General features: G+C 39.3%; 1 protein-coding gene across 1 annotated transcript; it reads left to right on the forward strand.

Annotated features, from left to right (window-relative positions):
• Positions 1-3,589: 3,589 nt before the first annotated feature.
• oplah (5-oxoprolinase, ATP-hydrolysing) lies at positions 3,590-59,729 on the forward strand. The gene is made up of 27 exons (XM_067429653.1): positions 3,590-3,733; positions 4,530-4,701; positions 4,876-5,067; positions 19,980-20,094; positions 22,331-22,454; positions 24,584-24,779; positions 28,995-29,160; positions 30,663-30,801; positions 32,674-32,741; positions 34,306-34,592; positions 35,791-35,903; positions 40,061-40,231; positions 40,375-40,512; positions 40,587-40,725; positions 43,284-43,396; positions 45,223-45,374; positions 45,491-45,651; positions 48,015-48,116; positions 49,843-50,017; positions 50,158-50,342; positions 50,458-50,604; positions 52,751-52,885; positions 53,317-53,466; positions 54,473-54,630; positions 54,705-54,865; positions 55,541-55,638; positions 59,512-59,729. The coding sequence occupies exons 2-27, from the start codon at positions 4,531-4,533 to the stop codon at positions 59,629-59,631; spliced, it is 3,876 nt and encodes a 1,291-aa protein (XP_067285754.1). The 5' UTR covers positions 3,590-3,733; position 4,530; the 3' UTR covers positions 59,632-59,729.
• Positions 59,730-62,171: the final 2,442 nt, after the last annotated feature.

Consider the following 62,171-nt stretch of genomic DNA (forward strand, 5'->3'; position numbering starts at 1 on the left):
TGCGCTTGGCCCCGATAATGGCTGCTTGCAGCTATATTTATTATTCTGCTTCTTCCGCCATAGGAGTCTCTGGCAGCCCATAGAACCGTATGGTAAAAAGTTGTGAAATTTGGCACACTCATAGAGGCCAGTCTGAGCTGTCACTATAGCAAATTTGGTGCCTCTAACTCAATCCCTCTAGCGCCACCACCTGTCCAAAGTTTCACTCATATTTATGCTTATAACTTTTGACCCCTAAGGGCTAGAAACAAAATTCTTTTTTCATCGGATTCCTTGGCTCAAGCCGATTCGATTTCACCCTATGATGTCATTTTCCGGTATGCAAATTTTCCCGCCATTTTGAATTTTCTGAAAAACCTACTTTTTCGAACTCCTCCTAGGCCGTTGCTCCGATTTTCACGAAAATTGAAACAGATCATCTTCAGAGCATGTTGACAAAAAGTTATGGAATTCAAGTTGATTCGTCCAATCGTTTTCAATAAACGCACAAACAAATTTTACGTGGAGGTTGCAAAAACACACTAAAGGCTATATCTCCGCAACGCTTTATCGTATTCAAACCAACCTTGGTACATGTCATCACAAGCATGACTTGAAGCAACATGCAGCGTTTCGGCGCAGCGCCACCTACCTGTCCGGAGATACGAAAAATGCCTATTTTGGCTTATAACTTCTGAACCGTTTATCCAAAAATCATAAAATTGGTCTCATTAGATTCAGGGCGTCATGCCGAGTCGACTGATATCCAATTTTACCATGTCGGCCATTTTGGATGTCGGCCATTTTGAATTATGTGCAAAAATGCTGTATTTTATGAACGCATGAACAGATTGTTATGAAACTTGGTATGGGTCATCACCACGATGCCCTGAAGTAGCCTGAGAAGTTTCGAAACAGCGCCACCTAGTGGAGAATTTTTTTTTTCAAACGCTTATAACTTTGGGTGTGGTTGACATATTTTGATGGGAGTGTGTTTTTTGGTCTCCTGAATCCTTGCCGACTCCAACGATACCAGACTTGCCAGGTTTCGGCATATGGTTTGCGCAGAGTTGTAATTTAGTGCTTAAAAAACATTTGCTGATATCTTCGAAACCGCTAGTCCGATCGAGACGAAACCAGCCTCAGAAGTTCGGAAACATAGGTCGATAGCTATACGCTAATGCCCAAATCTCAAAATATTGATAGTAAGGGGTAGTAAAATCCAATCAAAGTCAGGTGTCAGTCCTTTTTTACGTGTTTTTTCATATAAATGTCTATAACTCCAAAACAAAATGAGATATTTTCACCAAACTTGACACACATATGTATGGGCTCACTATGAGGACACATAAAAAAATTGGTGGGATTGTGCCTCTTGGTGGCGCTATAATAAAACAAAACATGAAATTCCCATTGACTTCAATGCAGTATTATGGTTTAAAATGCTAATGCTATAATTTAAGAATGCATTAGCGTATCGTTACAAAACTCGGTATGTGTCTTCCGCTCCATGTCCTGAAGATACTCAAAAAGTTTCGGGGTAGCGCCACCTTGTGGTCAAAAGTTGTAATAAAATGTACAGAAATGCGAATAACTTTTGATTAAATTAACCCATTGTAATGAAACTGGTCATAATACAGTCAATGGCTCATGCCGAGAACATGGATACCAATTGTGCCATATTTTGCAAACCTATCTGTCCTCCGTCTTGTTATTTGTTAAAAACCTACTTTTTCAAACTCATCCTAGACCGTTTGTCCGATTTTCACCAAAATTGATCCGTATCGTCTTCAGACCATGCTGACAAATAGTTATGGATTTCGGATTGATAGACAAAACAGTTTTCATATACCACTGCAACAGAGTTGAGCCATGATGCAAAAATTACTCTTGAGGCTGTATCTCTGCAATGCTTTGACATATTGACACCAAACTTTGCATGTGTCATTGTCATCTCAATCTGACTAAACCACATCAGTTTCGTAACAGTGACACCTATTGGTCGAAAGTGATAAACCATTAAACCATTATTATTGACTGTATTTAAAATTTGACTGCTATTTTGCCTAAAATCAACTTAATAGGTCCTTAATGGCTCATTGTTGCAGTTGGCTTGAGACTTCCAGCCATGCTGGCATGTCTTGTCTTCTTCTTTGCGCTTGGCCCCGATAATGGCTGCTTGCAGCTATATTTATTATTATTATTATTATTATTATTATTATTATTATTATTATTCACTGGCTGCCTGTTCAATTCAGGATTAACTTTAATTTACAAATGTAGGCTAGTTTGTTTTTATAGTACTGTATGTGTTGTGGCTCCAATATATTACAGAGCTCCCAAGTCTTTATACTTCATATACCGGTAGGCCTATAAACCAAATGTTTCTGACTGTCTGTAGGTCCAAAGAAATGTGAAAGGTTGATCAAGCATCTTGTCCTTTATAGGTTTGTTCAGTCTGTCAGCTCAGATTTTAGAAGGATAGTTCACACAAAAATAAAAAATTAGCCCATGATTTACTCTCTCTCTCAAGTGATCCTAGGTGTATATGATATTCTTCTTTCAGGCGAATACAATCTGAGTTATATTAAAAAATGCCATGGCTTTCAAGCTTTATAATGGCAGTGAATGGCTGTTTCTGTTTTGAAGTCAATGAAAGTGCATCTATCCAACATAAGTTTACTCCACACAGATCCAGTGATGCGTTTGTGTAAGAAAAATATTCACATTTAAAACTTTACAAACTCTAATCTCTAACTTCCATAAATCATTATACACACGTTCACGAGAGACTGGCGTATGATGTAGGTTGCAAGAGTAGCAAGTTCCGGTGACAAAGGCAGATGCGCAGAGAATAGAGTTTTAAGAGATACTGGATGCATATTTTAGAACGCCAGCCTCTTGTGTAGCTTGAGTAGCATATTTTTAGAATCTTTTCTGATATTGATTACTCAGCTGTAGGTTTTTTTTGGTTATTATTTTGTTAATTTGCCTATATGCTGATGGGTTAATTGTGATATAACAAATAATAAATGAGTGGTATAAAAAACACATTGAGATTTTATTTTCACTAAGTGAATTACATATAAATAAATATATTATTAATTTAGTTAAATAACTAGTCATTATAATGAATATTGCATCAGTAATTAAAAATAGACTACATCTCCAAATAGATAAATCAGTTGTCTTCTGTTCCGGAATCTTGACTCCTGGAACTGTGATATGCATTTTAAAGTTTGCAATGATTAGTCTATTTAATGTGTAGCTATTAGAGGTTTGTATTGGTCAGATAAGATTCATCAAGTGAACAGTTACATGTACTGGACAGGCATTGAATATACAATACCTTAATAGGACATTAATATGCATTCATGAGAGATATAGGAAGTAAAACAATAAAGGGGAAATACATAAAAAATAATAATTAATGTAAGTTACATTAATATAAATATTTCCTTTTGTTTTCCACAAATGGAATAAAGTCATACAGGTTTGGCAAACATGAGGGGGAGTAAAGTAAATGGCTAAGTTTTGAAATTTGAAGGCGGATCAACTGAGCAGCAATCACGCACACCCTGGAAGAGAACACGGCCTCGGTCACGTGATATCTCAGAAGGCGGAGGCATTGCAGAAGAGGTGGTGCTGAACTTCTCCACATCGAAGCGGTGAAGTGTGGCTTCATATTTGTAAACAGTCAGAGCGACACGAGAGGAATAGCCTATTCATTTCTTGTTTAACTAGCGCTTCAAGTGTAAGTATAGCAAAACATGCTCACGTTGAATTGCCTTAGTTCATGTAGTCAGAGCATTTACTGACAGAAACATTGCAAAACGCGTAACGTTACACTAGTCGGTGATCTTTAGCCTAATTAAGGTTTAAGGGATTGTGCTGCTCTTTAATCTCTAAGTCTCCATGTGCATTTATTTATAATAGCTAAACTTTTTATCATAACGTCGAACCTGCGGAATTTAACTGTTGAATTTTTATTTGGATAACAATAGCACGCTCTTGAGTTTTGCCAAGAGGAGAATCTCTCTCACTTTTTAAATTTTATTTCTGTTCTTACTCCAAAACATTTCTGCTTCAAATGTCAGCGTCCTTATTTTTCGTGTTTTTCCCAGATATGTGATATTTCTGTTGTTTTTCACCGATGTTCTGACGAAGCTGACTTTTGTATTTTTATTTATTTCTGTTTTATTGTCTACCTTAGGATAAATGTATCTTAAGGGAGACAATAAAACTAAATTAAATAAAAATAAAAATGAATGATGGGTGAATGCTACAACCCAACCATAAAGTATTTGCTTTGGATTTATTTACTATCTTGCATTATTGTGTTTTGCAAAGAGGATATCAATTAAAAAACATTTTTGTCCACAGAATGAAAGATAAGAGTAGCTGAAAAAAGCTTTTGGGTTTCACTAAATATAGAAATCAGAATTAAATTTTTTGGGTTAATTAGCCCTTAAGCAGGTTTAATACATTTTAAAGATCCAGCCGGTGTGTGTCACTTTTAAATGTTGTGCTTATTGCAATCTGTGTCCCAGCATGGCTGAAACTAAAGGGAAGTTTGATTTTGCGATTGATCGGGGAGGAACCTTTACGGATGTGTTTGCCCGTTTGCCCGATGGTAGAGAGAGAGTCCTAAAACTGCTGTCACACGACCCCCAGAACTACAGAGATGCCCCTACTGAGGGTATCCGCAGAGTACTGGAGGAGGTAAGGAGAAAACCATAACATATTTGGATGTAGATACTTATTGAGAAGAGTTAACTTTTTGGTTATGGATTAGGTCTGGGAGGATAGTTTAGAATGTAGAGAATTTAAGTCTTCACGTCATTAAAGTATTGCATAAAAGTCGGACTCTGTCTGTTCGGTTTTTGAATTGAACAGGAGACAGGACAGAGCTTTGCTCGAGATCAGCCCTTGGACACTTCTCAAATTGGCTGGATTCGGATGGGCACCACAGTGGCGACTAATGCCTTACTAGAGCGACAGGGTGAGAGAACAGCACTACTGGTGACACGCGGATTTCGGGACCTGCTACATATCGGCACGCAAGCGCGACCTGACCTGTTTGATCTGGTGAGTAAAAATTATGATGTAAATTCATGCCAGTGACTCGGATACCAAAAGGGGGTCTTTATGAGAGCTGAGCCTTTGGATGATGAATCATTCATACTTAACAGATTTTTTTTAATTTTTTTTTTTACTTCCTGTTAGAAGGTTTTAAGGGGTCCCCAGAAAATTTCAGAGAATAACAAGACAAAGCAAAAAAGGTTGAAGTCTACCTAACATTCTTACTGTTTAATTTCTAAATATTTCTCTCCTTACTTGCCGTATACATACTTTCCAGTTTTTCTCACTGTAGTCTCCTTTATCTTGCAAACTGGTTTGTAAGGCAGTATTCTTAATGCAGTATGTAAGCTGCTTACTTACATTTATTGTAAAAGCTGCTTATACAAATAATTTTTAATTGAAAATATTCTTCTTCAGGTTTATACATCCAACATTAAGTATAGCCAATTTATGTTTGGAAACATTATGTTGTATTCAGGGCCGGATTGAGACTCATTTTCAGCCCTGGAGTTTCATGCCTTAGACCGGCCCACTTTAGTTCATGACAGACTATATTAAAATAATGTGATTCAAACCTCAGAATATAAGTCTGCAATAGGTGCACTGTTCTCTAGAGCCTTATAATTCTTTATATTTTTGAAAAATATAATTTTCAATTCAGTGCAAAAACAGTAGCCTAAGTTTTGCTTCACATTGAATATTTATTAGAGCAGTAAATAACAGGACAGTATCAGAATCTCTCTTTTTTTTTTTAAAGAATTAGTAGCCTATTCATAAATATCCAAACATTAAAATGTAGAAAATAATTTTAGTTTTTTTCTTCTTCTTCAGAAAACAAGTCAATTTCTTATGTCATTTGTCTAGTAAATGTATCTTGAATTAAGAATATTTAGATATTTGAACTGGAAACTGTTCTTACTTTGAACTAGTAAGATACTAAGTAAGAAAAACATTTTTTCAGTGATAATGTTTGCTTATTCACACACTATGGTATAATAGCAGTTTACCTGTGTCTTTCACCGTAAGAGCTAGTCTCTTCACAACTGGGTCCTGGCTCGCCTTCTGACGCTAAATAACATTTGTTACATTTATTTCTCACCACAAATATCCCCTTTTTACAAAGCTTTCAAATCAAGTCAGTTTCATTAATGTATTGCTGAATCATCAGGTATCAATTATCTCAGGGCATTTTTCATTGAGCAAGTCTCTTCCTATGAGTTCTTCTGAATGACAATCCTACCTGCCCATTCTGGTGTGTTGGGCTCATGACTGGAGCTTGGTAACATTACTGGGCCTTGCTCTTCACTATGAGCAGCAAAACGGACTAGAGGCAGCTGCTGCTGAAGAGCTAAGAAAAAGTTTGATACATGAACGTGGTTTGCAGACAATTTTGTTTTGCGCGGTCGCATCTTGCACTGCTCCTAACTAGTTAACGTTATAATTACTTACCTGCCTCATCGTCATCATTTGTTTTTTGAGTAATGTGAACAGCTTAGAAGTACTATTGGCCGCGTCAGAGCCTTTTTATTTTTTATTCTGGCCTTTTCAGCGCCGCCTTTCCGCTTCCTATTATCCATTTTTATCTTACTTTTTTATTTTGAGCAACTTTCAAGGCGCTGAATCGGGGGCGGGCCAGGGAGTCAGAATATAATCACGTCATCATTAACCTGCAGGCTGCACTCTGCGAGAAAATATTATGTAAAAAGAGTGGGACTTCGATAAAATAACAAAATAAAAAGAGTTGGACTGCGGTAAAATACAAAAGTGGGGCTGCTGTGAGTGCAGGTAGCCTAGGGACAGCATCCATAGTTCAACTAAGTGCCATGACAAAAACGGCCCTCGCGGCCACAAAAACAGACCGGCCCACTGGGAGTTTTTCTGGTGCTCCTGATTAGCCAATCCGGGCCTAGTTGTATTACATTTATTATTTAGGCATTTTAAACAATACATTTTTTGTCACACATGAAAAAATATATAGATGGATTTTAAGAAGGGGGTCCCTCATAAAAGTTTTGACATATTTGGGGGTCCTTGTCATCATAGAGTTTGAAAAACCCTGCTCTAAGATACTCGAAAAATGCCTTTCAAGTATGACAGCTGTTATTTTTTTCTCCATTTTGTCAACTGGGCCTTAAGTTTTCCACCCGCTAGACTAGAGGGTGCCTATTCAAAACAAAGGCGTAGCTTGATGACGCCAAGTTTGAGTACAGAATCTTGGGACATGTGGTTTTCACCTTACAGCCGGTGGAAAAGAATCGGGCTAGGACTCCGGCAGAAATCATGTTCGTAGATGCGATTATTAATGTTACTGTAGTGTGATGCTGAGCAGGACAGAGTGTTATGGGAGCTGAGCAAGGCCGCTGGGGCGATTGTTGCTGAACACACGGTTCGTGATCAGCAGAACTTTTATTATGATGCGGGACACAGTCGCCGGCGCCATTTATGCTTTGGAGGTAACACAGCTCTGTTCATCATATTAGATACATTTAAAGGAGCCCTAGAATGATTGGAAACAATATGTTAAATTGTTCTCTGATATCTACATAGGTATGTGGCTTATTTAAGGGCAAAAATTGTCCAGATACAGTTTTACAGGTCCATTTACAACCCTAGAAATTGTCCCTAGGATGTTATGCTCTGTTTTTGCCTTATTTGGAAGAGTCATGAATATTAATGTTGAGCTCTGCTTTGATTGGCTTATTTCAGCTGCTCACAGCACAGCAGTTCAGCGAAGCGGCTCATGAGTCCTGACCGCCCTTACAGAACATAGACCGACTGAATGATACTTTAAGCAGAACATCTCAAATGGAGATTGCGGAAATGCAGGCTACTTGTTTATTGGTGTTTTTAGATCGTCCGCGCTAAGAAAGAGCTTGCGTGCTTGCGGTTAACAGATTTCAGTAATTTATATCCCCCAACAGAGATTTTCTTTGAAAAGAAACCCGTATACTATCCAGTGTTTTACCTTAACATAGAGTTTCCTATTGTTTCTGTACTAGCATCTTGCGTCATTTAGACAATGCGGTCTCTCTAAGAAACTTTCAATTGAATTAGAAATTGTTTAAAGAGTCAAAAAGTGGATAAAATCACTACTTACTGCTTGCAGGAATATAGTTGCCCCTTTCTTCAGTTTATGACGCTGAGCGAAGCTTGCTTGAAATGGGCCGAGCAAACGAATGGTTTTGAAATAAATTGTTGTGGTATCTGATTATAATAAAATTAAAATTTCTTTATTGTATAAACTAACCCTCTAAGAGTGTACTTCGATCCGCACCTCGACCGGAAATAGTAAACCATCTGGGTAACTTTGGAAAACTCTTTTCAGCATACTACGGTTTGGGACATACTAATTCTATTTTCGAATACTAGTTAGTATGGATAGTATTTGAATTGGGACACAGGGCCAGTCTTATTGTCTTACATACTCAGTCCAGTTAGACCAGAGACAAATGCATTTCTCCTTTTCTAATCTTAAGGTCAAAGTGAGTCTCTCCATGATATATATTTGTTATATAGTGTTTCAATTCTTCAGAACCGGTGGGTCTGTTTGAAGCCATTTTCTTGTCAGGGCTTTTCCTGCTGACAATTACAGAATCCTAAACAGATACTATCTGCAGTTGGAGTCATATTTGGGGTTTCCAGACCTAGGTACATGTGTAAGAAATCAAAAGGGATATTATTTAGATGAATATTCTCTAAGCATCTGTGTACCTCTTGCCAAAACGGTTCAGCCTTTGTGCTGGCCTAGAATAGGTGATAATGATTAGCGTCATTATCGCCACACAGTCTCCAGCACCCTGTTCCTATGTTTTGGTGAGCTTTCTAAACAGGGGTAATAAAAAAAATCTCATTATGTTTTTTCATCCAAATTCTCTAAAGTTAATGAATAAGCTGTCTTCCACTGCATTTTACACATTACTTCCCAGTCATTCTCATCTATTGCTGTGCCTATTTCCTTTGACCATTTATTTTTGACGTATTGCAGGCAGCATGTTTATTGGTTTATTGGCTTTCTTGGAGACCTTGGTACAGCCTTATGATTTTTGTAATAGTATTCTCATTTCTCATTTCTAGATACCAATACAATTCTTGATTTACCGGACCATGTTTCACCTTGAGAGTTTGAAGACCCCCAAACTTTTCAATGTCATTTAATGTTCACGGTTCAACTAACCATCTGTAATATTACACATTAATCCTCAATCTGTTGTTGCTGTTGGTCAGCAAGTTCTGAGAGTTCATTCTCACTCAAAATTCTTTCTGAATTGTAAATGGCATACTGTTCATACTATTTCAGCTATTATTTAAAATATGGCAAAAATAATAATGTATGCTACTTTACCATTCTGAATACCGCCACCAAATTATTCAGTATTTGTTCAGTAGGTCCAACCTTGGAACTACTCCTTCATAGACCATTTTTGAATGCTACTGGCTTGTGCAATAGACAGCATTTACAGGCAAGAAAACAATCATAGGCTTAAAAAAGAAAGAGATTTTAGTGAACTGAATTTGTTTGAAAACAGATTCCTTCACAAATTAAAACACCACTACTGGTAAGTAATAGTAATTTAACAGCATACTTATAAGCGACTGATAGTTTTCCAGAGTTTTGCTCAAGTGTATAATGGCTCAGAGGACACCTGTTGCTTTTTTAAAAATAATTTGCCTCTACTATGCCACACCACCTCAAGAGGGATTGAAAGATTAGTGGGAGGTTGGAGGGGTCATGAACCCAGGAACAAGTAAAATTGTGTTGGAGACAGAGAAACAGAAATTATGTTAGTGGTTTGAATTGTTGGGTTCAGAAACAAGCATTACACAACTATGCAAATGCTTTCATGAGTGTGTAACAAGTTCGATATAGTGAGGAAGGAAGAGGACACGGGGGTCGGCAGGACTGTTGATGCTCTTTATTTTCTCAATAACTCAAATCACAACGTGCACGCTTCAGCGTGTGTTTGTCTCTGTATATGCTCAGTTTCGCTTCCGGGTCACGCACTTCCGGGTTCCGGATATCTCAGGGTCTCGCATCAACAGTCCGACTCTCTCTCTCCTCGGTCTCCGGTTCCGCTGGTGTTTTATCCCGTCTCCGCGCTCATTACTAGAACAAGAGACAGGTGTTATTAATCTGCGTCCAACCCACTCACTTACCGCTCGTCCCGTGGCCCTCTCTCCCGCTGCAGACCTCGCTGAACCACGCCCCCCTTGCCACATACCCCCACCGCCCGACTCAGGCCGGGGAGCCGTCCGGCCTGCAGCCCCCCCCCCCCCCCCCATTTCTGGAGAGGAAATCGGCCACAGCCATCTGAGCACCCGGCCTGTGGACCACCTTGAACTTAAACGGCTGAAGAGCCAGATACCAACGGGTGATCCGCGCGTTGGTATCCTTCATGCGGTGGAGCCATTGGAGAGGAGCGTGGTCCGAACAGAGAGTGAACTCCCGCCCCAGGAGGTAATAGCGGAGGGTGAGAACGGCCCATCTGATGGCCAAACACTCCTTTTCTATGGTGCTGTACTTAGCTTCTCTCTTGGAGAGCTTACGGCTAATGTACAGCACCGGCCGCTCTCCCCCCTCCACCTCCTGGGCCAGGACTGCGCCCAGCCCCCTGTCCGACGCGTCAGTCTGCAACAAGAAAGGGAGAGAAAAGTCAGGGGAGTGTAACAGCGGCCCGCCACATAGGGCAGCCTTTACTTGGGTAAAAGCCTGTTGACACGGCTCCGTCCACTGGACCGTATCTGGTAGCCCCTTTCTAGTAAGATCAGTCAAAGGGCTGGTGAGGTCCGAATAATTTGGTATAAACCGTCTATAATATCCCGCCAGCCCCAAGAACTGTCTTACCTCCTTTTTGGTCTTGGGCCTCGGACAGGTTGCAATTGCGGCAGTCTTATCAATTTGGGGACGCACCTGCCCATGACCCAAGTGGAAGCCCAGATACCTTACTTCCACCCGCCCAATCGCACACTTCTTCGGATTGGCCGTGAGCCCCGCTCTCCTCAGCGACCTCAGGACCGCCCTCACATGCTGCATATGCCGCTGCCAGTCGTGACTATAAATCACTATGTCATCTAGGTACGCAGCAGCATATGCAGCATGGGGACGCAAAATCCTATCCATGAGTCGCTGGAAGGTTGCGGGCGCCCCGAACAAGCCGAAAGGAAGCGTGACAAATTGGTGTAATCCGAACGGCGTGGTGAAAGCTGTTTTTTCTTTGGACAATGGAGACAAGGGGATCTGCCAATAGCCCTTTGTTAAGTCCAGTGTCGAATAAAATCGAGCCGAGCCTAACCGATCAAGCAATTCGTCAACCCGTGGCATTGGATACGCGTCGAACTTCGACACAGCGTTCACCTTGCGGTAGTCCACACAGAACCTGACCGAGCCGTCCGTTTTGGGGACCAAAACTATCGGGCTCGCCCAGTCACTGTTGGACTCCTCGATTACTCCCATGTCGAGCATTGCGCCTAATTCGTCCTGAACTACTTTTTTCTTGTGTTCAGGCAAGCGATACGGCCGGCTGCGAACTACCACGCCCGGCTCGGTCTCGATATGGTGCTGAATCAAGTCGGTACGTCCCGGTAGGGGCGAGAACACGTCGGCGAACTCCGCTTGCAACTTCGATAAATCAGCGAGTTGTAACGGTGAGAGGTGGTCTCCCCCAGGGGCCAGCGCGACTGATTGCGCCTTAATGCTCGCCTCTGGCCCGAGATCATCCTCTCCCCCGATCACCGTTGCCAACAACACCGATTCCACCTCATTCCATTTTTTCAGCAGATTGAGGTGGTATATTTGACGTGCCCCGTTCCTATCGGATCGTATCACTTCATAATCGAGCTCTCCTATCTGTCGTGCGACCTCAAACGGCCCCTGCCACTTCGACATTAATTTTGAGCTCGAGGTTGGGAGTAGAACGAGCACTTTCTCTCCCGGTGTGAATTTGCGCAGTTTAGTACCCCTGTTATATGACCGGCTCTGGCGGTCCTGGGCTTGCAACAAATTCTCCCTAGATAGCCGCCCCAATGTGTGGAGTTTTGTTCGCAAGTCCATGACGTACTGAATTTCGTTTTTGGCCAACGACGGCCCCTCCTCCCAAGTTTCTCGTAGGACGTCCAGCACCCCCCGTGGCTGACGCCCGTAGAGAAGCTCGAAGGGGGAAAACCCCGTGGAGGCTTGCGGGACCTCGCGCACAGCAAATAAGAGGGGTTCTAACCACCGATCCCAATTTTTGGCGTCTTCTTGTACGAATTTACGGATCATGGATTTAAGAGTGCGATTAAATCGTTCGACCAAACCGTCTGTTTGTGGGTGATAGACGCTGGTTCGAATGGATTTAATGCCCAATAATCCGTACAATTCGCTTAACGTGCGTGACATAAACGCCGTGCCTTGATCAGTGAGGATTTCTTTCGGAATCCCCACCCGGGAGATTAAACGAAACAGTGCGTCCGCAACACTCTTCGCCGAGATGTTGCGGAGAGCCACTGCTTCCGGGTATCGTGTTGCGTAGTCCACGATAACTAGCGCAAAACGATGCCCGCGTGCGGATCGTTCTAATGGCCCGATGAGGTCCATCGCAATTCTCTCGAAGGGGACCTGCATTAATGGAAGAGGGCGCAATGGCGCTTTTGGGGCGGCCAGTGGGTTCACCAACTGACATTCAGGACAAGACGCGCACCACCTGCGCACATTGTCATAAATGCCTGGCCAAAAGAATCGGGTCATTAAACGATTCAGCGTGGCCGCCTGTCCCAGGTGGCCCGCCATCGGGTTAGAATGAGCCGCCTGGAAAAGCATTTCCCGGCGGCTCTTTGGTACTAACAATTGGGTTGTATCCATTTTTGTCTGAGCGTCTTGGGTCACTCGATACAACCTATCTTTAATTATGGCAAAATAAGGATACGTGACGGGCAATGCGGGTTGGAGGGACTGACCGTCGATAGTGCGGACCTGTTGAAACGCATGTTTTAGCGTCTCGTCTTGAGACTGCTCCAGAGGGAAGTCATCGCGGTCCGAGAGAATCAGTCTCTCAACCCCGCTCGGTTCCTCTGAAGCCGTTCCCAAGGGCCCCGTATCAGCCTCGCCAACCTGCACTCGCACCGCCCCGTTCCTAGCCTTGTTTTCCCAAGCGGCATCCGCGCACAACGACCCCAATAACGCCGAAAAGGCGGGCCAATTCGTCCCCAGAATTAGCGGATGCCGGAGGTGGGGACTAACCGCCACCTCAACACTATGCTTTTTTCCCCTAAACTGTATCGTGACTGGGACAACCGGATATTCCACCACATCCCCGTGCACACACCGCACCTTAACCACGCGGCTTGTATCCAACGCCCCAGGCTGAATCAGGCTTTGATGGATCGAGGTTTGGTTACATCCTGAATCCACCAAGGCCTGATATGTACCCCCCTTGATACTTACAGGAATTTGGTACTCTCCTGCTTGATCGGGGGTGGTCCGCTGGACGTCCGGGATCCGGATCATTGTTCCGATGTCCATCATCGGACATCGGTCCACAAAATGATCCGGATCACCGCACCGCCAGCAGGCCAGCCCAGGCCTACCCGCCGCCCCGGCGGCGGGGAGTGGGTTGGAGGCTGAGCGCGGATAGGGGGCGGAACCGGATCCATAGTCACTACCCGTCCCCAGCGGCCCCGCCCCCCTGGGCGGGGCCCGCGAACTCCCAGACGGTCCAAGGCCCATCCCACCCCGGCCTCTGGGGGGAACGCGAGGAGGGCCTGGAGGGCGGGACCTGGGGAGAGGGACAGGTCGAGAGAGAGAGAGAGAAGGGGGAGAGAGAGAGGGAGAAGTTAGTGGGGGTGCGCCGACCCCCGGGCACGCCACCAGGTGGTCCTCCGCCAAATTGATGGCCGTCTCCAGCGACGTGGGCCGGTGGCACTGGACCCACTCGGCGGTCTTCCTGGGGAGCCGAGTGATAAACTGCTCCAGCACCACCAGATCGACGACATGGTCCACGTCGCTGCCGCCGGCCAGCAGCCATCTGCGGCACTCGTCCCGGAGCTGTTGGGCCAATGCGAAGGGTCGACCGGACTCGCCCCACTCCAGGGAGCGGAAACGCTGGCGGTGTTGTTCTGGGGTCCGGCCGACCCGCTGAAGTATGGCCCGCTTCAGATCGTCGTAGTCCAGGAGGTTCGCAACCGGTAGATGTTGCGCGGCCGCCTGGGCTTCGCCTGATAGAAGAGGGATGAGGCGCACCGGCCACTGTGCCCGGGGCCACCCGCAGGCCTCCGCGGCTTTTTGGAAGAGATCCACGAAGGCCTCGGGGTCGTCTTCCGGCCCCATCTTCTGTAGGGGCACGTGCACCGGTGCGCTGGCCCGCCCAGCGGCCTCGGCGCGAACCTCCCGGTCCATCCAGCTCCGGAACTGCTCGCGGTCCTCTTGCTGGCCTTGGACTATGGCCGCGAAGCGGCTCTCCTGTTCAGTCCGAAGGTCCAGCAACGCCTTATGATGTTCCTGGTGGAGGACCGCGAGGGAGGTGATGATCTCCGCAAATGGCGAGGCGGAGGGCGTTGTCATGGCGGCGGCTCTGTCCTGCTTCCTTCCCGGGTTTCGGCACCAGTGTAACAAGTTCGATATAGTGAGGAAGGAAGAGGACACGGGGGTCGGCAGGACTGTTGATGCTCTTTATTTTCTCAATAACTCAAATCACAACGTGCACGCTTCAGCGTGTGTTTGTCTCTGTATATGCTCAGTTTCGCTTCCGGGTCACGCACTTCCGGGTTCCGGATATCTCAGGGTCTCGCATCAACAGTCCGACTCTCTCTCTCCTCGGTCTCCGGTTCCGCTGGTGTTTTATCCCGTCTCCGCGCTCATTACTAGAACAAGAGACAGGTGTTATTAATCTGCGTCCAACCCACTCACTTACCGCTCGTCCCGTGGCCCTCTCTCCCGCTGCAGACCTCGCTGAACCACGCCCCCCTTGCCACAGAGTGCTTGGGCAATAGAGTATACCTATGAATGTCTGTGCCTGTCACGTTATTTAGGTACGTTGTCCTTCAAATTGTCCATCTCACAAAAAAATCTTTTGAAACATTTCATAAAAAACTTATTGTCCCAAGAACTTTATTTTAAAAGGTTATGAGTTAAATGTCACAACTGCTTGTTTTCTCTAGTGGAGGAATGTTCTTAAATTGGAGTCATGTTTGAGAATTCTGAATTGTAAAATTCAAATTTTTGTAAAAGCTCTTGGCTAAAAAGGGAACACGGTGAAAATGCACTGATTTGTAGTCAGACAAGGGTCAACTAAATAATAAAGTTGCATTTTGATTAAGTTTAAACTGTGTTCTCAGGACAAGGGTATTTTTCACAACTGACTAGTATGGGCAGTGGACTGGTTGAGCATTAATATCAATGATTTAAAATGTTTGACTTTACACCATTGTGAGGTAGTGAGAGAGGGATCATTTGTGACGTGATTGTGGACTGAGGACTTAATATTTTACTTCATTACTTAAAGGGTTAGTTCACCCAAAAATGAAATTTATGTCATTAATGACTCACCCTAATGTCACCCTAAGGATCGCGTGTCAAACTGCTAAAATCATGTGACATTGGCAATCCGAATCATGAATCAATATGCTGATTCATAACCGCTTGAATCTTTATTTGAGGATTGAACACAAACAAGGAAGAGGAGATAATGCTGAATAAAGTCATAGTTTTTTTTTTTTTTTTTTGGACCAAAATGTATTTTCGATGCTTCAAGAGATTCTAACTAACTAACTGATGTCACATGGACTACTTTGATGATGTTTTTATTCCCTTTCTGGACATGGACAGCAGGGACGTGCACAGGATTTTTGAGGGGCAGTTGCTCTGACCTAAAAAAGGGAAACACCCCCCCCCCCCCCCCCCCCATGATCTGTCCAATTACAAATTATTGTAATTGCCATTATCATTATTTCAATGCCCCCTAGTGGTATTTATGTTCTTCTCAGGAAAAATATTATAGGTGGGGCTATTTTTTTGCAGTGTGGTCTGGGGGTTTCTCCCCCAAGAATTTTTTTTATTTCGTAGATGTGATTTCCTGCATTTTGGTGCGTTTGAGGCCATTTCCCTTGCCTATACCAATAAAGAACTCAAACCAGTCAATATCAATAGTCTAATAAAAAAAGACAATATTAATTTAACTGCCATCAACAGTTTATGATCGTCCATTTGTTATACCTTTCCGACAACGTTAAGTCTCACCCGACAACCGCGACAATCTCCTTCTAGTGCCGCTCATGCAGGCTCAGCCAAGGCAGTTAGAAGGATTTTGGGGGCCCCAAGCAAAATGGACATGGCTAACTTTCTACAGATAAACGGGTAATGATTAAAAAATGTTTGTAAAACTTTAAGAAACCATTTTTAAAACATCTATAAACATTACATAGATAGACAGACCAAATATTCCTAACACTTTGTTAAGGGTTACTAGGTTTGTAAACTGTCTATAAACATTATCTGGATGGTTATTATGAAGTTGCAACAGATGACTATAATACCTGTTAAATAGTTAATAAACAGTAACAGTAAAACCTGTGGGTTGTCCTGATACTGTACTTCAAAATGCAACAGTGTAAAAATTGCCACACCGAATAAAGTAACTGTTCAAGATCCATTGGTAACTTATAAAAATAATATCATATTTGCATAACCTGTTACTACCAAATATCCCGACACTAGCACATTAAGATAAGCTATGAAAAAATCATGTTCCTCTGTCTCTTTCTGGTCAAATAATGTTTATAATAATAGTTAATGCTATATTAACTATTCCAGGTTATTTATGAATAGCATAAAAATAGTTAGTATAGCATGCTATGCCACTTTCATCAAAACCTATTACAAAGCTATAGCAATTTTATGTCATTAAATACGATAAACAGTTATTCTGGAACAGATCTGCTTCTTCCTTATCCCGTTAAAAAAAAAAAAACATATTACAGTAAGTAACCATATTCCATCCGTTCGGGAAAAAAAGTTGCACTAACTGTTCGTTACAAGCAGCATTTGCCGTCAGGCAGGTAACGTTAGCTAACATAAACATATTTTTGCTAGCCTACCTGCTGCAAAATTACACCATTTTTGTACAAATAAAGCTATTTTATAAAGTGTAATTTATCACTTACCACTATCTTGTTTTTTCTCTTTTTTCTTTTCTGGCTTCCTAACGCATAATTCCGCTTCATGATCGCCGAGGAGGTTTTGTATTTTGCCGGCAGCAGAGATAGCGTGGTTGGGTGGCTGTTGTCAGCGACGACTGAGAGGGCCCCCTTGAGGGGGATTCCGATAACAGTGTCATTGCACTTTACTGCATTGACTATCAAAGGGGCGCTCAAGCAGTTTGTCGTTGCATGTTATTCTTAACCTGTGGCTGTCTTGAGGCCCCAGGCCAGCTCGGTGCCCCAAGCAATTGCTTGACTTTCACTTTCGGACGGGTACCCGAATATGGAAGTGAACGAGGCTTTGCGAATTTTTTTTTTTTTTTTTTTTTTTGTATCTAGGCCTACATGAAATTCTGCATCCATTGTACGATTTTTTTATTTATTTTTTTCCACCTCGGAAGGGCAACGTGAGTCGAGAAGGGCATATGGGCAGTTGCCCGGGCAACCTGAGCAACCCCCCTGTGCACGTCCCTGATGGACAGTACAGTGTGCATACACTTTCATATGCTCTCGGACTAAATATAAAATATCTTAAACTTTGTTATGAAGATGAACGGAGGTCTTACGGGTGTGGAACGACATTAGGATGAGTCATTAATGACATACATTTCATTTTTGGGTGAACTAACCCTTTAATATTATTAGGGATGCACGATATTGGATTTTTGCCGATATCCGATATGCCGATATTTTTCAGCTCATTTTGGCCGATGCCGATACCGATGCCGATATATGTTTATTTTTTCCCTTTGTTTGGAAACAACACCATTTTGAGCAAAAACTATTTTTTTTCATTCTGGTTTCAGATTTCTGAGGTATCCTTACTAAAAGGATTCTTGTTGAAGATAAATAAATGTTAATAAAGTTCTTTTTATGATAAGAGTATATTAAAAGCTCTGAAAATAACAATAATAAAGTCAGTAATTTTTCACCCCAGATGCAGCTGTAACCTAAATATTGCATTTTTGGATTTAACGTTTGTGCACATGAAGTGGGGGTGGCATGACATCCATTGATGCTGTCTTTTAATTCTACAATTATTGTAGAGCTCCTTGGATTATTTTTCATCATCCATTTCGTAAAATTTTATTACAGATTAATACACTGTATATAAAAGTATTTAATTTACAAGTGTCATGCTTGTGATTTATGACATCATTACTGATTTGTTTATTCAGAACAAGAAGTAACTTCAATTTATTTGTGTATTCTACTTTTCATTGTATTAGTGTAACAACAGCGCACCCCACTACATGTATAAATATATAGCGGTCTAGCGGGAGGGCACTAGGACCTGGAGGAGCTTCTGCTGCTGTGGAGGCTGCCGCACGCGCTAGAGAGTGGGAATGGGGAGACGCGATTGGGCTTGTTTTGGGCTAGTTTTGTTGTGAAAACGTGGCAAATCTGCTGCTGACGGTCACGTCCTTCTGTACGTGCATTCAGAAATTCAAGGCAGCATTTAAAAACAGTCAATATAAATCACTGTACATGCAATGTATTTTCTTGTTTTCACTTGAAGAATGACCGCAGTGCTGACATGGTCTCATCGCTGTAGCACTCCTTGCACACGTGAGTTATTGCAGGCGCAGATCAACACGTTATCATATCGGCAAGGCATATCGGCATAATGTTTTCATATCGACCGATGCCGATTTTTATATTTTAAGCGTTTATCGGCCGATTCCGATGTCATGCCGATAATATCGTGCATCCCTAAATATTATTACTTAATTATGCTTAAATGGGTGGTTCTGTGTTTTTTTCTAGGCTTGGTTGTGTTTATGGGGCGCAGTATAACACTTTTTTTTCTTTTTTTTTAAAACGCTGTATTTTTCTTATATTTTACCTTTATTCCACTCCGCTATCTCCACTGTCCTTTGAACGGCTCGTTTGCTTCCTGCTTCTATGAAGCCCATCCCTCCGAAAAACGAAATCTAAGACCATTGCTTAGATTGGTTAGATGGACAAATGTAGTTTAATGTATTTTTATTGGCTGAAGTGCCAAGCACAGGTTGTCCGAAAACGCCACGCCCCTTACAATTACAGGCAGAAGTCACATCTGCGGTGACTAGCAAGGGTTTATGATGTCACCAACCCGGGAAGAAGCTCGTTGAAGTTCAAACTGGCCGTTTTTGTAGGCAATAAACTGCCATAACTTTAAAAGTTATATATCTCCATTTGCATTGAACTTTCAGCGCTCTAACTTTGCAGATACTGTTTATGCTCATGCAGCAACATTACACATTAACTAAAGTTAAAAAAGTGAAATCTCATGCAACACCTCCTTTAAGTACTATATGTCATTTTTGCAATTCATTCACTATTAGCATTGTAAAATCAATTATTGAACGTCACCAACTAACTAACTAGCCAGCCTACACTAGCCTCTGCCACAATTACTGTTTCCATTTAGGATACACAGTATATCGTGACCATATCAGGTTTTGGCCTATATTGATGTTGTAACGTTGTTGCAGGTCTTAAAACACAGTAGTTTTTGCACAAAACCAGTATTTTTCAGATTAAATGTACACTGGAAATGCATCAGTATGAAACCCCAGAAGATAATGAATGATAATGCCAAATTATTTAAATCTTTTAACAAGGTTTCATCTCACCACGGAAAATATGTTCATCACTGAAAAACTGTTCACAATCAACAATGCTTTGATGAAATTCCTAGATAATCAAGTGTTTTGTTGTTTTATGACCTGCGTGCAAGTGTTTCAAAGTGTGTGTTGTTGTTTTAGGAGGTGTGTATGCCGGATGTGCTGTATGAGGAGGTGATTGAAGTGGAAGAGAGGGTTATTCTCAGACAAGATTCTTGTCAGCTTCCCAGAAACGAGCCCAAACGAATAGTAACAGGTGAACAACATGTCAACATCTAGTGCATATACCTCATTTTAACAGGTCACATCATGAGGGATTAAGTCATGCTCGTTGTGTATGACATTCTTCTTTCAGACGAATACAATTTGCGTTATATTAAAAAAATGTCCTGCCTCTTCCAAGCTTTATAATGGCAGTGAATGGCTGTTTCTGTTTTGAAGTCCATAAAAGTGCATCTGCCCATCATAAAAGTAATCCACATGGCTCTGGGGGTTTAATAAAGGCCTTCTGAAGAGAAGCAATGCGTTTTTGTAAGAAAAATAGCCATATTTAAAACTTTACAAACTCTAATTTCGTTCACGAGAGATTGGCGTTCCAGCGCATGTTGTTGGAAGCAGGAGTAGCATAAGTTCTGCCATTATAAAGCTTGGATTAGCCAGTATATTTTTTATATATCTCTGATTGTATTCATCTGAGAGAAGAATGTCATATACACTTAAGGTAAGTAAATTATGGGCTAAATTTTATTTTTGGGTGAACTATCCCTTTAAGGTTTTCTTGATATTTTGTATTAAAGGACTTTATATAAGGACTATTCCATATCAAATTAATTCTATCACAAAAGATAGTTTTTGAGGTCAAAACATTCTCCTTAGTGCAGAAGGGGAATTATTGAAATGAGCTGCAAAACTACTTGATCTGAAATTCCATAACTTGTCACAAAAATGAATGCATTAACATTAATCTATGATGCTCATTTAGAACCATTGTCAAGGTTATTACAGAGGTAATTTACTTCTGGACAACCTAAAGTCATAGCAACATAAATGGCATGTATAATTTTTACGGTCATGGAGAGAGAGAGTAAAATGTCCATTAACTCTTTCCCCGCCAGTGTTTAAAAAAAAAAAGTTGCCAGCCACTGCCAGGGTTTTTGACAATTTTCACAAAAATGTAATAGCCCATAGAATATTTTGTTTAATGAATATCTGAGCATGCAATATATAAAAATAAAGAGCTGACCCTCTTCTTTTAAACAAAAAAACCAAAAACGTTTTATTCTAGCTTCATGCCTTCCTTTTTTATCAACATTTGAATATGGGTAGGTTTCATTAAAAAAAGCAACATTTTGAACAAAAAGCTGAGAAAACTACGTATTTGTGAAAGGCTGTTTCCAGATCAGATTCAGAGCGATGATCAAACACAGATGACGTAGATCGAGTCCATCAACACTTCTAATGCTTGCACAGTCATGTAGTTCGTCCTGGGTCCACATTTCATTCAGTAACATTAGGCAGTTTTGATTCGTATGCAGTTTATTGACGATCACGTTATTTTTCATATGCATATTACATGCATTACATCGCTCGTTTCACTCATATGCTGTAAAAAAATATGGACGTAGTGTCCGTGACGTCACCCATAGGATTCCGATAAGCCGTTCTGAAGCGTAAAGTATGGGCGAGCTGGGCGTTGCCATCTTGTGAGCGAGTCATCGCGTGTCACTCCCGGATAACAGAAAATGGGCAAAAAGGCGGGATGTGCGGAGCTGAGGTGACGCAATGACTGTAGACGGCAGATAAATGGCTATCCACTTGTAACCACGCCCTTAATTATGCAGAACGTTAAGGCTTTATATAACGTAAACGAATGAGTTATAAAAAAATTCAGCCCCCTCACAGTTGTCATGAAGATTAAAATTAGCCTTATAGGCCAAAACCACAATTTGTACCAGGCTGTAAACATGTTTTTTTCTGCTGTAAAGTTGAGAATTTTAACTTGGGGCTCAATGAGATTCTGCTCCCTTCTGGAGCCTGCCTCTAGTGGCCAGTTAAGGAATTACAGTTTACATTACTTCCGTTTTGGCTTCAAGAGAGATCGCGGGAGGTTGCCGCTTGGTTTCACTGCAACTTGTACACGTATGTTTTGATCAGGAGATTCAGTACTCTCATTCAGTAGATGCACAATAGCGCCCCCTAGCGTCTCACAGTGAAAACATGGAAACCCGGAAAAAGCATTTTCTCACAAATAACGGACATTTCCGTGTTTGGCAGGGAAAGAGTTAAAGCATGATAATCATTACTTGAATCCCATTCATTTTCCATGTCTCCTCTTGTCTCATAAGCATCATGTTAACTTTGTTAGCAGTGTAAGAAACATTGGCTAACATATATGTCATATGGAACTAGTTTTGTTGGTTTATACAATTTCAGCAAAGTATCAATAACTTCAACTGAATGAAATCTAAGCATGGAATCTCTGTCTCTTTCAGGCAGTACAGGAGAAAGTCTGGAGGTGTGGCATGAGTTGGATCTTTTACGTGTTGAACAGGATTTAAAACGCGTGCAATCCAAAGGCATCAGAAGTATAGCGGTTCTGCTACTTCATTCTTACACGTTTGTATAGATCATTATATACATCTTAAGTATTTATTACACTGCTGTCTGTAATACTTTTTCTGTTTGGTCAATTGCGACATTCAGTGATCTGATATTTCTTAAAGATGTGATGAATTGAGAAATCAGTTTTCCTTTGAGCCTTTGATATATAAAAGGTCATGGTAATATAAGAATATCCTGTAAGTTTCAGAGCTGAACATTTTATTGTTAGTAAAAGAAAAGCTTTTATAGACACCAGGCCCAGAAAACAAGGCTCTCAAATCAACAAGGTATTAGAAGGGGGAAACACCGCCTCTACAGATAAATGTTTACGCTGCTTCTGTAGCCCTGCCCACCGTCTCACAGAAGATAGCAAGATAATCATTTATAAACAAGACACAGGTAAACACTGGATTTGCAGAAATATTGACATTAAAACACAATGCTGTTCCTTCTATATTGGTTACGATAGGAATGGTGCAACACACTTATGTGAGTAAAACTTTTTATATGTGATAGTATTGCATTGCTGTCACAGCCTGGAGAATCCCTTATTTGTTGGTTCATTGCAATTCGGGATCAGACTCCCTGGGCTCGCAAAGTCCAACGTCCAAATGTGTTTTCCAGATGGGCTACCAAAACGTAAGCACGTTGGCAGGCCGGTGAATCTTAAACAGTGAAATAACATTAATTTCTTGATCTCCGTTGTTCATTCTCTTGACTTGATGTTTGAAGATGCGTGTGTGTGTGTGTGCGTGCATGCGTGTGTGTGTGTGGTTCGCACTTTTACCCACCGATCGGGCAGGCCAAGTAATAAAAAAAAAAATCAATCACGGGCGGATGATGGATAAATAATTGTGCTTGTTTGATAAATAAGATTTGAGACTGAGCTCCGTCAGAGAATTATTCTGTCTGCTTTTAAAGCAATCCCGCCTGTGAACTGACAGGGGAGCAGAAGCTCATTAAATATGCAAATCTTCTCCAATCCTAACCGTGGGTGTTTACTTCCAAGTCTCCAAAACCCAGCGTTTTGGAGAGAGCCTCAAAACTAGTGTAGAAAATAGCCTATTACTTATTTATTAGTTAGGATGTTTTGAATGTAAAAACCTAGCGAACGTCATACGTGTGACCTCATACAACAGTATATAAATATAAAAAAAAGCCAGTTCATGACACCTTTAATAATGATTGTCATCCATAGCAGTGCAGTAATATCAGAACCACTTACCTAACAGTTTCGCTTTTTTTCAAGCAAACACTACTGGTGCCATCTTGCATCTCATTTATCCATTATATTGCAAATAAAATCTGATTACTTTAGTATTAAATATTGTACAGTACGGATTTAACAGAGACAGCTTTATCTACAGTTAATGTAGCAATCACTTCTAGAAGATAAACTTGTTAAGATAGTAGCTGTAGTATAATGTGTTACGAGTTGTTTAGGTGATTGAGCAAGACTGTCATATCTTAAAAATCTAATTTACATTTGCCATAATTATACCATTTAAAAAGTTAAAAGATTACTTTTTAAAATAATTTTACAGTGGCGATACAATTTAGTTTTCTTGTCTATCACTATCACACGGTTTCACAGACAAGGCCTAGACTAAAATGCATGTTTGAGTGGTTTTAACTGAAAGAAACTGATATATCTTAAAATATGTCTGTGCCATTGTTTTACACCAATTAAGGTGTTAGTTAGGAGTGAGACAGTGGAAGTGGTAAAAAAAAAATACTTAAACTGCACACAAGGGGCCTGTTAGTCTGCTAGTTTAACTAGTATGCTGATTTATCTGCAAGAACTACTAAACACTAAGAAACATAAACACTACAAGGTGCAGGAACTCACAATGCCATGTCAAGTTTATACCTCAATGTCAAAAGGTGGACAAGTGAGAGTTATTTGATTATCATCTGTAAGAAGGACTGAAATACTCATGACTTGGTATAAAGTGGGAGTGAAAGTAGTCTGTGCACTGAGCCCCTATGGAACCCCATTTGGTAAAGTAGTTGGCGTGGAAATTAAATTTCCTAATGCTCAATGTGCCATTATATCAAACACAGAAATAATTAAAACACACAGAGCCATCTCATTATATTGATTGCAATCATATTTATCATTCCTGACTGTGTGTGTGTTTCAGATGGGCGGCTCATGAGAAGGCTGTGGGGTCTTTGGCGAAGCGTCTTGGTTTCACTCAGGTGTCTCTTTCCAGTGAGGTGATGCCAATGGTGCGAGCAGTTCCTCGTGGGTACACTGTTTGTACTGACGCCTACCTCACACCAAAAATACACGTTTATCTCACAGAATTCACTGCAGGCTTTAAAGGAGGATTGAAGGTATGTGTGTGTGTGTGTGGTGCAGTAAGCAATTTCTAAGAAACATTGTTGAACACTGTTGATGTTTGAAATCAACCCAAACAAACACTCCCTTCATTGCTCTGTCCCCAAAACGATATGCAAGAGTGGACGAACAAAAAATGGAAGAACAAAAAATACAGTGCACAAGTATAAACAAGCAAGAGTCGCCAGCTGCACACCAGCTCCAGACAAACAATGACACTCAAAACTGTCTGTTCCTATAGCTAACATTACAACAACAGCGTTCAGTGTATCTGTTTTGTGAAACTCTGCGTCCATTTTCACACCTTCTCACTTGGGTCTCTCAAGCACTGGAAAGTTTTTCTAATTTTAAAGCTGCAGTAGGTAACTTTTGTAAAAATGTATTTTTTACATATTTGTTATTATGTCCTGACAGTAGAATATGATACAGATAATCTGTAAAAAACTCAAGCTCCTCTGGCTCCTCCCAGTGGTCCTATTGCCATTTGCAGAAATACACCGCTCCTGGTAAGAAACAACCAATCAGAGCCAGGAGGAGTGTCTTTGCAGTATCAATCAAGCTTGTGTGCGTGATCACAACCCTATCTTGCACAGCGCATACAGGGCAGGCGTTCAAATTCAAGATTACTGGTGTGCCGCAGCTTTGCTTATGGCGGACAAACAATCTAAACTGCCAATTCCTCGAGTGGAACCTGCTCATAAAATAGAAAAAAAGACGGGAAAATGGAAAAAGACAGGTGGCGATGATAAAAAAGACAAAAAGAAAGAATTAGATAGAGCCCGAAATTAAAAGAGGGTAAATATCGGAGCGGCTTTTCCAAGGTGGAGGGAGCTCATGTCCTGAAAGGATTAAAAACCGATGCAGAGTTAGCCACATTTCTGATTGACAAGTAAGTATCCCTGCTTGATTTGTTTCATTCCTCAAAGTCGCTGTTAGTGTGAATTCCTCATCAGAGCCCATTGACTCACTGTCAAAACTCAAGCCGCATAACATACAGATAAAATGTCACGCACTGTGCAAAGCAACTATTGAAACCACTAATTCACTGGCTTGTCATGTTGCTGAAATAATGTACTAGCAAACCTTATTTAGCATTATTAGATATCGATAGAATAATTACTTGCATACTGTAACGTTAGTTACTGTTATATTATCTTACTAGCGATTTATTACTTTTAGAAATAGTGCAATGTCATATAGTTACATTACATGTATTGCAAAATACGTATTGTTTTGAGGACCAAGTTTCTAGTCAAAGTATCGGCAGGCCATAGTCAATGTAACTCATATGGTTGATGTTTCGTCTGTACCAGTGAATGTGCCGTAACTGTTTATCTGCCGGTGGCCTGTTTGCTTAAAGGGGGGGTGAAACACTCAGTTTCAGTCAGTGTCATGTCAATCTTGAGTACCTATAGAGTAGCATTGCATCCTGCATATCTCCGAAAAGTCTTTATTTTTTTTATAATTATATAAGAAAGATGCGCTGTTCCGAGTCTTTCCGAAAAAAGCCGAGCGGGTGGGGGCGTGTCATGTGAGCGGAGCTAAATAATGACGTGTGCAGCAGCGCGCTGCAGTGAGGAAAGTGAGTCGCTCTGTGAGGAAAGTGATTCGCTCTGTGAGGAAAGTGATTCGCTCATTGAGGAAAGTGATTCGCCCGCCGCGTGAGGAAAGTGATTTGCTCTGTGAGGAAAGTGATTCGCTCAGTGAGGAAAGTGATTCGCCCGCCGCGTGAGGAAAGTGAGTCGCTCTGTGAGGAAAGTGATTCGCTCTGTGAGGAAAGTGAGTCGCTCTGTGAGGAAAGTGATTCGCTCAGTGAGGAAAGTGATTCGCCTGCCGCGTGAGGAAAGTGAGTCGCTCTGTGAGGAAAGTGATTCGCCCGTCGCGTGAGGAAAGTGCTAATACAGATCGACCGCCGGCCTATCAGTGGGTAAGTCAGTAGCTACTGGTTATATCACCTGTTTAGCATCCTACAAGCCAGCGCTTTGATGGGCGTAGCCTGTTGCTTTCGCTCTCTCCCTCGCTCTCTCTCACGCGCTTCCGGTAGAATTGTCCGTAAGGCCCATACAAGGAAATTCCGCCCCCATTAACGTCAAAGGGGACGCATGATCTTAAAAAACTTGCCGAAACTTATGACTAACCGGAAGTAGTATTTTTGACAAAGAAATACTCCCATCAAACGTCCACCTTAACTTTTGAAACTTTGTCTATGTTTAGTATGGGATTCCAAGTCTTTAACAGTGTAAAAAGATCAGTATGCATGAAACAGCATTTCACCCCCCCTTTAATAGCCTGCGTGTTCACGACCGGCTTCGATGTGGTGGGGGAGGAGCTGTGGAGGGAGGGCTGTAGCGCAGCAGAGACCAAGGGGGAGTGACATATGAGTTGTGCTTGTTCAAATTTTCAGGCTAAATCAACGTTTTCTAAAAACTCCCTACTGCAGATTTAATGTGGGTCTTAAAGCATTTGCCTGATCATAACCCTTCTTTTTACAGTGATATTCCTCTGACCCTTTCTCTTTTGTAATGTCTCTCAGCCAACTCTCTTTCTGCAGTCTTTCCTCAAATCTCCCTCTTGCTCACTCTCTCTCTCTCCTCTCTCTCCTGACTTTAACATATGCCATCAGTGATGGGAATAATGGCGTTATAGATAAACGGCATTACACACACACAAGCACAAGCATATGCACAGTCGCACACACCAACGACTAGGAAGAGTCCGAGCGATGGCAAGTTCAACGACTTCAAGGGTAGCTTTCGCAAACTGGAAGTATAAGCGCTACTTTTCCCTCTTTGAGGTGAAAGGTAAGAATATTTATGTAACGTGCAACTTATGCGCAGGAAGAAAGAGTTTCTCCACGTCGGTGCCAAGTAATTCTAATCTAATGAAGCACCTCACATCGTCACATGCATTTACAAAATTAGTGGCTAAGAACCCAGGTGATAACATGAGCTCCACTACCAAAGGAGTAGTATAGTACTGACAATATTTACACTATATTTACACTATAGTACTGGTAATATTTATAATAATGGATTGAAATTGATAGGTGTCTTTCACATTGTCCCACAGCAACATTACAATAGTGTAGATTAATGTACAATGTTTTATAATAATTTATTCTATTTAGTGTCTAAATCATTAATTTAACATATTTAATATTTGGGGCATTTAAGTTATTTGACCATTTAATTAAAAAAAGAAACCCAGTAGTTACTTTCCCTTGTAATTAGTTACTTATACAATGATGTAACTCAGTTACTATCTCAGTTACTATTTGTGAGAAGTAACTAATGACGTTTTTAATGTAACATGCCCAACACTGCATGCTATCAAAGTATTGCGAGAGCGATTCGAGCGCAGCCGGCTGATTCATTCTACGCAGCTTCACTAGAGTCGCTGCACAAGATTTTGATGACAACACAGCTGTTCCACTATTGGCCAGATTTGACAGCGATCATGTGTTTTGTGTTTATTCTAAAACCTTCCGTTCGACTAATGCTTTTTAGTTTTTTAGAGTTGTTATGTAGTGTAATATTTATCAAATAAAACTGATAAAAAACGTAGACCCCACTTAATTGATAGTATAGTTAACTTTATTCTAATACAAACAGATGTTGTGTTAAAGGAATAGTTCATCCAAAAATGAAAATTATCCCATAATTACACTTTCTTTGTAAGTTAAATAAGGAAGGACACTGGAAACTAGATATTTTACTTCATAATGTGTTAAATATGAATATTTTTCTTACAAAAACCCCTTCTGGCCTTGTATTAACCCCCTGGAGCCATGTTGATTACTTTTATAACAGATGGATGCACTTTTTTGGTCTTCAAATTTTGTGCTGCCATTATAAAGCTTGGAAGAGCCAGGGCATGTTTTAATATAACTCCATATACACCAGTGATTGCTTTAAGATGAGTAAATTATGGGATCTTTTTAATTTTTGGGTGAACTATCCTTTTAAGAAGTACATAAAGTATTGAATGGAAATCTCTCCGAAACATCTGTGTATTTGACAAATGTTACATTTATTTCACTTTAGCTGTGCTAAAGTATGCAAGCACAGCACAAACATCACTAAGGGAAGCAGAAATTGTCCGACTTCTCGCCGTGATTGCTCCTCTCGCCGTCTCCACTCTCTTCAACACACCTTTTCTTGGAAATCGCTTGCTGCACCTGTATTTTAATACTCCAGCTATCTCTCTTTCAGGGTGTGGATGTGTTATTCATGCAGTCGGATGGTGGACTGACTCCAATGGAGCAGTTCTGTGGCTCTCGGGCAGTTCTCTCTGGTCCTGCTGGAGGAGTTGTGGGCTATGCAGTCACATGTTATGGGTTTACAGAAAAGAAGCCCGTCATTGGTTTCGACATGGGAGGTGAGAGATGGGTGGATGTATAAAAGAACACTTCCATTCACACCTGCATGATCTCTAATAGTCACTAGGTAACAAAGCTGTTGACGTTGATCTTGTGCTTATGAGCAAAACTGAAACAGTTTTTTAAAGGTCCCATGGCATGACATTTTTATTTTATGAGGTTTTTCAACATTAATATGAGTTCCCCTAGCCTGAATATTGTCCCAAAGTGGCAAAAATTTTTGAGCGGTGTAAACCGAGATCTGGTTGTCTTTTTCTGCCTTTGAGAAAATGACAGCCCAGACAAGCGGATCTTAAATTCTCCTGTCATGACGTCATACCAAGAAAGGTTTCCTCCCCTTCCTTTTCCTCTGTCTCGATGTCAGCACAGGCTTTACCATATGGATTCAAAAGCACCGCCACAAACAGTGAGTAACAGTGTTCATTAATGCCTGATCTGGGATCAGTGATTTCTGAGGTGTAGCTAATCATTCAAGTTCACAGAGTTTCTTTCTATATTATTTAATCCCGCCACTGGCCGTCTTGATGCATCAGTGAATCAAGCCAGTGACTAAAACGATCAACTTCACGTCATTTCTGTTAGTAGCATGAAACAAATCTGTTATTTAAATGATTAAACTACAGAGAGCGATCAAAGAACACTCTTTATAATGTTCGGTTCTGTCAGTCACGCGTATATCTGCAGTCCACACTTGGCCGTTTGAATGACGCTGCTCTAGTAATTATGCTCAACAGAAGCTCTTACTGTATTCATGTCGTGTGTTAGCTGTGGTGAAAGCAGTTTGTGAGAGAAATAACGTTGCAATGTTCACTCATGTTTATTCAGAGCTCTCATGTACAAACAAAATAAACTTGCGCTCTCAACAACTCAGTACAATAACACTTCCTCAGCAATCTTTCCCCAGCTCCTTCTCTCAACTGGCAGTGAGTGCTGCTCGTGCCTTACTAAGCCACGCCCCCTCCGCACGTAATTTCATTTCAAATGCAGATGTCAGCCAATCACAACAGAGGGTGTTTTCACTGAAGACTCGCAGCAGACACACCCCTTGAAACAGAGCATTTCAGCCAGAAGGCTATTATCAGTATTGAAAAAAATACCTTTTATTTCTAAATTATGACATTTTTTGATGTAAAAACCATACTGACAAAATATAAGTACACCTCAGGAAACATAAAATAATAAAAAAAAATCCATGCCATGGGACCTTTAAATTAATTAACAGTCAGGGAAACTAATGAGAAGGAACACATCCAAACAGAGAGAACTGAACCAAAACAATAAAACTAAACCAAACAGAAGCATAACCCTCACACACAGCTTTTAAATCATATATTTAGGGCCCGAGCACCGATGGTGTGAGGACCATGTTGGAATTATTCCGTTTATTTATATATGTATTTGTTTATGCTTGGCATGCAGTGAAAAGGGTGTTGAACTGATTTCAGATGAGAGAAACATTTGAGCTATTTGACATTACTGGTGATGGATTTATTTTGTACAGGTACATCTACAGATGTGAGCAGATATGCTGGACAGTATGAACATGTGTTTGAAGCAACGATCTCTGGCATCACCCTGCAGGCGCCACAGCTTGACATCAGCACTGTAGCAGCAGGTGGAGGCTCTCGGCTGTTCTTCCGGTAACAAACATACAATATGATAATAGATCACAATGTAATTGTTGATTTGTTGAGTCTGTATTAATATATTGTAGTGTGTTTTTTTAAATCATTTTTTGCATTGATTCAGTTGGTCTAATTGTGATTTTTTTAAATTAGACAGATAAGTTAGAACCAGTGGCATTTGACATGGGGTCGTTGATGTGTAGTCAATGACCAGCTATTTGTTGTTAATAATTGAATTGGTTAAGATTACAGATTAATCAATGTCAGCACAAATACATTCATGCATACACTGATTGGGCAGTCAGCCGAAGCTAGCGTGCACACTCAGTTTTGGAATGTTGATTTGTGAATAAAAATTATGTTCAATGCAAACATCCCTGACAGGAGCCCATCATATGGTTGAAATTTTATGTTTGGTGTCTGGTTTTCTGTGTTCAACCGCATGGCATCTTTTCTGTTCTTTCACTATTTGCTCCTGCATCTTGCCCTTCACCCCTCTCAATTGTTACTCTCCTGACTTTATTAGTGTTTCTTCAGATGGTTATTGGCCAAACAAAATTATTATGATTATCATGATAATCAGCCTTTGCTTATATATAAAAAAATGTCCCGGCTAATCCAGCCTTTATATTGGTAGTGAATGGGAGCCCAAAATATAAAACCCTAAAAAGTGCATCCATCCATTATAAAAGTAATAGCGGTTCAGTGGTTCATGTAGGTTGTCTACAAACCGGAAGGTTGGTGGTTCGATCCCGCCGTCGGTGTATGAATGAGTGTATGGATGGGTGAATGTGAGGCAACATGTAAAGCGCTTTGGATGGCCATAGGGTCTGTTGAAAGCGCTATATAAATGCAGTCCAGTCCATTTACTTTTGTAAGAAAAATATCCATAATTAACACAGTATACTACCAGCAGACTACCTTCTGTATACAACTTTGCCAAACTTTGCCTAATGATGACATCGGACTTAGCGTAAGCGTTTTGAACTGTGAGAGGTGTTACTCTTTCTTAGTAAGTTGAATACGGAAGGCGGTCCGCCAGAAGCAGTAAGGGCTTTTGTTGAGCCCTCGTTTTTGTTTAAGGGTTAGTTCACCCAAAAATGAAAATTCTCTCATTAATTACTTACCCTTAAGTCGTTCGAAACCCGTAAGACATCCATTCATCTTCGGAACACAAATGAAGATATTTTTGTTGAAATCTGATGGCTCAGAAAGGCTTTCATTGACACCTATGTCATTTCCTCTCTCAAGACCCATAAAAGGCACTAAAGACGTAGTTAAAAAGTCCTTCTCACTACAGTGGCTCTACAATAATTTTATGAGGTGACGAGAACAGTTTTTGTGTGCAAAAAACCCTAAATAACGACTTATATAGTGATAGACAGATTTCAAAACAAAGTTTTGAGCGTTATGAATCAGTGTATCAATTCAGGATTCGGATCACCAGTGTCACGTGATTCAGCAAAATTTGAACAAAAATATCTTCATTTGTGTTCCGAAGATGAACGGAGGACTTACGGGTGTCGAACAACATTAGGGTAAGTAATTAATAAGAGAATTTTAATTTTTGGGTGAACTAACCCTTTAAATAAATAATGACATTGTGTAATATGTCATGTGTTGTTGTTGTTGTTGTAATATGTCATGTGAGGTTGTATTTACCTAATTTTAAGACCTGCTAAGGACCAGAGGATGTTTTATTATGTCCTGATAAGTAAAACCATTGAATTCAGTAGGGTGTACTTTCTTTGTCACATGACGGTATACACACAATACATTAACATGTCATAGTACACTTACAACCATAAAGAGTGAAAGCTTAACTATATTAACCCTGTGTAAGTTTGGAAAGTTGAATATTCCTTCTTTTGTCTGTTTGTATTTCAGGTCAGGGATGTTTGTTGTGGGGCCAGAATCTGCTGGTGCTCATCCTGGACCGGCCTGCTATAGGAAGGGTAAGAGTGGATGTTAGGTTCTTATCAGACGCACTGATACATACTGCCAATCTCCCTAGGATGCCCGTTGTAAACCTCCAATACTGATCTGTAAAAATAATAATCTCTACAACCATCACCAATGTGCAGAATCCACCTGAAAAAAACCCTCGTTAAACTTTCTTTTTGCAACAGGCCCATTTTCAATGATCATAGCCCACATCATATTTAAACTTCAATGAACATAAATCTAAACGTGTTAATGTTATAAAATAATTGGCGTATACAACAGTGTGTCCCTGCTAATATTAAAATAACACATGGCCTTTTATTGTGGCCAGCCTAAAGCCTAGTTCAGACTGCACGATTTTCAAACTTGTCGGGTCACTGCTCTATTCACACTGCATGACTATCTGGGGTATCATTCAGTCACTGCTGTGTTCACACTGCACGATGGTTTGACGACAGAGGAGTTCACACTGCATGACTGAACAAGAGGAAGAATCGCCGACAACTCGCTCTCTCTCCCGTGCGCAAACTACGTTTCCCAAACACACGTGCGATGTGACAAGTAAACAACGCGAGATCACACGTGCGTCAGACCGGAGTTCTCGCGCATGACTTGGAATTGTTATTAAAAATAATAAACTGCACAAAGTTTGCTTCAAATTGTATGTGCGCTGATTTGTGGAGAAAAAGAAAAAAGATTATGGGGGAAGAAATTGTTGGAGAGACAGAGGGAGCCAGGATTTTGTTCTGCAAAGACAGTTTGAGGTAAATAAATAATTTTGTAATGTGCTGCTGCTGTGGCTGGATGTGCAAATGTTTGCCCTTTGTTTCTGTTTGATAGAATTGTAAATATATCTATTAAAATACTGAAATTATGCTCTATAACTCCTCCCTGAACCTCCTGGTGCCCTGTATCTCACTCTCTTATTGGCTGTCGGTGTAATTTTCAGTCAGAACGCAGTTCACACAGCAGGAGTTTGAATCGCCGACAGGTCCAGATATTTAGCATGCCAAATATCTCACCGGCGTCGGCGACTCGTCGGCGATTCTCTCTGATTGCGTCTTTGATTATTCACACTGCGTGATTGTCACTCGCGTGCACGAGCACCGATTTGCCTGTGATCTCGGGCATTTGTCGGCGATTTCACAAAATGTCGGCGACTCAAAATCGGGGCAAAAATCGGGCAGTGTGAACTAGGCTTAAGGCACACCTCTGCAATAATCATGCTGTCTAATCAGCATCTTGATATGCTACACCTGTTGCGGTGGATGGATTATCTTGGCAATGGAGAAGTGCTCACTTACACAGATTTAGACTATTTAGATGTAGAATATTTGAGAGAAATAGGCCTTTTGTGTACATAGAAAAAATCTTAGATCTTTTGAGGTCAGCTCATGAAAAATGGGGGCAAAAACAAAAGGGTTGTGTTCATAATTTTGTTTAGTGTGTATATATGTATATTGAAGCAGCAGTGGATTTCAGAATTGACCCCTTTAACTTGTTCTTGCCATCTGTCCCTGCCCAGTTCACATACTTCAGTACATATACGTTTTTTCTGTTTCTCTTGTGGTTCAGGTGGTCCTCTGACTGTCACTGATGCAAATCTAGCCCTTGGCCGCCTGCTGCCTTCCTTCTTCCCAAAAATCTTTGGCCCTGGAGAAAATGAGCCTCTCTCAACTGAGGACACCATGAAGCATTTTCGAAAACTCAGACAAGAAATTAACCACTTCCTTTCAACTAACCAGTCATCTAGTAGCGCTTCTGGAAGACACCACTCAGAAATGAGTGTAGAGGATGTTGCTATGGGCTTCATCAATGTGGCTAATGAAGCCATGTGCAGGCCAATTAGAGCACTTACACAGGTACAGAGCATTATATTGTTCATTTTGTTGTTACTGTTTATAGTTTAGATAAGAGAATAGGTGTGGTCTTTTATCCTTTAGCAGGTTTTTCCAGGCTGGTTGTTGTGACAAAAGTAGAAATAAATGATCATGTTACCATAATGATGAACACCAATAAAAACATTTAACCATCTTGAGACTGAAAAAACAAACTGCGTTTGCAGAAAATAAACTTGCTTAGTTAGCCACTGAACTTATCTAGGTAGTTTGATAACAAGATTACACTGAGATCAGGAACAAAGTGAACACAGGCAGCTCTCATACACTGCATGAATAGTTCCTGTTTCTGTGACAAGAATTTTCGCACTACAGTACACATAACAGATCTGCCGATATTTACATCCTAGTAATTTCATTTCGGAATCATTACCTGTCAAATCGGCAAGTGAGTTGACAAATTTCACATTTGGCTGGGTGATAAGGTCACATACAGACTAAAGTTTCAGAGGTGCCTACTTCTGCTAGGTATTTTATGCTATAAAGATATAAATAGGGATATTTTTCTCACAAAAACGCATTGCTTAAGAAGGCCTTTATTAACCCCCCAGAGCCGTGTGGAGTACTTTTAGAATGGACGGATGGATGTGCTTTTTTGACCTTCAAAATCTCATATACCATTCACTGCCATTATAAAGCTTGGAAGAGCCAGGATATTTTTTTAATACAACTCATATTGTACTTGTCTGAAAGAAGAATGCCATATACACCTAGGATGGCTTAATGGTGAGTAAATCGTGGGATAAAATACATTTTTAGGTGAACTATCCCTTTAAGCACTAAAAGGTGAATTGACAACTGAATTTAGCTGCAGTTTGTGCCTGGCCTCAATTTCATACTCTGGGTACATTTCTACATTTGCTGACACTTCATGACATCAGTTCCTTTAGAATCAAACCAATAAACATTGTACTATTTTTTGAGCTACAGCAACACCTCTGTACATGTAACCTTTTAAACAAGGAATGTACCTAACATCAGAATTGACCATGTACTTGTTCCTTGTTTTAGCCTAATGGAAGGAATTGTTTGTCTTTGTAATCTTTAATCAGAATGAAATAACTTTTTCCACTTGTAATTCTGGAATGTAATGCCCACCATTTAACAAATTACAGGACTGCTATCTAAATTTTTGTTTTAAATATCAGCTCTCTCTCAACAGGCTAAAGGGCATGATACGTCTGAGCATGTGCTGGCATGTTTTGGAGGAGCTGGTGGTCAACACGCTTGTGCCATCGCAAGAGCCTTAGGCATGAAGACTGTCTACATACACAAGTATGTCTGTATGTTTATACGTGTCCATCTGTGTATTTTAGCTTTTGTCACCATACTTGAATGGGATGGCAAAGAGATGCTTATTCCAGAATCTCTTGTGCTGTGAATAAATTCATTTGTGAATGGCTGATGGTCATCAAATTCAACTTATACTTGAAGCTGTCTATATGTTTTTGTGATTGGCTCACACAAATTATTGAATACAATTTTGTTATTTCAGGAAGAGCTATAATCCGTGAGCTATATCTATGAGTATATCTATGAGTCTATGGGTGGACCTGACTTGTTTCTAATTTGTCCGTTCATTGGCAGATGTGATCCATAATGAGTGATTGTCTTGTGGTACACATGGAAGATATCATCAGTTTTTAATATCAGTGTGCACCAAAATTAAGAATTGTTCAACTGTGATCACAGAAGTTTTTTTTTTTTTAATTCTTTGCAAAATGTATGTACATTTTGCAATTACCAGGGGCCTATACCATGAAGCCGGTTTAGCTGGCTAGCCAGATAAGTTTAAGATTAGTTTGTGCCAATCCTAGGTTTTAGGTATCATGAAAGTGGTTTGGCTTTTATCTGTGTTCATCTCCATAGTAACTTATGCTCCACGGCTAACCTGCTCCAGGGCAGGTTATGTTCTCGATAAGAGATCTCAAACTGAAATTGGACCATTTAGCTGGGAGGAAAGTGAAACACGTCTGATGCAATTAAGTCACTCTCTCTGTTTCTAATCCAAATTAAAGGTCACGACATAGCATGTTTTTAAAGACTAAAGCGCCTGGCTTTTAGCAATGCTTATTTATAATAATAAAAATGATTTATGTAATTATTATACCCTTAATCAATTACACATGTATCATTTTAGTTAATCAATCATTAATAGGCACTTTGTTAAAATGAATATAAATAGCCTATATAAAGGTCATATAAATAAGCTTTAAAATCAAAATAAAGCTAAATTACTACATGTGAGCTTAAATGTTCAGTTCTTTCTATATATCTACTAAACTAAGTACATAACTTACTTGCATTGACGTTTAAGATTTTACTTGTAGTTGTCCTCTTTCATAGACAGCTCTTTTCCTCTTGCTGTGTAAATTTGTTTAAATTCTTAATATTTTTCAATGATGTAATATTCTGAAATAAATTTCACTGTTTATCTCGCGAGAAGTGAATCTCAGTTCCACTGATCCACAGCATGTGACTGGCTGTTCACTTCTGAACTCGGATCAAAGCCTGAGCTGACAGAGAAAGCTGATGATCAGCATCATGGGACCAACAAAGCCTGAATAGGTTGGTTTTGTCAACTCGAAACTTATCCTGTAAAACTTGGCAACCCTGTCTGCACGCGCGAATAAACGATATAAATCAAAGAATTTAAGGATACACAGAGTACTTACCCAACATAATCATCATTTTTTAGAGAAATAGTGAAGGTGAATGCAGATACAAACAAGCTCTCTGTTTAGGATTCAAACAAATATAATGAGTTTGTTAAACTACCACCATGGTACAGGCCCCATATGTACTTTAACAAACTCCTTCTAGAGATTTAATCAAAGCAACATCATATTTGCACAGTCTAAAGGCATTGGCGAAGTTAAATTGCGAAGATCTTGAGTTTTCCCTGGAGGGTGTGTCCATGTTGGCCTGAAAAAGTTGAATGTTTCACCATGAAACAGGAAGTTGTAACTCAGACAATGTCCGACCTGCCCCAAACGTCACGTTTGCTATGAGTTCTTAGCCTGACGTGGTCATACTCAATTCTAGTCAGAATATGAGTCTGAAACTGCTCCATTGGGCTGTGATTATGGGGCGTATTTCAACCGAACCATGAAAGACATCAATTGGCTAGACCTACAACCAATCAGAGCAACGAAGCGACGCATTACGTTAGTTGTCAAATGTCAACAGAGCTCAACTGCACTGTGTTGCCAAGTCCGCGTTTTTTTCTGCAGCCTTGTTTTCTATGTTCATGGGTTGAAGCGACTATTATGTGATATATAGACCCATGAGTGCGAATTTTAGCAAGCAACCTTGCCAAAATAACACACATTTTAACCCCCCCCCCCCCCCCCCCCCCCCAAACAACATTTTTTTTTCCCGGAGAACCCCCCGAGAAAGTTACTGTTTTGGGCTAGTAGTTGGCGGGTTTTGTTGTAAAAACTTGGCAACCCTGTCTGCACGCGCGAATAAACGATAAAAATCAAAGAATTTAAGGATACACAGAGTACTTACCCAACATAATCATCATTTTTTAGAGAAATAGTGAAGGTGAATGCAGATACAAACAAGCTCTCTGTTTAGGATTCAAACAAATATAATCCAAGCCCCTTTGATGACGTGCATGATTACATTACTGTTTATCATTTGTCCGTCATTGTCTAAAGCCCACCCTGATGATTTCATTGGTAATTATTGGTGATAATTACTCCTTTATGGATCGAGTCCAGACCGAACTGCCCGACCTAAAAATTTTGCGGGGCTAAGTTCAGCTGGCATTCAGGCTATTGAGTCCTAGCCTGAAGACATAAATGGCCATATTCAGTTACTCATATAGTATGATACTTGCTGGCAACAGTAAATGGCATTCTTTAATTCACTCCCAGAAATGCATTTAAATATGCCATGTAGTACCAAACATGCTAGAAACATGTTGAATCATGCAACACTCGGCTAACTGTTAATGTATGCGATTTACACATAGACTGTAAAAAAAATATATGGATGTAGTGTCCGTAACGTCACCCATAGGATTCTACGAGCAGTTTTGATGTGTAAAGTAGGGTCGAGCTGGCCGTTGCCATCTTGGCAGGACGTCACCACGTGTCACTTCTGGATAACAGAAAATGGACAAAGAGTTGGGCCGTGGGCAGAGCTGAGGTGACGTGATGACTAACAGAGAGAAGACAAACAGCTGTCCACCTGTCATTCAAAGTGACCACGCCCATAATTACGCAGAAATATAAGGCTTTATAAAATGTACATGAATGAGATATTTTAAAAAAATCACCCCCCTCACAGCTGTCATGAAGGGCACAATTAGATAAATAGACCAAAACCACAATTTGTACCAGACTTTAAACATGTTTTTTTTTCTGCTGTAAAGTTGGGCATGTTAACAGGGGCTCACAGGGATTCTGCTCCCGTCTGGAGCCTGTCCCTAGTGGCCAGTCGATGAATTGCAGTTTGTCACATCCGTATTATTGGCTTTAAGAGAAAATGGGGGAGGTTGTCACTTGAATTTACACCGCAGAACAGGAAGTTGTTGTAACTCAGGCATACAATGTCCAATCTGCCCTAAACACCACATGTTGGATACAAGTCCTGACCTGAAGACATCTACATGGCAATATTCAGTTATAGTAATAGCGTCACCCTCTGGCAACAGGAAGTGACGTTTAACACTCTGATGTACTACTAGCAACATACTAAAAGATGCAATTGAGTACTAAACATGCTAGAAACATTCTAAAACATTCCAGCAACACTTAGCTTGCTGTTATAGTCATGAAGAAGGAAGCAGTTGTAACTCAAGCATACAATGTCCAATCTGCCTCAAAAATCACATGTTTGATAAGTACCCTGGCCTGAAGACATCTAAATACCAAAATTGAGTTGGTTATAGTGCCACCAGCTGGTAGCAAGAAGAGTGGCAAATACAAATGACTGATATAGTCTTCCTATTTTTATATACTTAAATGCACATTGCCCACTGTTTTCTGTTGGTAGAGGGGTCACGGGGGCGAGGCCTTTTCCTCTGGCGGCTTTAATTTAATTAGTATCTTTGATCTACTGTATTTATGTGTGCTCTTGCTTGTTATTTGTTTTGATCTTGTGTTGTTTTTACTGTTTAATTTATATTAGTTAGGTTAGTAGTTTTAGATGGGATTATTGAAATTGGAATAGAGAAAAAAATCTTTATGACTGGTACATTTTCTTAAGTCATCGGCCATTGGCAGGCATTGCAAATAGTTGTTAGGCCCTGATTGGCTGTATTTAATATTTATATTCATTCTGTATTTAAAATAAAGTGTCCTTAAATAAAGTCTTTAGAATAAGAACATTGACATGAATGAAGTGTATGAAGTTGTAAGTTTTTTTTTTATTTTTATTAATTGGTGACAGTACAATATTCCTTCTCTTTCTACTGTTAGATACAGCGGAGTGCTGTCAGCATATGGTTTGGCTTTGGCTGATGTGGTGGAGGAGGTTCAGGAACCGTGTTCTCTACAGTATGAAGCGGGTTCATACTCTAAGCTGGACCGCAGGATAGAGGAACTCTCTCAACGCTGCGACCAAATACTGAGCAAACAAGGCTTTAGCAGGTTACTCTCAAGGATAAAGTCAAAATGAAGAGCTTCTCTTTTTGCTCATCTGGTGTATCAGTAACGTTTTACAAACACAAATAAAAGTGCAACAAATAATTTTGCAATAATTGGATGATAATTAAATAATTGTGTCTTTACAGTTCTCAGATCAGTATAGAAGTGTTCCTGCACCTGCGCTATGAGGGCACAGATTGCGCGCTCATGATCACGGCTGCAGGTCACCCCAGTAACGCCCACTCTTGTCGCTCGGGAGACTTCCGCACAGCCTTCACTAAACGGTACTGCTGTTTCTATTGTGATTGGTCAAAAATGACTCCTGTTCTGTCTCTCACTCGTTCTGCTTCTACATCAGATATCTGAAAGAGTTTGGCTTCACCATCACAGATCGGCCAATCATGGTGGATGATATCCGTGTGCGTGGTTCTGGGAAGTCTGGAATTAGGTCAAAAGTGCAGCCCAAAGCAGGGCAGAAATCTCCAAAACCTATCACGGTATTAAAACTTATGCAAACCTAACCTTTTCTTTTTTTTTTTGAAAGACTGAAACTGCTCCTTCAGACAGCCGCAGATGTTAGGAAGTCAAGGTATTGCTCAAAGATGTAATGAACCCTTTTTGAGGTCCGATAGATGGGACATAGTCTTAGTGTTAATGATTTGGGGTACACTAAATTTGGTTGCACACTGGATGATAAGTTCTTCATCACAACTAGGAAAACACTCAGTTATCACATCATGTTCATTTCAAGGCAAAGGTCCAAAGGCATTGCTTCTAATCACCAAACAGGCAAAAGTGAACAAAATGGCATCAGATTTTGAATGGCAGTAAATGGCAGCCCAGAATTTGAAGTCAAAAAAATGCATCCGTCCAACTTACGGAAAAATCATAGTGCGCAACATAGCGTAAGCGCTTTGAACTGCGAGAGGCATTACACCTTTTTTGTAAGTTGAATACGGAAGGCGGTTGACCAGAAGCTAAGTATTTTACTTTATAAAGTTTTATATATGGATATATTTCTTACACAAACCCATCAAATCAATTCAGAAGGTCTTTATTAACCCCCTGGAGCTGTATGTATTAAGTCAAGTCAAGTCAACTTTATTTATATAGCGCTTTTACAATGACGATTTTTCAAAGCAGCTTTACAGTGTTAACCAGGAAAATATTGCAACAAAATTTAATTCGGCTGTACAGTCGTTCTGGATAGAACGGTGATGTTATCAGCTCATTTCAATTTATGTCATAGCAACAATGTGGGCAGATTGGTGAAATAGATTATACAGTTAATTTAGTAATACATTTTATTTGGATATTTAGTTGAAAACTTAGATCGAAATTTTAGAGTCCCCAAATGAGCAAGCCAAGCCAAAGGTGACAGTGGCAAGGAACCAAAACTCCATCAGGGCATGATGGAGAAAAATAAACCTTGGGAGAAACCAGCCTCAGTCGGGGTGCCAGTTCTCCTCTGGCCTATTAACACACGGTGTATGATTATTATTTTGGCAACCTTACTGGTCAGAAATCATATTAGATCGGAATATTTGAAAGTTTGAGGTATCACGCAAGACACGGGTTTATTGAGGATGACACTTTGATTACACAAAAATATGTGTATATATATATATTATTTGAAGGATCAGAGTCATCGCGCTGAAGACAGGTTTATTTAGAATGGCGTGTTGGTGAAGCAGAGGAGACACTAATTGACACGGTCTCAGCAGACTCTTCGGGGATGCGTTGGTTATGTCTTGGTGCAGGTCTATCATCTGATCTGGATCCGGCCGACTGCAGTGAACCTCGGAATAAACAGAGACTAACATTAGTGTGGATGCCACTCTTTTTATGATATAACGAGTACATCAGGTGTTATGGGAAGTTTCCCCGGTTCCGGCTGACCTAGTTAATGCAGCCTAACAATCAGTCAATTGATTTGAATAATGAAAGTTAAAAATGTTCTATGTGTATGCCATAGTAAAGAGATGTTTTTAGTCTAGATTTAAACTGACAGAGTGTGTCTGACTGCCTCCTGAACAATGCTAGGAAGACTGTTCCAGAGTTTAGGTGCTAAGTAGGAAAAGAATTGACCGCCTGCAGTTGATTTAGATATTCTAGGTATTATCAACTGGCCAGAGTTTTGAGACTGCAATAGGAGTGATGGAGTATAATATGTTAAGAGCTCGCTCAAGTACTGGGGAGCTAAACCATTTAATGCTTTATAAGTAATAAGTAAGATTTTAAAATGTATGCAATGTTTAATAGGGAGCCAGTGCAGTGTTGGCAGAATTGGACTAATATGATCGTACTTCCCTGGTTCTAGTAAGAACTCTAGCTGCTGCGTTTTGGACCAGTTGGAGTTTGTTTATTAAGCGAGCAGGGCAACCACCCAGTAGAGCATTACAATAATCTAGCCTTGAGCTCATGAATGCATAAACTAACTGTTCAGCTTTTTGCATTGAAAGCATGTGCCGTAATTTATATATATTTTTAAGATGGTAGAATGCAGTTTTACAGATGCTATAAACGTGGCTTTTAAATGAAAGATTGGTATCAAAGTATTGGATTACTTTTATAATGGATGGATGCACTTTTTTGGGTTTCAAATTTTGGGCTGCCATTCACTTCCGTTAACGCATTAGCTTGGATTAGCCAGGAAATTATTTAATAAAACTGGTTATATTCCTTTGAAAGAAGAATGTCATATACACCTAGGATGGCTTGAGGGTGAGTAGATTATAGGATAATTTTCATTTTTGGGTGAACTATCCCTTTAGCAGTCAAGGTTCAGGACATACTTGTGCTTCTTCTAAATTTCCATTCCCCCTCTTTGGTGGTTTTTCTCAATTTCTTGAGGTATCAAAGGTGTTCACAATTTTTTTTTAAATAAAAAAATAAAAAAATATAAGATCGTCAGAAACATTCTTACTATTGCATTTTGTCACAAGATTATCACTTTCCAAGATTCTTTACACATATTTGATTTAATTTGTCGCTATTATTAATAAAACCTAGGAATTATACAGGAATGTTATTGACTAACATTTTTCTGACCCAGGTGACCCAGTGTTACTTTGAGGACCGTTATCTGGACACCAGTGTGTATCTGTGGGAGAATCTTTGCTGTGATCACAGCATCCAGGGACCAGCCATCATTATTGATAAGAACAGGTGTGTGTGAGTTCCTAAAAGTTTCTAAATATTATACCATACATAGTCATCATGCTCACCACTTTAAACTTGCAATTGTTGGCAGTTTGATCAAGCCTGTTAAAGTTCAGTGTGTGTGTGTCTGTGTGTTATCCTGCAGCATTTGCTCCAGATATGAATGATTTCACAGATCATGTGACTTTTTGAGGAGATTTGGGGAGTACAAAGTACCAGAACAGCAGACCATTATCTGACAGCAGCACTAATTTAATTTTGTATCCGGCCCAAACCTGTGTAACAAAGCCTGCGATCGATCTGCGCACATGCAGATCTCACCCCATGTTGGAGCTCTGTTAAAAATTCGGTCACATGAGGCTTACAAGAAAAACGAGCACAGCGTGAACATAAAATTGACTGAATTATAACGCAATTCATATAGTTACTTTTCTGTAGATAGCATACTTGCATGAAGCTTCAGTGAAAATAATTTGACTAAACATACTCCCTTCCCTGTTCTTTCTGGTTTTAGTTTTAAGGCATATAAAGCTGCAAGTAATCCGTGTTATTTTTGTATTATTTATATAATCTTATAGTTTTTATTCTTATTTTGAATTAGCATTTATCTTTATATTAACAGTTTTCATTTTAATTTTAATTTAAATTAAAGTTAATTTCAGAAATGGCCAAATTGTCCCTCCCAATATTTGAAATTCTTCCACTGCTCTAATGCACTCCATTACACAGCGCTCTGTATGTTAGGATGACAAAAGGTTTAAAAGTAAAAATTTTAGTCTGTTTTGCTTCAGGTCTAACATCTCTCGTCAATGTCAAAATGATTTAGATGGCCAATCAAATCAAAGTAGGCGGGGTTTATGTTCTCTCTTGGCTCGTTCACAGTCTTCACACAGACGAGCATGTCAATCTATCGCTTAATTCCACTGCGGAGAGAGACTATTCTTACCTGTGAAATCAAAAAAACTAAATGCACACAAATGTGTCCATGCTCTTATTATACAATCATTAAACATTGATTTTAATGAAGAAAAAAAACTATATGGGGGCAGATTAGAACCTGTAATCTTTGACACGGTTTACAAAAAATTCTACCAAACCATTAAGAGATTCAAATGTTAATTGCGGATTATTTGAGGTTTGAAAACAAATGCGGAAGACTGATGCTGAAATAAGTCTTTTTTTTTTTTTTTTTTTTTTGACCAAAATGTATTTTTGATGCTTCAAGAGATTCTAATCAACCAACTGATGTCACATATGGACTACTTTGATGATGTTTTTATTAGCTTTTTGGACATGGACAGTACAGTGTCCATAGACTGCATGTGCTCTGGGACTAAAATATAAAATATCTTAAACTGTGTTCTGAAGATGAACGGAGGTCTTACGGGTGTGGAACGGCATTAGGGTGAGTCATTAATGACATAAATTTCATTTTTGGGTGAACTAACCCTTTAACTACATGTACCTATTATAGGGTTAGGATTTGGTTTAGGTTAATTACTTGTCAAATACTTGCTATAGTAAGTACATTTAATGTGTAACTGTCACTTTAAAATGAAGTGTTCTGCCCCTCTTCAAGCATCCAATGAAAATATCTTAAAAGGAGAGGGTTCTTCTCTTTAGCTTTTCTCTAAACTGCTGCTGTTCTTCCAATGGGAAACTGTTACTACCTGTTTCAGTCTCCAGCTCTTCCAATGTAATCTGTTAAGTAAGAATTCCAGTCTGGGATTTGCCAATTAACGGTTGATCTAAGGTGTTTAGAAATGTTCTCATTGTTTCTTAACTATATATCTTTTTATTTAAAAAAAAAATTATATACTTTTTTTTGTCAGCACGATTCTTGTGGAGCCGACATGTGTGGCTCATCTGACAGAGGACGGTGACGTGTGTATTGCTGTCGGTATGGGAACGCAGTGTGTCTTAGGAACTGAACTCAACACCATCCAGTTGTCCATTTTCTCCCATCGCTTCATGAGCATCGCAGGTTGGATGGGACAGAAAAAAGTTTGGAATGAATATTGATGTGGAATCTGGTCAGTGTATAGTGGGATGTCTATGTTATTATAAATGCACTGATGCGTTATGGTTCCTCAAACACAGAGCAGATGGGTCGTGTGCTGCAGAGAACCTCCATATCCACCAATATAAAGGAGCGTCTGGATTTTTCCTGTGCTGTGTTTGGTCCTGATGGAGGTTTGGTGTCTAATGCTCCTCACATCCCTGTTCATCTAGGGGCCATGCAGGAGACTGTACAGTTCCAGGTACACAAACACACAAATATACAACAAATTACTAAGCAGAATTGTTGAATTCTTGATTGTTGTAGCCAGTGTTGGGTTAAGTTACTTTTAAAAAGTAATGTTACATTTCGTTAGTCCATAAAAAAGTGACTAATTGACCATATGCACAGAACATTCTTAAGAACTTCCACAATAATATAAGCCAGCTGGAAAACTTCTGGTCAAATGTCGCTTATTGGTGTGTCGGTATCGTCAATTTCCTGAGGTAGCTTTAACAGCATTAATAGTGTAATATTTACTTCATACTTCACCTTGACAACATTTATTTTTAAACCTAGTGATTTTATAATGCTTAATATTTATTCTAAATCACCTGGAAAATACATTATAGGAAATGGCTCCTCTGTCACCATCTCCTGCTTATAGTGGTAATTAATTATTTTTTTTATTTTTAAATAAAAGTGTTTTCTATTAAATGTATTTATTAACGTTCGGTTTTACAAATGTGGACAATCAAATGATGTTTTTGGTCATCACATTTGAATTGCTAAAAAAAGGTTGGGTGTCCAATTACAGATTTCATGTTTCTTATTCCAACGTTCCCATTAGCTTCATTGATATTTCAATCTATAAAACTGGTTTATTGGCTTATTAGGCAAGTGTGACAATGGCATTAAAATATAAAAACAACATTAAAAAAGCAACCACTGGTGATTTTGTGTCCATGTACAGTGAGTATAGACTGACAGTTCACCGGAAATCCCAAGCTGGCTTATCGAAAACCAGTAGGTAACTGTGCACAGTTATATGAAATACATTACTCAGTTACTTTCTATGTAAAGTAATATATTGTGTTTCTTTTTCTTCATGGGCTGGGCTTGATTCTTTATTTTTTTAATAACAAAAAATAATAAAAATTTGTCATGTGAAATTAATAAACCTCAGGCTAAAGAAAAAACAAATTCACGCCTGTACAGCAGAGTGCGCAGCTTAAACAAACCTTTCAGCTGCTGGGTTATTGGAACAATTTTCGATTGCAGCACTCTTCAACAAAACCAAAAAGGAACACAAATGTGATGTTTGTTTAAAGCATTTTTTGCTTATTAGCATGGTTAAATTGGATAATCGAATGTCATCAGCAAAACATTGGTTAATAAAGTAAAGTAGATAAGTATAAATAATACTTATATAATTTAACATTTAATTATTGCAGGTTTGCATTTCACTGTTTTTGTTCATTTTGAAGAATGCTGAATCAGTTTTTTTGCAAGTTGTGTTTAGTAGTTTGCACAGCACACACAATGCCTCAACACTGCAAAAAAATGCTTTTCTTACTTAATTTCTTACTTAATTGTCTTGTTTTGGGGAATAAATAACTCAAAATTAAAAGAGTTTTTGCTTAAAATTAGCAACAAAATCCGCCAGTGGGTTAAGCAACATAATCTTAATTCAAACAGAAAACAAGATTATTTTGCTTACCCCACTGGCAGATTATTTTGCTTATTTTAAACAAAACCCCAAAACAAGACAATATTTTTTACTTGTCAAGTAAATGTTTCTTAATGTAAGAATTTGTTAGAAATTTTGACTAGAAACAAGTCAAAAATACTAAGTAAGAAAAGCATTTTTTGCAGTGAACTTACTCCCAATTTCTCTCAACACGGGGACAAAAGAGGTCTCAGTCAATAACTAGGAAACACACACACACACGCACACGCACACACACATTAAACATGACCCAAACACCCTGTGAAAATTGTCATAGTAATGTGTATGCGACACGCTTAAAGTCACACGTACTGAGAACATATTGAAAATAACACAAAATCACTCTCTCTCTGACACGCACACACGCACAAGTTGTTTCTGCCTGGTGATTTCAAACTATCGTCAGACTTAGCTGTCCCTAATAGATGTTTAATCTGTACTGAAAACCTTAAAGAGAAAAACCCTTTTAAATGCAAAACCATGGTTCAAGTGGCATAATTCAGCCTTTGAAATATTGAAAATGAATGCTGAGTGAGGTGAAACAGCTTCTCCTCTTTGCATAAACAAAAAATATACGTTTCTTGGTACATATACACAGTTTAACATAATACGCCATGCTGTAGATTAACTCTAGGAAATCCAGAGATGTTTGATAGACACTATGTTTGATAGATTGCATCAGTTGTCACTCTTAGCAGATTTTTTGTGATGCGAATTGGAATGTATCAGAATCTGCTCTTTCGAAGATTTTGTGAACTAAATTCCAAAATATTGCAGATATGCTTGTTTAGTGTTGTATGTTGAATAAACTAATATACTAAATTAAATTTGAAGAGGAAATTATAAGTATTGTAATAACTGTAAGATTGATCAGAGGCTCTTTTCACTTATTTTAGATCAAGTCGGCAGGAGGCAGCATGCAAGAGGGAGATGTGATTCTCAGTAATCATCCATGTGCGGGCGGCAGTCATCTACCAGACCTTACTGTCATCACTCCTGTAGGTTGCACATGACGAACTTTCTGAGTTTCATTTTAAATGATCTGCTAAGGCTGTCACAAACATGTTTGACTCATTTTCACCTCAACATTGAAAAAAAAGCCTTGTTTTTCATTACTGTAATGTATCTGGAATTTATCTCATGACTCGTTTGTTACATTCAAGGTAACAAACCATTTAAATTGGCATATTTGGGATAAATAACATTTTTAGTTTCTTATGTTCACCAAGGCTGCATTTAAAAAAATGCTTTCTTCTTTTTAATCTTACTTATCCTAAACTTTTGAATAGTAGTGTCACACAGAGCACTGGATATTAAATCCAAGAAGAGATGTGTGATGCAGAATGAACAAGCTATAACAGAGATTTTAATAAACATTGAAGAAAAAAAACACAACCATAACCGTTAACGCGAGACATAGAGGAAAGTGAAGAAACTGAGGGCTTATATACACAGGGGGTGCTAATCAATGTAACACAGAATACAGTATGTGCATAACTCAAATCTAACAACAAGAACTCAAACAGGAAAACAGGGAAAATGGATACAGAATAAAACAGAAAAATACGGTTACAGGTAGTGTATTACAGTTTCCACAAACAAAGTAAGCAGCAAAAACTTCTTTAAACGCTGATAGTAATAATAAGAAATGTTTCTTGAGCACCAAATCAGCATATTAGTCATGTGAAGCTGAAGACTACATTAATGACTGTTGAAAATTCAGCTTTGACTTTAGAGGAATGCAAATATATTCCAACAGAAAACAGTCATTTCAAATTGTAATAATATTTCACAATATCACAGTTTTTACTGTATTTTCCATCAAATAACTGCAGCCTTGGTGAACTTGGAGATTTCTTTTCAAAACACAGTAGTGTATATACATACACTCTATTGCCTAAAGTATTGGGACACCCCTCAAAGTCCTTGAATTCAGGTGTCCCAATCACTTCCATGACTGCAGGTGTCTAAAATCAAGTCATGCAGCCTAGGCATGCAGACTGCTTCTACAAACGTGTGAAAGAATGGGTGGCTCTCAGGAGCTCAGTAAATTCAAGCGTGCACAAAGCAAGGTCCATAAAGACATGGAGGAGCGAGTTTAATGTGGAGGAACTTGACTGGCCTGCACAGAGTCCTGACCTCAACCTAATATAAAACCATTGGGATGAAATAGAATGGAGCCAGGCCTTCTCATCTAAAATGGAAAAAAACCTTTTAATTATAGGTACAATAATAACATAAACGTGTGATTTAGTAAATGTTTTAATAGCTTGATCGGTAAGTTTCTTTAAATGTTTTTGAAAGTATCTTATGCTCACCCAGGCTGCATTTAGTATTTTTTATATTGTAAAACATATTGCAATTTAAAATAACTGTTTGTGTAAAAAAAAAAAAAATATATATATATATATATATATATATATATATATATATATATATATATATTATATATATATATATATATGTATTGTATGTTGCATATTAAACTGAATCCTGAAATGACACTGAAGACTAAAGTAATAGAAATCAGGAAATTCTGAAAATGAATAACTGCAGCCTTGGTGAGAAGAAGAGATTTATTTTAAAAACATTAAAAATCTTACCGATCCCAAACTTTTGAACGGCAGTGTATATGCACAATTTCACAATGCACATTTTGTTTTAATTGTTTATCATAACAATAGGCTTACAGCATAACTTGATGAGAATTACTCTGTTATACAGGTGTTTCGTGATGGCATGAGTGTGCCGGTGTTCTTTGTGGCCAGTAGGGGGCATCATGCTGATATAGGGGGCATCACTCCAGGTTCCATGCCTCCCCACTCCACCTGTCTACAGCAGGAGGGCGCCGTCTTCACTTCCTTTAAACTGGTCACGGGTGGGGTCTTTCAGGAGAAAGGTTAGAATAAAGTGTACCGTGTACAGATAGTACTGAATTATTATTATTATTATTATTACCATATTGTAATACCAGGGTATTTCCATGGTCAGTCCATATTAGACTAGTATTTATTTTCATTTTTTATTTATGTCTATCAGCTGTGACCGAAGCCCTCATGGCACCTGCTCAATACCCAGGATGTTCTGGGACACGCAATCTCCGTGACAACCTTTCAGACCTTCGAGCACAAGTAGCAGCCAATCAGAGGGGCTGTCAGCTTGTGGGGGAGTTAATCACCTTCTACGGCCTGGAGGTCGTCCAGGCATACATGGGATACATTCAGGTGTGGACATTGGTGTGATGTATTAAATATGGCTGGTGAAAATCTCAGCTTGATGGTTTTGTCAGGGATTGCCTAATAGTCATCATAAAACACCCTGTGTATATCGAATATCTAGAGTAACGCAGAGCTTGCAGTTCGTGACATGCTGAAGGACTTCGCCCGTCGGCGGCGACAGGAAACGGGTTCCCTTGAGGTTGAAGCAGAAGATCAAATGGATGATGGGACACCAATCAGATTGAAGGTCCAGATTGATGAACAAGAAGTAAGAAATTATATTAACTTTTTTCAAATTAAAATACATTTCTGAAATAGAACTGAATTGTTTTTTGCATTTTGATCCTTTCCATCCTTCTATGTTTTATACTATATTTCTGTTATCGTCCTATCTATGTTTCATACTTCTATGTTTCATACTGTATTTAATATCGAGATATTTGGACTCTTGAGCAACATTTAAATTCAAAAATAATAAAAAATTGTGTTTTAATCAGAATTATTTTGCTCCTATTCTATTGCGCCCTGTCTGTTTGAAGTGTATGTTCACTGGAACTCAAAGTCTCTAAAGTCTGTGAAGTTTAACGCAGACTCACATGCTGTCCAAAACGAGCCTTTATGCAAAATGGAAATATTTGCTTGACTTTCTAACATTTACAGATAAAATGCAATTCGCTGAGAAAAAACACATCTCAAAAGCATTAAAGAGAACCTGCATCAGTCAGAGTACATTACTGGGCTATATTATATGCTTTCGTTTGAAGTGTATATGAACAAAGTGCACAGAACACAGACTATATTTAGCCTTTTTACTAAAACAGCAAATTATATTTACTAAACAGCTAATTAGTATGAGTGCGCAATTCCAAAAAAGCATAACGTTCTGTCTGTGTGATCTTCTAGAAAACAGACACAGCTACAGTGGGGCAAAAAAGTATTTAGTCAGCCACCAATTGTGTAAGTTCTCCCACTTAAAAAGATGAGAGAGGCCGGTAATATTCATCATAGGTCAACTTCAACTCTGATTTGTAAAGAATTTATTTGCAATTTATGGTGGAAAATAAGTATTTGGTCACCTACAAAAAAGCAAGATTTATGGCTCTCACAGACCTGGAACTTCTTCTTTAAGAGGCTCCTCTGTCCTCCACTCGTTACCTGTATTAATAACACCTTTTTGAACTCGTTATCAGTATAAAAGACATCTGTCCACAACCTCAGACTCCAGACTCTACTATGACCAAGACCAAAGAGCTGTAAAAGAACACCAGAAACAAAATTGTAGACCTGCCCCAGACTGGGAAGACTGAATCTGTAATAGATAAGCAACTTAGTGTGAAGAAATCAACTGTGGGTTTAATTATTCGAAAATGGAAGACATACAAGACCACTGATAATCTCCTTCGATCTGGGGCTCCACGCAGGATCTCACCCCGTGGGATGAGTGATCACAAGAACGGTGAGCAAAAATCCCAGAACCACATGGGGGGACCTAGTGAATGACCTGCAGAGAGCTGGGATCAAAGTAACAAGGTACACACTATGCCGCCAGGGACTCAAATCCTGCAGTGCCAGACGTTCCCCCCTGCTTAAGCCAGTACATGTCTGTGCCCGTCTGAAGTTTGCTAGCGAGCATTTGGATGATTTTGATGCTAGAGAGGATTGGGAGAATGTCGTATGGTGAGATGAAACCAAAATAGAACTTTTTGGTAAAAACTCAACTTTTCATGTTTTTTTGTTTTGTTTTTTTTTGTGGAGGAGAAAGAATGCTGAGTTGCATCCAAAGAACACCATACCTACTGTGAAGCATGGGGGTGGAAACATCATGCATTGGGGCTGTTTTTCTGCAAAGGGACCAGGACGACTGATCCGTGTAAAGGAAAGAATGAATGGGGCCAATTATTGTGAGATTTTTTAGTAAAAACTTTCCATCAGCAATGGCATTGAAGATCAAACTCGGCTGGGTCTTTCAGCATGCGAATGATCCCAAACACACCGCTCGGGCAATGAAGGAGTAGCTTCCTAAGAAGCATTTTCAGGTCCTGGAGTCTCCAGATCTTAACCCCAAAGAAAATCTTTGGAGGGAGTTAAAAATCTGTGTTGCCCAGCAACAGCCCTAAAACATCACTGCTCTAGAGGAGATCTGCATGGAGGAATGGGCCAGAAAGGGATCTTATTATAACATTACCGCCCCCTTAATATGCAAGTTTCCACCCTCAGCTCCACAATTTTTTTTGTCAAGCAACAACAGTAAACAATGTAAGAACATGCTCGTCCTCATTTAATGGTAAAGAATAATAGATAAAACTCTACAAACAGTACAAACTGAGTGCTAAAATGACATTAAAAAGGAAAATATTTCAAGTTGCAGTACAGTGAAGATCAATACCTCTGTCCATTGTTGTGTCTGTCTGCAGGGCAGCGCAGTGTTTGATTTCACCGGCACAGGGACAGAAGTGTGGGGCAACTGTAATGCTCCTCGTGCCATCACCCTCTCTGCCCTCATATACTCTCTGAGATGCATGGTGGGCCAGGACATCCCCCTCAACCAGGTGAAGCACTTTGGTGGATTGTGCTCAATAAAATCTATTCATTTTCAGAATTTCCTGATTTTTATTACTTTAGTCTTCAGTGTCATTTCAGGATTCAGTTTAATATGCAGATTTGCATATTAGGGGGAGCAAGCACTGAGTAATGTTTATTAACAACATACTTACTATACGATTTGGGTTACACATTATTTAAAGGTGTGTTTGTTAAACTGTAACTATACATTTAGGTACTGAGTAATATTAAGTAACTACATGTGAGAGTTAGTTGAATGTAATTACGCATAATTTATTACTATAGTAACTACATGTAACATATGTAATTATGACTGTAATAAATTATTTACCCAAGAAGACTTTCTTGCAAATAATAATATTACAATTATTATTAAATTAGAAAGTCTTCTTGTGTCATGATTTGTTTTGTGTTACAGGGCTGTCTGACCCCTGTTAAAGTCATCATCCCCCCTGGCTCGATCCTGCAGCCGTCTCAGAATGCTGCAGTAGTGGGCGGTAATGTGCTGACCTCACAGAGAGTGGTGGATGTCATCTTCAGAGCCTTCCAAGTCTGTGCAGCCTCACAGGTGTGTTTTATCAAACAGAATGGTCTGAATCTACAGCAGTTGAGGAAATCTCCTTGAGCTTCTGAACTCACACGGCAAAAATCCAGACCTGGATTTCAGACCGTATGGTTTTGGATGCTTAAGGTCAAGTCCAATTTATTTGTATGGAGCTTTTCACAATGCACAGATTTTCTGTAAATCTACTTTAAAACAATTTCACGATATGAGCTGATGGAATCTCACGATGAAGACGATGATGACTTGGAAACAGGAATTTTAATAATGAAACTCAAGAAACATGTTGTTGACATTGACAAAGACGGACCAACACTGAGTGAGAACTAAGGACTTAAAGGGATAGTTCACTTTGAAATTACTTTTTGATATGTTTTAGCATACCTCATGGGCATCTGAGATGTAGGAGTATTTGTTTCCCCAGTAGTTTCAATTTTGATCATTTTAGGTCAAACCGTTCTTGTCTGTGCCTCACATAATGCAGGTCTATGGTCAAGTTAGAAGTGACCAAACACCTCCACATTTTCCCTATTTAAATACAATTACACAAATAGCTGAACGACCTAGTATGGTAACACAAAATAAAACATGGCGCTTTTCTTAGCGGGTTAAAAAGGAACTGTAATGTATGGCGGAATAGCACTTTTGAGAGTACTTTGACTTGGCGTAGTATGCTGGTCTACTTCCTGTTTCCTGACAGACAGACCCAGTAACATTTAAAGACATACACACATTAAAACAGATAAGAGGAATAAAATGGGCTAAAATGACTGACAACATGTAAACATATTAAAACTAATATAATCTAATATACATAAAATCATTATAGTATATGAGTGGTTAAGACATGTGTCTTGTATGACAGTGTCACATAGTGGCCAGTGAGATTAAATATTAGCTGTGCAATAATACCAACCTTATCTCACAGAAAAACATAACTTTATGGAGGTGGAGTCCATTTAGACGCCATTTATGATCCCACTTTGTGCTTTCTCTCATATTTTCTTTTAAGGGTTGCATGAACAATGTGTCATTCGGCAGTGAGAAAATTGGTTACTATGAGACGGTTGCCGGTGGTGCGGGGGCGGGGCCAACCTGGAATGGACGTGGTGGAGTTCACACTCACATGACAAACACTCGTATCACTGACCCTGAGATCCTGGAGAGCAGGTCTGAATATTTAACAGCATTATATTCATTCATAACATGAAAGATATTTGAAGTTGAGTTGATTGGCTTCCCAGGTATCCAGTGATTCTTGAGCAGTTTTCTCTTCGGCCCGGTTCTGGAGGCAAAGGTCTGTACCAAGGCGGTGATGGTGTGGTCCGGAAACTTCGATTTCGTAGTCCAGTGGTTCTGTCAGTACTGACAGAGAGGCGCTCTACACGACCCTATGGCCTACACGGTACCTTCATTTGCATTTATTTATTTATTTATTTATTTATTTACACAACAATCAGGCATAACATTATGACCTTAACATGATGATATTGTGTTGGTCCCCCTTTTGCTGCCAAAACAGCTGCCAATGGTTCAGTATGGGCACCCTGACTGGTCTGCGGTTATGCAGCCCCATACGCAACAAACTGCTATGCTCTGTGTATTCTGACACCTTTCTATCAGAACCAGTATTAACTTCTTGAGCAATTCTTGCTCTCCATGTGCATCAATGAGCCTTGGCCGCTCATGACCCTGTTCCTGATGCACCACTGTTCCTTCCTTGGAGCGCTTTTGATAGATACTGACCACTGCAGGCTGGGAACATCCCACAAGAGCTGCAGTTTTGAAGATACTTTGACCCAGTCATCAAAATTTGTCCCTTGTCAGACTTGCTCAAATTCTTACGCTTGCACATTTTTATTGTCATAATTTTATGCCTGATTGGTGTATATATATAATGTATATGTATATATATATATATGTGTATGTATAATATATATATATATATATATATATATATATATATATATATATATATATATATATATATATATATATATATATATATATATATATATATGTGCTTTCATCTATGTGCTTAAGGTTACATACACATACATATAATTTTTGGCTTGTCTAGGAGGTAAAAATGGAGCACCAGGGCTGAATTTGTTACATAGAACGGATGGCAGAGTCTTAAATTTAGGGGCGAAGAATACCATCAGCCTGGATCCTGGGGTAAGACAAACTATGCGTGTTTTTGTATACTTCTAAATGCCTCCAAATCAATAATACTTTGGTTAAAAGGAGAGACAGCATTAGAGTTCTAGAAATAAAGCTGTATGTTTGTATACATATGTATATGTACTTTTTTTCTATTCAATTTTGAAGCAAAAAAGTTTTTGAAAATCAGATAAAAAAGCTAAAGGACACAAAGCATTGCATATTTATATTGCGAATAATACATAATCAAATTAAAACTGATGGAGAAATGAAACTATTAATTTAAATTTGTTGATTATAGCTACAGAAAAAATATACAATATATTTTACATGAATTAAGTATCCAGATTGAGGCACGAGCTGTTCAGGCTTTTCCTTCTTCTGGAAAGTGTGACAGGGAGCAGCAGCAAATTTCAAAATACATCAAAATACACTTAACTTCCACTCAAAAATGGCCATTTATAACATATAATAAATGATCTGTGGGGTATTTTGAGCCGGAACTTCACAGGCACATTCTGAGGACACCTGAGACTTACATCTTGTTAAAAGGGGCATATCTTTAAAAGATTAAAAAGAAGTAGTAGGGAAAATTAATCGATTAAAGGTAGGGTAGCTAAGAATTGGTTATAAAACTTTTTTTTCCAAAATTGTTTAAACTTTCTTTATATATCAATACATAATTCAAATGTAAGTACTCTAAAAAAGAAAGTATAAAAAATTGAGTGTCTGTAGACCTCTCACGACTCATTATTTCCATTCACTCCACCTTCTCCCCTCTGGGCTCTTTCCAAAGCCACACTCCCAAAATACATGAATGCTCTAGGCCGACCGCTCAGCTGGAAGACGCATTATTTACCTGAGGGGAACGGAGTGCATGTACTGACATCATCATTCAGATGTCACACTGCACATGCAAGGAGTCCGTTGACGGCATAGATATGATATCTATGGTTGATAGGGCAGAAGCAGTGCATATGGAGAGCGGGAGCCACGTCGCTGATCACTCGCAGCTGAACTGTGTATTGCAAATACAGACTATAATATCGTCCATTGTCACATTTGCCGGTGTTCTTCTCCGAGATGTGCTTTGATTTATGACGGGCAGCATATATGCCCCATTCCCAAACACACATGGATATAATGTGCTGTATATACATTGTTCACTTGATAAATGTAACATTAAAGTTAAGATACGCTTAGATTAATCATTTAAACAGGCATTGGAAGTTTTGGCAGTGATGTGTTTTTGTGTATTTTATTATTTATTTCACAGCGCTGGGTGTTATGTGGTGATTGTGAAACACACGGAACACTGCACTACATGATTTTATGGTGAAATTAGTTGTCTTTCATGTTAATCGGGTCAAGTTGATCAAGAACTATGCACTGTGGCTTTAATTCAGCGCAAGCAGCATAGAAAAAATAGACAACAGACTCGCTGACAGAAGGGCATGCTTATAGAACAGCAGAAATATGTTGGTTTCTCTTCTTGAAATACCCTTACATTTAGTTTAATTTAAACACTTTCAAAGGGTCAATGTTAGTTTTCACATACATTTTCCATCTACGTCGTAGGCTATACATATCTATGCTTGAACTCCTCAAATCAAACGGGTGCGCGCACGTGGGCAGATCCTGTAGCGAAAGCGGTGGTACTCATCAGGGATGTCCCGATCAGGTTTTTTTGCCTCCGAGTCATTTGATTTTGAGTATGTGTCGATACCGAGTCCCGATCCGATACTTCTATAATACATAAAAAAAGAATAAAGAAGAGCGAAAAAACGAACCAGGATGTTCCTTATTTTTTATTTTATTCACCTTATTTTAACATTCAACAACTCTAACAAACAGAGCACTTCTGTGAGGTAGCTTGAACAATCAAGTAATAAATAACATAAATTCTTCACTTTTGGATTTTAGTGCAACAGTAGGCCTAAATATAAACAAGTCTGGGACCGTAGTTGCGCAGAGCAGGAAGTACAATGGCGATATCAAAAGCCCGCCCATACTCTCACAGATGCAGAACAATTAATTATGTTGGTGTGAAATAAACATGGAAATTAAATAATCTGCTCCCAAAACTCCCAAAAAAAAGTCTGTTAGTGCCTCAGTGACAACTTCACTCAGAGAAGATGTCGATCTCAGCTGTCAATCATGACATCACACAGCCGGTTTTATAGCATCAAATAACTAACTAAAACTAAACTTATTTAAAAAACAAACACTTGAAATTAAATCATCGTGACAATAACTGCCTACAATGACATAAACTAACTTTAGGGAAAAAATATTTGAAATGTAATTTGATTGAAGTGTAATTAACAATGCTTTTCAGGTTTTTATAGGTGTAACATTAGTTTTTAGGTTGAGAAATTGAATAAAGTAGGCTAATCAAATGTAAAATAGCTGCATATTTAACTGTTTAAATTAAAGACTAATCCTTACAAAAGTTATTCAATCAAGAGCAGTGAGTGATTCCTTATCTTTTGTTTGACAATAAACAGACAGCAGTAAAGGTTACTGCCCCTTTAAGACCTAATGGAAGGCTCTGCGTTGTCTTTCTCGACTGTAAAGTCCTCTTAAGGCATATTCAGACCATGTCTGCTTGGATACTTATCAAGATGGACATGTTGACATACTTCTTGTGTGAGTTTGTCCTTTTAGGCACAAGACTTGAAAGAGAACTCAATATATGCGCGCTGTGAGATGAGTGCGCACTTCCGGATGATTCACAAAGACAGATCAGCGTGCGCGCGCTCATTCGCGTCTTCTGGCGAATATACCCGAGTGATGACTGAAAATGACTGCTCATATTCGAACATACAGCAGCACTCGCATGAATTGAACAAAGTTTACACAGATAGACCATTTTGCCCACGTTTTTCTTTTATTAGCGCTGTAGTAATGTATCACTGAGGAGCCAGCACGTGTATCCATCGACATAAACATGCGTAACGCATTATTTTCAAGTTAAACCCATATTATTGATGCGTCATCAGATGCGAGATGAACCGCGGTGCAAGTGCGCACCGTTTACACGGCAACCCGGAATATTCATCCGAGTCCTGATCGGGATGTAACGTCCGATTCCGATCGAGTCTAAAATCACGTGATTGGGCCCGATTTCCGATCACGTGATCGGATCGGGACATCTCTAGTTGCCGTGGTAGCAAGAGAGAGTGACAGTCGCCCAAGCCAATCACTTCTTTCTTCCCGAACGAAAATAATGAGCGCTGTTTCTTGCAAATTAAAAAGTCTAGAGTCGCTTGATTTTTATACTCTCTTTTTCAGAGTACTTACTTTTTAATTATGTATTGATTGATTGATGTATTGACATATCAAGAACATTTGGACAAAAGTGTTTTTGATCATTCTTACCTACCCTACCTTTAAAGAATAGTTTACTGCCATTGTGAGACTAACATGTAATCAATAAAAAGTAACTGTTTACATTTGCGGTGCTGTGCCCTTCAGAGTGAGCAGGGCATAGAGATGCATGACTTCTAAAGAATTTCCCAGGCATCTGTGCCATTCAGAACTGAAGTGAGAATGCCATTTGAATTCCAATTCAGTTCCTGAATTTGAATTGAGCTAGCAAACAGGATGCCATATTGCCATTTAAAAAATTGAAATGCATCATGTTTGTTACCTCAATTTTGGATGCAATGAAGTTGAATTAAAATCTGTTAAAAATCTGTTATTTTTAACTCAACAAACTTTGAATGCTGATTTGACAAAGCCTTAAAAATAATTGGAGGGATGGAGGGATGGATGGATGGATGGATAGATATATGTTTTTTTTAAGAAGTTGTTTTCTGTTAGTGGAGTTAGCGACAAGAAACTTTAAATAAAATGGACTTGTGTAACCTGTGGCATACATGACAGGACATGTTCAGTCTGTTCACCCCTGGAGGAGGTGGATATGGACATGATGATGAAGAGGATGGAGACCATCAGCTTCCTTCTAAACGTCGTTGCCTGCATGAGACGCAGGATACAGTCTAAGAAGACTTCATGGATTCATGCTTTTTAGGGAACAAAGCATTGGACAATAGAGAAACATTTTTTTAGAAAGATGAAATAAAGTCTAATGCAACCTCTTATGTAAAGTGTATTTTTTCTGTTCTGCTACACTGTGATTTACAAAAATTGGTTTAGAGTATATATAATGTGATGAGATAATCAATGATCAGTATATTTCAAATCAGTAACATTCTATTCTATTAACATGCACTGACTGGAAATTACAGCAACCGTATAAGTGACATTTTGTATGAACTGGCCAGGGTGTTACCTGCTTAGGGTCCGAGAATGTAAAATTAAGAGCAATCAGGCACATTACATTTCCAAGCGGATTTATAAAACACCCTGGAGCCTGCCTATATAGCGCAACAGGGCAAACGGGTCATAGGCGGACAGGGCTCATTAAAGCACCAGGGGAGCGAAGGCTGATGTGGTCCATATATATATATATATACACAGTCTTGTTCAAAATAATAGCAGTACAATATGACTAACCAGAATAATCAAGGTTTTTAGTATATTTTTTATTGCTACGTGGCAAACAAGTTACCAGTAGGTTCAGTAGATTGTCAGAAAACAAATGAGACCCAGCATTCATGATATGCATGCTCTTAAGGCTGTGCAATTGGGCAATTAGTTGAAAGGGGTGTGTTCAAAAAAATAGCAGTGTCTACCTTTGACTGTACAAACTCAAAACTATTTTGTACAAACATTTTTTTTTTCTGGGATTTAGCAATCCTGTGAATCACTAAACTAATATTTAGTTGTATGACCACAGTTTTTTAAAACTGCTTGACATCTGTGTGGCATGGAGTCAATCAACTTGTGGCACCTCTCAGCTGTTATTCCACTCCATGATTCTTTAACAACATTCCACAATTCATTCACATTTCTTGGTTTTGCTTCAGAAACAGCATTTTTGGTATCACCCCACAAGTTCTCAATTGGATTAAGGTCTGGAGATTGGGCTGGCCACTCCATAACATTAATTTTATTGCTTTGGAACCAAGACTTTGCCCGTTTACTAGTGTGTTTTGGGTCATTGTCTTGTTGAAACAACCGTTTCAAGGGCATGTCCTCTTCAGCATAGGGCAACATGACCTCTTCAAGTATTTTAACATATGCAAACTGATCCATGATCCCTGGTATGCGATAAATAGGCCCATCACCATAGTAGGAGAAACATGCCCATATCATGATGCTTGCACCTCCATGCTTCACTGTCTTCACTGTGTACTGTGGCTTGAATTCAGAGTTTGGGGGTAGTCTCACAAACTGCCTGTGGCCCTTGGACCCAAAAAGAACAATTTTACTCTCATCAGTCCACAAAATGTTCCTCCATTTCTCTTTAGGCCAGTTGATGTGTTCTTTGGCAAATTGTAACCTCTTCTGCACATACCTTTTTTTTAACAGAGGGACTTTGCGGGGGATTCTTGAAAATAGATTAGCTTCACACAGACGTCTTCTAACTGTCACAGTACTTACAGGTAACTCCAAACTGTCTTTGATCATCCTGGAGGTGATCATTGGCTGAGCCTTTGCCATTCTGGTTATTCTTCTATCCATTTTGATGGTTGTCTTCCATTTTCTTCCACGTCTCTCTGGTTTTGCTCTCCATTTTAAGGCTTTGTAGATCATTTTAGCTGAACAGCCTATCATTTTTTGCACCTCTTTATAGGTTTTCCCCTCTCTAATCAACTTTTTAATCAAAGTACGCTGTTCTTCTGAACAATGTCTTGAACGACCCATTTTCCTCAGCTTTCAAATGCATGTTCAACAAGTGTTGGCTTCATCCTTAAATAGGGGCCACCTGATTCACACCTGTTTCTTCACAAAATTGATGACCTCAGTGATTGAATGCCACACTGCTATTTTTTGAACACACCCCTTTCAACTAATTGCCCAATTGCACAGCCTTAAGAGCGTGCATATCATGAATGCTGGGTCTCATTTGTTTTCTGAGAATCTACTGAACCTACTGGTAACTTGTTTGCCACGTAGCAATAAAAAATATACGAAAAACCTTGATTATTCTGGTTAGTCACATTGTACTGCTATTATTTTGAACAAGACTGTGTATATATATATATATATATATATATATATATATATATATATATATATATATATATATATATATATATATATATATATATATATATATATATATATATATATATATATATATATATATATATTACACATACAGGCCAAAAGTTTGGACACATTATTTGTAATGTTTTTGAAAGAAGTTTGTTCTGCTCATCAAGCCTGCATTTATTTGATACATGTAATGTTTTGATATATTATTACAATTTAAAATAATTGGTTTTCAATTTATTATACTTTAAATGATCATTTATTTCTGTGATGCAAAGCTGAATTTTCAGGATCATTCCTCCAGTCTTTAGTGTCACATGATCCTTCAGAAATCATTCTGATATGATGATTCATTTTCAAAGTTGGAAACATTTCTGCTGCTTAATATTTTTTCATAACCTGTGATACTTTATAATACTTTG

This window comes from Pseudorasbora parva, chromosome 21, assembly GCF_024679245.1.
Source record: "Pseudorasbora parva isolate DD20220531a chromosome 21, ASM2467924v1, whole genome shotgun sequence".
Lineage (NCBI taxonomy): Eukaryota > Metazoa > Chordata > Actinopteri > Cypriniformes > Gobionidae > Pseudorasbora > Pseudorasbora parva.

What these genes read in the sequence shown, in the direction of transcription:
- oplah (XM_067429653.1), top strand. Translation starts at nt 4,531, where the DNA reads ATGGCTGAAACTAAAGGGAAGTTTGATTTTGCGATTGATCGGGGAGGA. An exon ending in ACCGGCCTGCTATAGGAAGG is followed by an intron (nt 32,742 to 34,305) that starts GTAAGAGTGGAT and finishes CTTGTGGTTCAG; the next exon opens with GTGGTCCTCTGACTGTCACT. An exon ending in CCATCAGCCTGGATCCTGGG is followed by an intron (nt 55,639 to 59,511) that starts GTAAGACAAACT and finishes CATACATGACAG; the next exon opens with GACATGTTCAGTCTGTTCAC.